Source organism: Ceratotherium simum, chromosome 7 (genome assembly GCF_057802395.1).
Source record: "Ceratotherium simum simum isolate JZ-2026a chromosome 7, ASM5780239v1, whole genome shotgun sequence".
NCBI classification, from domain to species: domain Eukaryota; kingdom Metazoa; phylum Chordata; class Mammalia; order Perissodactyla; family Rhinocerotidae; genus Ceratotherium; species Ceratotherium simum.
The window spans coordinates 75,847,824-75,908,771 of record NC_141906.1 but is presented as its reverse complement, the minus strand read 5'-3'; the positions used below and the strand labels follow the sequence as shown (position 1 = coordinate 75,908,771).

At 37.8% G+C, this 60,948-nt stretch overlaps 1 protein-coding gene across 1 annotated transcript; it reads right to left on the bottom strand.

The window, feature by feature from the left end:
* Positions 1-10,718: 10,718 nt before the first annotated feature.
* Positions 10,719-11,771, bottom strand: LOC101392200 (olfactory receptor 8A1-like). The gene has a single exon (XM_004438413.2). It carries the CDS (start codon positions 11,646-11,648, stop codon positions 10,719-10,721), a length of 930 nt encoding a protein of 309 aa, XP_004438470.1. The 5' UTR covers positions 11,649-11,771.
* Positions 11,772-60,948: the final 49,177 nt, after the last annotated feature.

Here is a 60,948-nt window from a genome sequence, read left to right as displayed (position 1 = left end):
CATAGGGATTTCCCCTTAGCATCAACCTTGGATCCCAGGTCTGAATGGGGAAAGGGACTGAGTAGGCACCTCCCTCTGTTGTTCTCGGGGTAAGCAGTAGCAGGGTTGAAGTGAATTGTGCATGGTGGTCAAGTGTGCTTCATGTGTGAACTCAAAGGCTGCAGTTTCTTTTTTTGTATGGTAACAATAGGATGGTATTTGAGAGAACCTCCTTTGATTACTCCTTATGCCTCTGATATATCTACATGTAAAATAAAACTCTTTTAAAAATATCATCTTATGGCCACAGTGATACGGACAAATGATGTTTCCTTCCTTCAGTTGTAGAGGAGCCTCTGGGCACAGCCTTAATCAGAAATCACGGTCTTGAGCTCAGAATTCCTGCCAGGATAATGTAGAAACAAAGGGACTAGGCTTTTCTTTTCTTAGCATAACAGGAAAAACTAGGATCTAGATTCAGGACTGTCCCCTCCTCCCTTATCTGAGTCTTTTCCCTTCCAGGAGCAGGAGAGAACGGACTGAAAGACCCAGCTCTGATGACACCAGTGGGAGAGTGGCTGCACCCCACGTCTCTTCTTGTTCTTCTTACTCTAGAGTCACATGACAAAATGTTTTGGATTTGATTTTGGTTTGGATTTGTCTCCTTTTATTTGGATCTGGAGTAGGGGAGATTAAAGCAAGGGAGGAGAGATCATGATGTCTCTAGGTCTCTTTCCAGGTCTCCGTCTTTGAACCTGGTTCAAGGCCAAGTTCTGAGTAGCCTGGGCAACTACTGGTCTCTCTGAGATGCTGTGAGGAGTGAATTATGGTGCACAGCCTAGAGTAGCCCAGCCTGGACTGGGGATATGCCCTGGGGGGCTGCATACCTGTGGTCACTTCAAACCTGTGGATGAATTTATAAGGGAAGGGCACACTTAAGTGTGAAAGGGGCAAGAAGAGATAGACATTACTACCTTGCTCCTCTTCCTTTGCATGAAGACTAGCCATTCTCTTGATATGGAGATAGAAATTCTCATTCTGGAGGTAAGGAATTGGTTCTACCTCTAATAAGGTTCTTCTTTTCCAAACCTAGAGATCACTACCAGAAGAGGATGGCTCAGCTGTGACTACTGGATCCCTGCTGAGTTCACACATGGACCAGAGCTGCAGGCCATTCACTTCTTCCTGATCTTAGGGAAGCCAGGGCCTCGCCACTCTAACTGTGGTGAGTCGCTCAGCACCCTGTGTTCTTCCTCTTTTTTCTTATCGTTAGCTTCTCCTTCATAGATCTCTTCTATTCATTTTTCAGTTCACCCGAAATGATAATAAAACTTTCTAGTCATCATCACTTATGTGAAGTGCAAGACTTAGATCTTTTTATTCATTTCTTTGTCATTGGCGATCACTGTGTTTAGATACTAGTGGCCTGTGGTCACTATTGAGGCTATATTCTCTAAGGATTCTTTCTTGCTCATGCTTGGTACCTATGTTACAATGTTTGCTAGAGCCATGGCTTGACTGGGAGGCATGTTCTGATTAAGTTTTGTGATCACAACAGCATCAACTTTTACACGTATGCTGTAGCTCCCTCCCTCCAGCTCTCCTGAATTAGCACTAGGTCAGCTGGTGGATTTTGTAGTCATGGGCATTCACTTTGTAGTTCCCAGTCTCAATATCTTTATCTCATGTTTTCATTTACTGTATCATCTTAGGTATCATCTTTGATGAGGGCACGTCCCAAATTTCAGTACCTGCAGATTCTGCGTAATTCTGACACTCTCTCTTCTTGCTCTTTCTTCTTCTTTTCTCCTTCTCACTCTTCCCCTCTTCTTTAGCATTCATGTACTTCAGAAATTCTCTTGGAACTATAGTCTGGGGTAAATAATCCAATTTGAGTGTGCTGCTTTTTTCCCTTTAATTGAAGTAACATGGGTTTATAACATTATATAGATTTCATATGGCTTTTTTATGGCTAAGTAGTATTCCATTGTACGTATATACTACATTTTCTCTTCCATCCATGGACACTTAGCTTGTCTCCATATCTTAGCTATTGTAAATAATGCTGGAGTGTGTTGTTTTCTAGTGGGACTCTGAGGGATATTGTCTTAGTTTTCTGGGCAAGCCCTCAGTTTCCTTGACCTGGACTCTAACATTGTCTCTTACTAGGCCCCTCTGTAAATCCTGTTTTTATTCCCACCAGCCACTGATTGTGGCCCTAGTGTGTATGGGAAGATTACCAGAAAGCAGGAAAATGATTCCTGCCTAGCTTCAAGTATTTCTTCCTGCCTTTACTTTTCATGTAACCTAGGTGTATAGTAGGCTATACCATCTGGGTTTGTGTAAGTACACTCTATGATGTTCACACAACAACAAAATCGCCTAACAATGCATTTCTTAGAATGTGTCCCTGTCGTTAAGTGATGCATGACTGTAGTCATCATGCTGCACATTACATCCCCAGGACTTATTTATTTTACAACTGGAAGTTTGTACCTATTGACCCCCTTCACCCATTTTGCTCACCATGCCCTCCCACCCCCACTTCTAGCAACCACCAATCTGTTCTCTGTATCTACGAGTTTTTGTTTAGATTCCACATAGAAGTGAGATCATATGGTATTTGTCTTTCTCTGTCTGACTTATTTCACTTAGCATAATACCCTTGAAGTCCATCTATGTTGTTGCAAATGGCAGGATTTCATTCTTTTTTATGGTTGAATAATATTTTCATGTGCTTCTTGGTCATTGCTGAGTACTTGGTGAATCTTCTGTAGGAGAGGGAAAAAAGAGGGAAAAGCCATTCCCTCTTTTGGGGAAAACCCAAAACATTGAAATTTGGAACTGAAGATGACTCTTAGGATGGAGAGAGGTGATTGGACCAAGCGACCCAGACATTGCCTGGAGATTTCCCTGTCCCTTCCCTTGGGTCTTCTCTCTGATGTCCACCCATCAGCATGCAGGCCTCAGAGGGCCTCTGCTTCCCTTCAAGACTGGACAAATGACCATCACCTTGTTGCCCTTTGGTGCATCATGAGACAAGGCCGGAGAGTTCCAACACGACTCTCCTAAAGTCTAAGGGATGACCAAAGGGAAATAAGCATGGAGCATGTCTACAGAATATGTCTTATGAAATACTGTTTAATCATTGTCAGCTGTGGAGTCCCACAGGGGTTGCCACACCCCAGGTCCTGTGGCAGAGGCCATCTTTTACCCTCACTATCCAGGATCTCATCTGGACTTTCTACTCTCAAAGTCCAGACTGAAAAAGGAAAGCCAGGTCCTCTCTCTTTTTCCATCTAGGCCCATCTTCTTACAAGGTTGGTTTCCTGTATGAGAATCCACTTATCCCTTAGGTGATTGTCACTGGTAACACCTTTCCTTTGCAGGAGAAGTACCCAGCAGGGCACCTCTTTGTTTTGCAGTTAATGAAGGCATCAGAGTTTGCACTCATGTCCCCCTGACTACAAAGCCCATAGAGTTTGTGATGTATGCTACTGCCACAAGGTTTGCATCTCTCTGAGCCTCAAGATGATAATTCCCATCTTTAGCCCATGTGGGTTTATACATGTTTCCAATCTTAACTATAACATAAGGACATTGTGCCTTGAAGAAGAACATGATCTTTTGAGATACACTAGATGTGCTCTTGCCTCTCTGCTCTGCTTCTTATTAACTCCTGACCTTGAACTAATTATCTCACTTTTGTTAAGCTCAGTTTACTTGTCTGTAAAATGGAAATACTACCTATATCTCATGTACTTGGGACACCAAGCACAGTTGGGTAAGTTCTTTTGAAAAGATGAGGATGAAGTGCAAGTGTGTGTGCACTGTGTAAACTGTGACACCTTAATGCTCTTTCCATTGCTGGTCTTGGAATGTTGGCAGCCAGTGTCATGGTCACATTCCTTGTCCCCTACCCCCTCCTCCCCCTTAAATTGGGAGGTTGGAAGACTTCTTGGTGAAACTGACAAGTGTAAAAAATTATACATATTGACAAAGTGGTTTACATGGACATCCTTTAACTAAAGCAGTGCTTCTCAAAATGTGGTCCCCAGCTTAGCAGCATCACCTGGGAACTTATTAGAAATGCAAGTTCTCAATCCTCATGCCAGACCTAGTAAATCAGAAGCTCTGGGGTGCAGCCCAGCACTTTGTCTTCTCAGACCTCCTAGGTCATTCTGATGTCGGCTAAAGTTTGAGCACCATCCCTCTGTCTACTAGTCAACAATGTGTCTTGATTACACTGGGGTCCTCGGCTATGAAACCATTAGAGTGTCCAATCTCCCTCAGCCATATGAAATTCAAAATAAAATTTTAATATTTGAAATGACACAAAAGTTACATATATTCTGAAGTTAAAATAGTTTTTAGCTGTTTTTTTGATTGAAAAATTGTGGAGATGTTTTCCAAACCTTTTTGGTGCCCTGATGCCCTGATTTGCTGGTGCCTAAGCACATGCTTTGTCTGCTTGTTTCATTACTTCCTGCCCAGGCCAAAGTAATAAAACTTAGTCAACATATGAGTCACACTTGGAGCTGTCTTATTCCAAATCTCAAGCAAAGAGAGGAATAAGGTGGTGGAGACTCCTCTGCTGCATGGTGTAGCGGCAGCAACACACTGGAGGGGAACTCCTGGGCTAGGGATGTCAGCAGCAGGGGGAAGCCCACAGCTATGAATGTGACTCCTCTTGGGGAACCAGGGCTTCTGAGAGCATGTACTCTGCAGCTGTGTGTACAAGCAACAAGACACTGCTGAGCAGGGGGAGGGGTTGGGGGAGTGTGGACAGAGACAGTAGGAGACATCCCAGGAGAGGCAGGGCGAGGACACGATGGCTTCAGGCAATGGACTCTGAGCAATTATCTATGCTAGGAGCAGGAGATGCTTCTCTAAATAACTGGCCAGGCCCCTGGTAATTAGAGGGAGGCTTGGTCTGAGCTGGTCTTTGCTGGAGGAGGATCCAACTTCAGCTGGGTCTGGTGCCAGGCTGCTTACCCTGAGCTGTCCCTAAGCCGGGGACAGATTTGTACTAAACTCTCACAAATTAAAAATTTTAAGCATGGTGATGAGGAAAGGGAGGCTATGGGGCAGCGACTCTATGTAATCGGTGTGGAATTTGCTTAAATGTATTGAAAGCTCTCATTTTGTGGTTTGGAATGAGAAGGAAGCCCCAAGACTGCCTGGGATTGTTACACCTGTGTTTTGTTCTTTTTCCCGATGAAGGCTTTAGCTCTGGACTATGGTTCCTATTCCAAACCTGTTGTGCATTGCTCAAGGCCATCCTTCCTATGCCTCTGCCCTGGACTTTCCCCAAACTGTTTCAACTACATTTGGTCCTTCTGAAAAGTCCCAGAATGCATGGCTGGGTACAGAGGTGGAAAGGGCATGAATTTTGAAAGCTGCAATCAAAAGATCAAGGATGGGGCCGGCCCCGTGGCTTAGCGGTTAAGTGCGCGTGGTCTGCTACTGGTGGCCCGGCTTCGTAACCTGGGCGTGCAGGGACGCACCGCTTCTCTGGCCACGCTGAGGCCGCATCCCACATACAGCAACTAGAAGGTTGTGCAACTACGACATACAACTATCTACTGGGGCATTGGGGGATAAAAAGGAGGAGGATTGGCAATGGATGTTAGCTCAGAGCCGGTCTTCCTCAGCAAAAAGAGGAGGATTAGCACAGATGTTAGCTCAGGGCTGATCTTCCTCACAAAAAAAAAAAAACATCAAGGAGGGTAGTATCATTTTTTCACTGTGTGACTTTTCAGAAATTGAATATACAAACAGATAATGGCCAGACTATGTATAAAAATAGAATTCTTACCCACAACCTCTCCATCAACTAGCCCGGGAAGCAAAACCACAGCCCCTGCAATAATCAGCCCAGAAGGGGCAGGACTCAGTCATTGACTGCCAGCTTCCCTAATTTTTGCCCTCGTTTTCAACCTGGGACCAATCAGAGAGAGCCAAATATGCTTCCCAAACCAATCACAAAGGACGCCCCACTTGTAGTTAGCCTGCCTGCAGCTTCCCATGGCAGCAGCCTCCAATCAGAGCACACGTGGAGCCTTCCCCTTTTGTCCCACTCCTTTGACTGCTTATGAGTCTCTGCCAAACGCAAGTGAGGGTGGATGGCTCCCTTGCTATACAAAGCTCTGAATAAATAGCCTTTGCTTCTCATTTGGTGGGTTTTGTTTATTCTACACTTTGGACACGTCACTTACCCCATTTATCTTTTTTATAGACAGTATATAGATGATCTCACAAGATTGTAAGCATTGATTGTTATTGAGTGTTAAGATGCTTTTTTTTCCCTAAAAGAAAGAACCATTTTATTGAGGTATGATTGACATATAAAAAGCTGTGCATATTTAATGTATACAACATGATGAGTTTGAAGATAAGTATACTACACCCATGAAACCATCACCACCATCAATGCCATAAACATATCCATCACCTCCAAAATTTTCCTCCTGACCTCTTCATTTTTATTTTTTTGATAAGAACACTTCACATAAGATCTACCCTCTTAGCACATTTTTAAGTATACAATACAGTATTGGTAACTATAGGCAAGAAAGGAAGAGACCCTTTGAGGTGTAGGCTGAGGACTTCTCAGAGGACACATCTGAGGGAATGCTCCATGTGTCCGTTCCTTCTATCTCCAATGGTGTGAAAAGTGAACAAGGAGTGTATGAGATACTCACATGGCCTTCTTCTCTTTTTAAGCAAACACTATGCCACACTCATAATAAGGGGAAAAAAAAACCTAAGAAAGCTGAAATTAAATTTGTCTTGAATTTAATATGACTTTCCCATAAAGAACGGTCTTCTGCATATGAACCTGAATTCACTCTTCAAAAAAAACATGCTTTGTAAACTGTAATATGAGGGACAAGCATATTTTATCTCAACTGTGGGACTTGCCATCAGGCAGAGAAGCAGCTATGGGAGGACATGTGGGCAAAGGTCACCTGTCTCCAAGGTAGTCTTCTGAGATTTGGTAGGAGGTGCCCTTCCCCAGCCCTTCTCTGGCTCTGACTGTGTCTGTCCCCAGGGGGTGAGCGGATCCAAGGGGATGTGCCCAGCCTGAGCCTCCTCTAGACTTTCCTTTCAGTGTTGGGATACCAGAATTCCCTGCCCAAATACCCTGTACCTGTTTGTAAGGCTCTTCCTGAGGCCCATCCCTCAAAGGCAGACCACACAGCTGGGTGTTCACCCCTAGAACAAAGGGATGGCCAGGGGGCAGCTGAGTGCAGGAGGTATGGATGGAGCTTGGACATGAGTTATGTGCATACTGTGGAGGGGGACAGAACTGGGAGTGGGAAGTGGAGGGGGCAAGCTGTGGCTGTGGGCAGGGGGCTGGGGACCAGGGAGAGCCTTCCTTGAGTATCATGTTCTGGCGTGGGACACTTAGAATGCTGAGATTTCTAAATTTGAACCTGGCTTTTTAGTTTGTTGTAAAGGTATATTTGTTAAGGTAGGAAGAAGACAATATTTTTTAACATTTTGTTAGCTTGATTCTTTTTTTTTTTTTTTAAATGTTTTATTTTTATTTATTTTTCCCCTAAAGCCCCAGGCGATAGTTGTATGTCATAGTTGCACATTCTTCCAGTTGCTGTATGTGGGACGCGGCCCCAGCATGGCCGGAGAAGCAGTGCGTCTGTGCGCGCCCGGGATCCGAACCCGGGCCGCCTGCATCGGAGCGCACGCACCCAACCGCCAAGCCACGGGGCCGGCCCATGTTAGCTTGATTCTTAACTTCTGAATATTTAGAGAATCTTTCCCCAGGTCCCACAGATACTAAGGGTGGGCCTGCCTGTCTCCCTATTCAACAGTTCAGTGGCTAGCTAGCTCTGATCCAGGGCTGCCTGGATGTGTTGACTGGTATGCACCTTGGGGTGGGTCTAGGAAAGGAATTTTTATTTGTGTCTCTTTTTCCCATGCCCTGCTTCTGTGCATCTTACCTCTCTGGGTAACCATTCTAACCTAGTTAATGCATATTTTATATTCTTTTTTTTCTTTCTAAATGTGCTTTTTTTTCTGGTTTGTTGCATGTAATTTTAATATACATAAGTAATATTGTGTTTTATATCTCTTTATCTTTCGTTACTTTTATTGCTTATAGCTAATCCTTTGCTTCTAATTGCTGCAAAATCTCCACCACAATTTATCTCTTTACTGAACCAGTGGTGGGTGTAAGGAGATTTCTCGTTGTTTTAATTTGCACTTCTCTGATTAGTAATTGATTTGAGCATCAATTCATAAGCTTGGTGGGCATTTCAGGTTTTCTCTTCTGTAAAATGTTTGTTCTGTATACCTTGCCCATTTTTTTCTGTTGATGTTGATGTCTTTCTTCTAGTTAATTTGCAGGAGTTTCTAATATATGCTAGTTAGCTATCTTCTTCCATTCTATTTCTATTAACTCTATCCCTGTGTCTTTTTTTTTTTGCCGGGGGGGGGGGGTGGGTGGGAGAAGTTTAGCCCTGAGCTAATGTCTGTTGCCAACCTGTCTCCTTTTGCTGAGGAAAATTAGCCCTGAGCTAACATTTGTGCCCATCTTCCTCTACTTTACATGAGGGACACCTGCCACAGCATGGCTTGATAAGTGGTGCGTAGGTCCATGCCCGGGATCCGAGCCTGTGAACCTTGGGCCACTGAAGTGGAGCATGTGAACTTAACCACTATGCCACCAGGCCGGCCCCTATCCCTGGTGTCTTTTAATGAACAAGAATCCTAATTTTTGATATAATAAAATTCACCAATTTATTTGGCTTTATGGTTTTTCACCTTCAGATAAATTTATTTTCCTACATTTTTTTTCCAACTAGAGGGAATCTATAGAGGCAGAGATGTCATCTCTTGCTGGAGAAAGTTTGGGAAAAAATGGGTAGAGTAGCCACCTGGGAGTGGCTCTTTCAATATCTGTTCCACCCTCCTTCTAGTCAGGTTAAAAACTAAAAATGATATGTTCCAGATTCTCTTGTAGCTAGAGCCCTGGGATGTGAATTAATTTCCACTAATTAAATGCATTTGTGTGAGATTTGAAAGGTGGGACTGAGGTGATTCTCAAGCTCCAGTGTATGTCAGAATCCCCTGAGGGCTCGTTAAAACACAGATTGCTGAGCCCCACCCAGTAATTCTGTAGGTCTAGGAGCGGGGCCCGAAAATTTGCATTTCTGACAAGTTTCCAGGTGATGCTCATCCTAGGGGTCTGTTATTTGCCAGTTTCATGAGTGTGACGGACAATTTGCAGGGTGGCAGCAGTGACAGTGGCAGCAGGAGCTTCCTGACCTCTGGGTCAAAGCTATTGTGGAGTCACTTTGGCGGCTCCCTCACCCCTTCGCTGGTCATTCAAAAAACTGTACCCAAGTAATTCCCTGTATTAAATCCGTTTCTGCTTGAGAAAACTAGAGCTATTTCTGTTTCCCATGATAAACCACTGCTTAATACAATTATATATCAAAAATAGCTACAAATGACAAGAGGATGTCCATAAATCCTTTGCCCGATATCAGGCTGCTGAGTCTAAAACACGTATCTTTGATATTCTTACAAGCAAGGGGAGCAGGGAGAAACTTTGTCCATGGCCATTGGATTTACTGAGTGAGGTTTTCAGGAGATGTATAGTTATGTAAGCAGGACAAGGGATTTTGCAGCAATATATACTCTAGGGGGACCAATCATCTGGGTTTGTCTGGGACTGAGGGAATTCCCAGGATGTGGGGCTTTCAGTGCTAAAACTGAGAGAATGCCAGGCAAACCAGGTGAAGTTGGTCACTCTAGTGTAGTCTTTCCTTAGTCATCCTGAAGAAGTTGCCTATAAAGGGAAAAAGGCTGGAGCAGATGGTAATAGGTGTGGATCTGAGAAATCATTGTCAGGAGATATTTGAAATTGGTAGAGCATAATGAGGGCAGGCTTAATAGGCTGTTCAAAAGGACTGTCAGCATCAAACCAAGGGAATAATGTGTAGGAGCCAAGAGTGTGGGCTCTAGAGTCACTTAGACTTGAGTTTGAATCCCAGTGTCTTTGTTTACCAGCTTTGTGACCTTGAGCAAGTTAATAAACCAAGTTTCCATATTGGTAAAAGGGGGTAACAACAGTACCTCCCTGTTGTGAGGTGTAATAGAAAAAATGCATATAGAGAGTTGCATGGCTCAGAGTAAGCATTCCAAAACATGTTAGTGGCTAGTATTATTATTATTGTTACTAAGGAAATTACATAAAGGGATTGGGTAGAAGTTCTTGGGCAGGAATAAGTAGAGGAGAGGGAAAGAGGAGAGGAGGAAGTCTGAATGTGGAGGAGATGTGTATCACTTCTTGGTGACTTTTAAATTCACCTCTTTTGCTTTGTGTACTCCCAAGGGCAAAAAAGTAAGAATTGGGTTGACTAATATTTTCTATCTAGAAAGTAATGAAACAATGAATGAATTTCACATCAACGCTGAAAGTTTAAAATTTCTATTAAATTATAATTAAGATAGTAAATGTTGACCAAAGAACTCAGGATAGAGAAAATGGATCCCAAATGACAGAAAACATGAACTTGAAATCATTTGGTTTCAAACAGAAAGGAGAATAGAGAGAGAGAAGGAAGGAAGAAGGAAGAATGGGAGGAGGCAGTCACTCAACCATGCAGAGAAGCGATTGTTTGCCATCATGGTTGGGCAAGTATTCAGAGGGCTTCCCTCTGCTGCTTATAACAACTTACTTTTAAAACTGAGAAAGAATAATATTTGCATCAAAACATTTTTCTCCTCAGTGTTTTTTGCATGGCAGCCTTTACCTCCTTATTCCTCAAGCTGTAGATTAAAGGGTTCAGCATGGGGATCACTGTGGTGTAGAACACGGAGGCAATGTTCTCCTGGGCCAGGGAACTGGCCGTGGAGGGTTTTAAGTACATGAATGCAGTAGATCCATAGAACATCCCCACTGCTGCAAGGTGGGAGCTGCAGGTGCTGAAGGCTTTGGACCTTCCCTCTGTGGTGCTGATGTGGAGGATGCTGGAGAGGATGAAGATGTAGGAAACAAGGACTGTTAAGCTGGTGACTATGATGTTGAATCCAGCCAAAAAGAAGACTGTCATTTCAACATCATAGGTGCTAGAGCAGGAGAGCTTCATGAGGGGGAGGATGTCACAGAAGTAATGACTGATGAGGAGCTCACAATAAGACAGTTTTAACATGAGGCCAGTCTCTATTGTTGAGCCAATGAGGCCCATGGCATAGACCACAGCCACCAGCAGGGAGCAGACTTGATGAGACATGATGATGTTGTAAAGCAAAGGGCTGCAGATGGCGACATAGCGGTCGTAGGCCATCACTGTCAGCATGTAACACTCGGCAATGACAAACACAAGGAAGAAGTAGAGCTGTGACATGCACCCCGCATAGGAGATGACGTTCTTCTCTGACACAAAGTTCACCAGCATTTTAGGGGTAATGACAGAGGAGTAGCAGAGATCCACGAGTGACAGATTGCTGAGGAAGTAGTACATGGGGGTGTGAAGTTGAGCATTCAGACAAATCAGTGTGAACATGCCCAGGTTCCCTATCGTGGTGACTGAGTAGATCGAAAGGAAGAGGAGGAAGAGGGGGAGCCGGAGCTCTGGCTGACTTGTGAATCCTCCGAGAATGAACTCTGTCACTGTGGAGTGATTTTCTGCAGCCATTGTCCTCTTGTTGAGAGCACTGTGTGGGTGGGAGAGAAGAACCCTGTGAAAGGCTGCATCTTGGACTGCTGGGTGAAGCTAGTTTTGAGCATTTGGGGCCACTTGAGCGATCCTGGGCTCTTTCCTGATGCATCTTTCCCTCATCCTACTGTTGGCTGGGATGAAAACCAGACCCTGTGTGTTTCAATGATGATGGAGATGAGAGGAAAAAGGGGGCAATATCTGGAATTTTTACCACTTTCATCTTTTTCAAATATCCTAGAGCAGGTGTTCTTAAGGTGTATTCCCTGGAGCAGCCACATCGGCATCACCTGGAGATGTTAGAGATGCAAACTCTCAGGTCTCACCAGAGACCTACCTAATCAGGAACCCTGGGGATCGGGCCCAGCAATCTGTGTTTAACAGGTGATGCTGATCCATGCAAAGTTTGAGAACCTCTACCCTATAGGTAACAAGCAGTATATTTCATATTTTGTAGTTGGAGATGTATTTTGTTTCATAAATGAAATTTCCCTATCATCTATGCAATTCCTAAATATTCACTGAATGTGAATGTATGAATACCTTTCTCAAATTGATGCAGTGTGAGGGTGATATGGTAGTTACAACTGTATAATTGAGTATAAGTCAATGTCTGTATCTGAAAGATAAAGAAATTAGTTATCTCAATTCCAAAGGTGGTTGCAAAAATAACATGGGATAATGCATATTTATAATTTTTTTTTCAAGCACTCAGTTCCTATGAATATGTGAGTTGTCATTAGGTGTCTGGAATTTGTCCTTAGTTTTTCACTGAACTTGAGGCCCTAAGACATTGGTCCTCAACATTGGCTATACATTCCAGTCACCTGGAGCATTTAAAAGTATTGATACTTGGGTTCCCCCCATAGAGGTACTGATGTAATTGATCTGTGGTGCAGCCTGGGCCCTAGCACATAGTGTAGTCCAGAGTAAGTGCTCAGTAGCTATTTTTATTATTATAAGTGTTATTATTTTCAGATGATAATACCAAAGCATGTCCGCATTATCTCCCCAATGGCAAAGAATACAAATTATAGATATGTCCGTAAGAAGCATGGATCATCATTGCTGGATACGACACGTATAGACATGCCCATCTCTGAGATGTATTTCTGAAGCTAAAGACTTTAACTTCTTGCTATTTAGTTGCTTCCTTATGTAATTACTATATTTTTGTATAATGGTCCTCAAAGGTCTACCTCATGAACTCCTAAAAGTTTTGGGTTTGAGGAGAAGTGTGTTTATAGTAGATTTTTATTCCCGTTTTCATATTGAGAAAACTGAATTGCCAGACACCAATTGATTTGCCGGAAGTCTACTAATTTTTGGGGACTTAGAACTCAAACTGCTCTCTCCTGACCATGAACTTCTTCCTTTGACCTAAGTGTGTGTCCTTATAAATCTGCGCACCTACAGCTTTAAGCAATGTTGTGGTCGAATGTGCTTTAGACTTGTTGTCTTTGTGCACAGCATATGAAAAAAGAGGAATGGTATATTATCTTTTCCATTCTCTAGAAAATTGAAGCTCTAAAAGTTAAATAAGTTATCCAAAGTCATACAACTAGCGAGAGGCAGAACTGGGCCTAAAACCCAGGACTTCTGACCACCAATCTGTTTTCTTTTCACTAAACAATATTGTTTTGCTGTAGCTTATCTTTGTGTAGCAGTTTATTATTACTTAGTAAACTTAAATTATCGAATTTTTGGAGATAGAGGATGGATTTGATTGCTATTTCAGGCATTTAAAAAATTATGGGGGCCGGCCCGGTGGCGCAAGTGGTTAAGTGCGCGCGCTCCACTGCGGCAGCCCGGGGTTCTCAGGTTCGGATCCCGGGCGCGCACCAACGCACTGCTTGGCAAGCCATGCTGTGGTGGCATCCCATGTAAAGTGGAGGAAGATGGGCACAGATGTTAGTCCAGGGCCAGTCTTCCTCAGCACAAAAAGAGGAGGATTGGCAGATGTTAGCACAGGGCTGATCTCCTCACCAAAAAAAAAAAAAAAAAAAAAAAAATTATGAAGGCAATATATATGCATTTTAGAAAATTAGAAATACAAATAAACCAAAATAAAATACCATTTTCCTGCTACTTGGAGACTAATACTGGTAATGACTATCCTTCCTGATTTTTTTCTATGTATATATGTATTTACATGTGTATATGTCTATATGTATTTTTTTAAAAACATTTTGTAACATGCTTTTTTAATATAGCACTTTAAAGTACATTGTCTCATTGATTCCTATAATAATAATAACTCTAGCACTAACTGTATTTATTTTTCTTATGTGTAAGAGTCTTTAAATCCTTAGGATGTGGTGTAAAGACAAGAAAATCTGCATTGCATTGTAAACCTTATTATGTTAAATTATCGGTTTACATATAATATGTATATGTTGTTGAATATGTATGTGTTATTGAAGTTTATAATAACTACTATCAGAGGTGGCTAAGATTTTTGAATATTATTTCAGTTTGTTACAAGGGCGAAAAATTTCTTCTGGATAGCAAAAATAGGTTAAAAAAATCTTACATATCCCCTTGTACCCAATTTACACCTCTTAAAACAATAAGAAACACAGAAAGTCCACCTAGAATTACCATTACCAGAAATCAAAGTGCCTTACAAAGCAGTGCAGAGTGATCACCATTCACTCAGCACAGTGCAGACGGGAAAATTTTAGAGAGCATTGATTGAACTTTTACTCCATAATCATCTAATAATATAAAATAGGCACACATGACCCACATATTTGATATCAGTTGCTAGAATTATTACCTGTAGTTTTACCAGACATCAGAGGGTCCGGATTGCTGCCGATGAGACCACAGCACACAAAGAAAAAACACTTAGAGATGAAGGTAAATGTATGGTTGGAAATAGCCTTCATTAGAAACAGGAGTCATGGAAGAAATATTTTCTCATGCAGTTGCTTTAAATCTGTAATTAAACACTCGTGCTGAGGAAAAATGGGACACAGTCTTCTGGAAATTTTAGGAGATGCCTTGATTTCAACAGTCAGGAAATAAATATCAGGAAATGAGAGAATCATACAGATTTATATCTAGTCCTAAATTCACTCAGAGGGGCCTACACAGTCATGAAAAATGGGTCAGTGATATTGGGAGCCTGGGGGGTCTGTTTACACAAATATATGGGCTGAACCTCTCCTGGGATGCAGTCAACTTCCGAGACTGGAGTCCTTACTAAAGGAGCAATTAGCATCTTGGTTTACACCTGTGCTGTGAATCATGTTTTTTTTTTTTTTTTTTTGACTCCCAGATGTGGTAAGTTTACTTTTATTGCAAGTGTTACCTTGCAACTTGAGAAACTTAGAGTCTGATGCCAGCTACTCAAATATTTTATGACCAACAACCCCACTACCACCATCATCATCATCACCACCACATCCACAACAACCGCAGTTATTACCATCAACATCATCATCGGTTGCTACCGCTATGGTCATCACACATCATTAGTTAATCACCATTAGGCAAAATCAACTAGACTTAAAATGTTTATTTTACAGGGTTTTTTTTAAAACAAATTCAATTATTTTACTAAAACAAACTGTATAATTTCAGTAAAGGAATGTTAATTTCTAAGGAATGTTAAATTTCATCACCCAGCACCTGCACCTGTAGACTGAGAGTGTAGAATGGCAAGAGATGGAGGGACATAAGAAGTCTTCACTCATATATTCTCATTCATGTGGGAAATATGTTCATAAGAAAATGTACTTTTCAGGAATACATTCAGTAATATATTATCCATGAAAATACTGTTAATGAAGATTCTTAAATTAAATTTTTTATTTTGAGATAATTGCAGATTCACATGCAGTTGTAAGAAATAATGTAGAGCGATCCTGGGTGCCCTTTATGCAGTTTCCCCCACTGGTAACAATTTTGCCAAATTATAGTACAATATCACACCCAGGATATTGCATACTGCCTCTACAATCCACTGATCTTATTCAGATTTCTTGAGTTTTACTTATGCTCATTTGTGTGTGTGTGTACGTTTAGTTTGATGCAATTTTATCATATGCATAGGTTTGAGCATCCTCCACCACAGTTCAGATAAAAATACTTACATCACCCTCATTTTCTAATTTTCAAAATAATGATTTAGTTTCTTGTTATCCTCCAAAGGTGACCAGTTATTTTTATTTAGTATCTTTATACTTTCACCGATTTAAATATATTTTATGTGTTTCAGTCCATTGCAATTATTATCCTCTTATTGATCAAAATTTTCTATCTTCGGTCTGTAGAATTCTCTTTAGTTTATCTCTTGAGTCTTTTTGACACAGTGCTATTAGTCTCCTATACCTTCCTTGCTATCTGATATGACAAGAGGCTCTGAGCTCATCTCATGCATTTCATTCTTCAGACCAGGAATCAACCATTTCTCCAAGAAATTTGATTTCTTTTAGTGGTAAAATGATGCTTCATGGCCAAAAATTAGATGCTACAGAGGCTCATTGCTTTTGGGTTAGTTGTGTTTCTAAATCTTTTCAAAAAGATCTAGGAAATTTGGACTACATGGTTTTCAAATGACCTCTTTTTTATTAAAGGAGACCAATAATTTTACTAGGATGTTTTGATATTCATTCTTGGGCAGTTTTCTTCGGTGTGATGTTTCTTTTCAATATGTCACTTCAAATCTTTTTTTTTTTAGCACTAGGAAAATTTCCTTGAATTATAGTTTTTATTATTTATTCTGTCCCTTGATTTGGTTTCTTCTTTTGGGTCTCCTATTCTAGTTAGAGTAGATCTTTGCGTTGTAGCTACATCTATTACTTTCCCATTAATTCTCTTCATTTATTTTTTTCTTTTTACTTTTACCCCTCTTTTTTGCCTTCTGTTTCTCCTAAGGTACTATCTGTTGTGTTTATTTACTCTTCTGTTACTTCTAATTCTGTCTTAATTTCCTAAACTATTTTTTCTTTTATTTCTAATAATTTCCTGAGTTCTATTGCCTAATTTATGAGTTTTTCTAATTCAGAGTTTTGTTGTTCTTTCATACCTTGTATTATTTTCACAATGTGTTTTATCTCATTTTAAAATAATGTAATAGAATTCATTTATTTGTGGAAATGTGCTATGGACTGAGTTTTGTCCCCTGCAAAAGCCATCCACCACAAGCAATTGAAAAACTGGGCAAAACATATAAAATAATTGTTTTTAGACATTGGACAACAGGTGTTGCTGGATTATGATCTAAGAGAAAGAGGAGGAAATGAGGTGAGCCCTGTATTCACCATGACTTTTTGTCTGGAGACACTTTCTAGATGGTGGACCAAAGAAGGTATATGCAAAGAAAGCACAACACGTTTGGTGAGTTGAGAAGAAGGAGACCAGAGTTTTGGGAGGCTGACATAGCTGGAATATGTGGAGTATATTGAAGCTACACAGAAGGAATGGCAGAAATCTGTATAGGGGTCTCCTTGTGTCTTTGTCTGAGTACTAAGCTATGCTTTTCTAAGATAAAACTCCATGAAGCTGGAGAAAGGATAAATTCCTAAAAACTTTAAGCTAAATAATTAATTATCAGAACTTACACAGGACTGTGAGATATTTGTGTTATAACCAGCCAGTAAGATCTTCTTGAACACTTGTGGCATTCCATGGAGAGCCCAGAAGGTTTGTGTTTTAACATTAGGGCTAAATTAGTTTTAGAACAAAAGTTATACTTGACATGTACTAACAAAGCTTAACTCAAGCCTCAAAAACATCAAGTCAATCTACAATAGCTTAACTGGCTGCCAAAACAAACTTTAATACATTTTAAAGAAATAAAGAACAATTAAGAAAGTCAACAATGTCTAATGTCTTATCAAAAATTACTAGACATTCAGATAAGCAGGAAAATATGTAAGAAAAGCAAGAAAAAAATAAATAGAAATAATAGATATGATGAAATTTAAAGACAAGTGTTTTAAAACGGCTATTATAAATTACATAAGGACTTAAATGAAGATGTGAACATAATGAAAAGAAAAATGGAAAGTATAAAAAAGAATGAAATAATACTTTTAGAGATGAAAAATATGAAATGAAAATGTATTGAATGGGTTTAATAGCAGATTAGATATTGAAAGAGAAAAAATCAATGACAGAGCAATAGAAAGTATTAAAACTAAAGCACATAGAAAAAAATGAACAAACTCAATAACTTGTGGAACAATATCAAGTAGACTAACTGTGTAATTAGAGTCCCAGAAGGAAGAGAGGAGATAGAAAAATTATTCGAAGACATAGTACCTAAAACATTTTATAGTTGATGGGCAGAGAAATAGATGATATAAGAAGTGCAAAATGTTGATAATTGTTGAGCTAGGTTTTGGGTTCATGGGCATTTACTAAGCTATTCTCTTTATGTTGTGTATGTCTAGAATTTTCCATTATAAAAGTTAAAAAAATTTAACTACAATAGGTAATAGATCCAAGAGTAAAAGCAAACACTTCAAAACTTCTAGAAGAAAAAACAAAATTTTCACGATGTTAGTATAGGCTAAGAGATTTTAGACTAGGCACAAAAGCACTCGCCATAAAAGACAAAAAATAATAATTGGACTTTAAAAACTATTCTTTGAAATAGACTATTAAAGAAATGAAAAGACAAGACACAGACTGGGAGAAGATATTCAATGTCAATGAACTTGTATTCGGAACATATAAAGATTTCTTAACTCAGTAATCAAGAAGACAAATAACCAAATTAAAATTGAACCAAAAATTTGGATAGACACTTCATAAAAGAAAAATTGCAAATAGTCAAGAAAGACATGAGAATTTGCTCAATATCATCAGGCACCAGGTAAATGCAAAATGACAACATATGGCTAACACTATGTAGCCACTAGAGATGTTAAAAAAAAACTGACAGTATCAACTGTTGTTGAGAATGTAGAGCAAGCGTACCTTTCATACCTTGCTGTTGGAAATGTAAAACTAAACAACCTCTTTGTAAAATCGTTTGGTAGCTTCTTATAAAGTTAAATTTGCCTATGACCAAAGAATTCCACTCTTAGATATTTATCCAAGGTAAATGAAAACATACGTTCACAAAGAGTTCTGTACATGAATGCTTATATCTGCTTTATTCGTAATAGCCCAAACTGGAAACAATCAACTGTCCATGAACAAATGAATGGGTAAACAAATTTGTAGATATAATCATACAATGGATTACTTCTAATCAATATAAAGGAATGTATTACTGATATACACGACAGTATGAATGAATCTCAAAAGCACTGTGCTGGGTAAAAGACATCAGACACAGAAGAGTACATTCTGTAGAATTCTATTTATATGAAATTCCACAACATCAGGCAAAACTAATCAATAGTGATAGAAAGCAAGTTAGTGGTTGCCTGGGCTCAGGGATAGAGGAGAGGCTGACTGCAAAGGCATATAAAGGGACTTCTTGTGGCAATAAAAATTGCTCATGTATAATAGTTGTATTTAATAATTGATTGAATTTAAATCAGTAAAGTTGACTTAAAATGAAAAAATTGAAATGGCCAACAAACAAAAATGCCCAATGCTCAACATCACTAGTAATCAAAGAAAGTGAATTAAATAATGAGATGCCATTTTCAGAATCAAATTAGGTTGAGAAGTTTTGGAGTGATAAGATCTATTGTTAGCTAGGATGTAGGGAAAAAGGCATTCTCGTATATTGCTTATAGGAGTATAAATTGGGAAAAATTTTTGTAAGTACAATTCAGCAATATGATGAAAAGCCTTAATAAAAGCACATCATTAGACACAACAATTGCACTTTCAGGAATTTATCCTAAGAAAATAATAAGTTATGTTTGCAAAAATGCACATTCTATTCAGCATTGTTTATCATAGTGAAAAATTGAACATAAAAATTGTCAAACAATGAAGAATTGACAGACTTAATTATGGTTCTCCCATCAAAGGGATGCCAGACACCCCACTAAGAATGATGTTTAATTTTAGTTATTTATATGAAAGATATTAATGGTATTTTTTAAATGAAAAAAATTAAAATTTTATATACAATGTATCTTTTGTCATAAAATAATACTATGCAAATTAAATGTATGCATAAAATATTTGGAGCAATATACACAGAAATGTTAACTGATTATTTATGGATTGTGGAATACGAGTAATTTTAATTTCTTGCTTTATGTTTACCTATGTTTCCTAATTTTATGAAATATACACATACTACTTACGAAAAACTGACAGTAAAACTAAACATAGCAAATTGACCATTTCACAAATTGGCTATTCAGTGAACTGGCTTTCAGCAAATTGGCCTGTTGGTAAATTAGCTTTCAGTAACTGATTTTCAGGCAAATGGCATGAATCATTTAAATAGTAAAATCAACATGATTTAAATGTTGATAGAGAGGAGTGAGCAACTAGAAAAATGGTGCCATCTTCTGAGACAGGGTAACATAGGAGAAGGAAAAATTTTAGAGGGAAGATAATACTAAAATAAGTGCTCAATATATTGAGTTTTAGGTGTCTGTGGGACATTCAAGTGCAGATGTCCAGTAGGTTGCTGGTATTTCAGGTGTTAAATTTAGCCTGGGAACATAGATGCAACAGGTCAAATCACTCAATGTAAGGAAGTGGATGAGGTCTCTCAGAGAAAGTAAGTAGGATGATCTGTGGATCATCAACATTTATGGGCAGGTGAAGAAGGAGCCTTGAAGGAGATTGAGAGGAAGTGGCCTGAAGTACAAGGAAAAAACAGAAAGTTCAGGTGTCTTGCAAGTGAAGGGATGTGAACAGTTCAGGAAGGAATTAGCTGTCAACACTATCAAGTAAAATAGCACTGAAAAGTATTTACTGGATTTAACAACATCTGATTTGATTTATTCAACAACATCATGACAGATAAATCAGGTTTAATTATTGCTATTCTAAGAGGAGGAAATAATAGGCAAAGAGAACTTAGTGTCTTGTGCAAGGCAGTACAATCAGAGCAGATCTTTAGACTCAGCTCCTTCCACAAAACACATTGCTTTCTGATTTGAGCTAGCCAGCAGAATAACATTCCTGAGAAAAGGCTTGTGAAATTCTGCAACACTTTACAGAGAAAGTGTGTAACTTTCATTCTTAGTAAAGGTCCTTGTAAATTGCAGACATTCCCTTCAATCTTTATTCTGTATTTGTCTGAGACTTTTGTTTTTTAAAAAATTTTTATTGCCCATAGAGATGTCTTTATTATGTGTAGAATCATCTCCCTGCTCCTACCTGTCAAACCACAACTTGCACTTGAAGACCATCTTAATTTTTTCTGATTAACTCCATCTTTCTTTCAATTTACTCCACAATCGATTCATCTTTCTTCCTTGGGAAATTGTAGGTTTTATAGTATTGTAGAGGCAGATTTTCTTTATGAAATAGTACATATGTTCCTGAAATGTAATGCTTAAGATAAGAATTTTAGTTTGAAGATCTTTGAGGCACTACCTGTAGCAAAGATGAGCCCTGAGGGAGCTTGATAACTGAATTCTTTTCCACTATTTCTGTGGTGAGTTTAAGTATACTGGTTTATTCACAAATACCTTGATTTTGGAAATCTCAAGCAGTAGGCATACGTGATCTGGCATTGTCAGTAAAACACCAACACTAGCGCATTAAGGCCTCAAACTGTTTTATCAAACTAGTTATATTTCTATTTTTGGGAGAAGGGAACTGAGGGGGTTGACTAAATGTTTATAGGATCCCCTGCCGTATTCCTGTGGAAAATAAAAGACCACCCCTGAATTTATGAATTTGCAATATAGGTATTTATTGAGATATATTCACATGCAAGTCTATTCAATAAGATTTTATGGTGCATCTAAAATATATTCATCACTGTTGTCGATACTGGGTGTGTTAGTGTATACAAAAGTTATGAGAGAGAGATTTTTCCTGGAAGGAGCTTTTTATCTGGTTGGGGTTTATAAAATATACTCTTGAAATAACCTATAGTAGAAGGCTCTTTTAAACTAAGTATGTATAGAGAGTTATGTAAGAATGAGTGAACAGGACAGCAAGAGAATGATCTATTTGTTATGTTCAGCCCATCTATTGACGTCTCAGGAATATAGGTATCCCTCAACTTCAACTGTTCTCCTCCTTTGGCATCCATGACACTTCATTCATCCCACAATTATTTACTAAATTGAATATTTACTAATGCCACATCCAATTCTCACAAACACCTACAAGTTTGATATTATTATCTGTGTTTTTCAGTTGGGGACACTGAGTCTAGACAGGTTAAGTAACTTGCCCAAGTTCACACAGCTAATGAGAAATAGGGTCAGGATTTTGTTCTAGGTCTGGCTGACTCCAAGCCTGCTCTTAGATACTACGCATGCCTTTTCAAATACTTCTGATGATCACCTCCTTTTTGCTATTTGTAGGCGTTATTTGGGAAAGTTTCAGTCCTTAAACATCAGGTATTCTCTCTTTAAATACGTTTGTTTGGAGCAATTCACTGTTTCTCTGCTCTTTGTGATCAAATCTGTTCCTATAATCCTCCAATTGCATCCCTTTCTTTTCTCTTCCAAGCTCTGATTTTCCATTGCTGACTTCTTTTTGATCTTTGCCTTTTGAAGGTTCTGCCAGCACTTTATATTCTTGTCTAAAAATCAGTTCATTACCCTCTTCACTCTTTTTTTTTTTTTTTTTTTAAAGATTTTATTTATTTTCCCCCACCTCTTCACTCTTTGATTCTTCATTTATGTCATCATATTCCTGACTCCCTGAGCTTGAAATCTTAGTCTAATTTGATTTGCTCTTCTTTCCATCATTCTCTCCTGTACCACTGAGACACTAAATTATGTTAATTATTCCATCACCACATCTCCTACACTGTTTGTGTTTCTGTATTTGCTACTGTGGAAAGTCTTCTAACTGATCTCCCTGTTTGCTGTTCTCTCTGTTTCAGCTTATTCTGACACCACTGGCTGTATTAAACACCACTGTTATTAAGAGAGATAATTTTGAATACTAATAGTATTACTATTTAACAGTTTATTAATTTTAAGTATTTAAAATTAAATACTTTAAAATTTTAAATTTATTATATTATTTAAACTACTTCATTTTATGCATTATAAGGGCTGTAATTAGCACTATTTATTCATCACAATAATCCTTTGAGGTGTGGTTATTATCTGAATTTAAGATAAGAGACTTGAAGTTCAGAGAGAGGTTAAACACTTCCTAAGGTCACACATCTAGTAAGAGGCAGAGGCAGGTCTTAAACTGAAGTTACTTTGATTCCAAAGTTCATGCTCTGAGACTTAGGGACACCATAACTCATCATTGACTGGTGTATGTCTGAGACAGAAAAAAGGTGCTATTAATAGTTCTGCTGGAATAACAGGCATAAACTAGGACTATTTTAGGCAAATTGACAGGCAGTCACCTCATTGATACTCCACTGTCGTTCCTTCCAATGGTTATACCCAGTTAATGGGGCAGGCTGAGGAGGTACCTGTTTTTGTAGAAGGGAAGGAGAGCTCAGCTTTGAAGTTGGTGTTTGATTGATCACAGGACAACCTATTGGAAATATCCAGTAAAGTGACTGGATACCAGTTTAGGGCCTTAGTAGAAAGATGAGGACTGAAGTTTCTAGTTTGGGAGCCACCTTTATAGAGGAGGTTGTTGAACAGAGGAGCTCACCAAGCACTTGAAGAAGAAAAATGAGTGCATAGGATGCTGAGGAATGTGAAATATGAGGGGAGAGGAAAAGGAACAAGAGACAATATGACAGCTGCGTTTATTAGATTGTAAGCTCCACCAGTGCGTGAACATGTCTTTTTGTGTCTAATTCTAGAATTTCAAAATGCTAAATGATGTACAAATTAAAGATGAATTAAACATTAAAAAGAATGGTGTCCCATCTGACTCGTGTTTAATGACCTTAATTTTATTCACTTCCTTAGGAGTTGAGGCCATTTCAAATGAAGACCTGTCAGCTGCCATCTTTTCTCTCCAGCCAGGCTTTATGCCTCTTCTTGTGGAATTAATGCGTGTTCTTGTGTTTCTCCGGTGTGTGGTGATGAACAACTCACTTGGTGCCATACTAGTGCTATTTGATGGTCTACGAAGACTCTGAGACATATATGTAAAGACATTGTATACATGTTTAAATATCAGACATACATTTATATCCCAGGTAATATGTATAATGTAAATATATAAATGTTAGATATGTGCTAGAAGTGACTAAAGCAAAGAACCCATTAAGCAGCGATTCAGTTTTTGGAAAGGGGAAGGTTCTGTACCAAATGACCATGTTCAAAAATATTTCTCTCTGTACTGTTTCCTGCTTCCACTGGAGCAAGTCATCATTGAACTTGACTTTGGGGAAGCCATGGGTGAAATGCATTTGAAATAGTTTTCATCGCAATAGTCTTGAAGTGACATCAGCTCAGAGGAAGTTTTTCTGGTGTTGCATCATACGGACAAGAAATCTCTGGGGCTTTTAGAGAAAAGTCAACTTTTGCTGAACCCCTGAGGTCTTCTTTACCTCTGGGTCTCTATGAGAGTTTCTGATGGTTAATTATTTTTCTCCATATGTAACTTATGTGTAGTGGGATTAAGATCAGGCTTTGGGATTCATTAGAGTCACTGTAGGACACAGCAAAATTCTAAATGTAAATCTGCAAATGTAGCACCATTATTGTGGAGAATTGGCTGACAGTGTCTCACAGAGGTGGATAAGCAAGCAGACAATATGTGTGCACACACATAAACATAGTGATAGGTATAGTAATTGTAGGTAGACTTGATAAGGAGCTGGGTTCCTGCCTTTGTGGTATGATTTCATAAGCGTCTCATGAGAAGCTCTGATCAAAAACATAGCTTACGCACTTGTTCAGTGAGGGTTGAGTTTCTCCAAATAGTGATACATTTTCCCCTCTGCCTAAAAATATCATAAATGCCTTGTGAAAGGATTTGGAGTATAGGTGGCCACATACCAGCTCAATTAGTCCCTGTACAAAGGAGTTTATCAGATCCCTTCCTGAGAGCTGTCTTGAAAATTAGAGTTTAAGAACAGCTGGCACCTGTTATTTAAAGACCAGAAATGGGTCGGCAATGACCTTCCTTGTGTGAGTTGTGATTTTATAAAAAGCTCAGAAAAGTCTTTGGCTCTCTCTAACTTGTCACTAAGTACAAAATTCCCTCCATTAGAGCCAGTGCTCATGGTGAAGTTATCGTCTGAAGCACAGGATAATAATGCATTGCCTGGGAGGAGTGATACATTAAGAACATTCACCCATTGGTCCATCAGAGTAGCTGATATTAACAGCACAACTCTGACCATAGTCTTTCAAGTCTTTGCTTCACAAAGAGACCTAATCTACCATTTTATTTAAACGTGCAAACCACAACCCTTTGGATTGTTTTTTATTGCTCTTATCTTCTAGAATGTTACATAAGTTACTTATTTCTTTTATTTATTGTCTGTCTTCCTCCTACTAGAGTAAAAGCTCAGTGAAGGCGGGAATTTTGTTTTGTGTAGAGCTTTATCTGTAGTCTCTGGAACAGTGCCAATAGTTTCTCAATTCATATTTGTTGAATGAATCAGTGAATGTCACTCTGTTATTCAAGAATCTTGGAGGTTTCTTATTGGCTAACAAACTGCCTGTAGGATTAGCACTGTCGACTACCCTTAGTGTGTTCCAGGTGTACTTTTTCAGACTAATTCCTTATGTGTTTTCAAAATTTACCGAGGTTGTTGTATCAATAGTCTGCCCTATTTTATTGCTGAGTTGTAATCCATTGTATGAATATACTATGGTTTATTTATCTGTTTTCCTGTTGATCCTTATTTGGTTCATTTCCGAAAAGGGAAATGTTTTTGGCTGTTATGAATAAAGCTGCTGAGAACATTTGTGTAGGAGACATTTTGTGGATATATGCATTAATTTTTTTGGGTACAAGACTAGAAGTGGAATTCTTGGTTCACAGGGCAGGTGTATGTTTCACCTTATTAGATACTTCCAGTTTTAGAAATATTTCTATCATTTTACATTCCCACTAGTGATATAAGAGTGTTTTATTTGCTTCACATTCTTGCCAACATTTGGTATTGTCAATCTTTTAAATTTTAGGTATTTTAATGGGTATGTAGTGATAGCTCATTGTGGTTTTGCATTTATTTGAGCAACTTTCCATATGTTTATTTTCCATTTGAATAGCTTCTGAAGTGTCTGTTTATATATTTGTCCTGTTAAAATTCTTTTAGTCTTTTGTTTGTAGGTGTTCTTTATATAATGTACATATGAGTCCTTTGACAGATACATGTATTGTGAATATTTTCTTTCTGTCCTTGGTTTTTCTTTATGCTTTCTTAATGATGTATTTCAAAGAACAGAGATTTTTAATATTGATCAAATCGAATTTCTGTATTATGGTTAGTACCTTTTATGTTTAAGAAATTCTTCTTACTCTAAGATTTTGAAGATATTCTTCTGTTTTCTTCTCTATGCTTAACTTTTACATTTAAGTCTCTGATCCATTATGAATTAATTGTGTATGGTATGAATTAGAGGTGGAGGATCATTTTTGTTTATATATAGATATCTAGGTGTTTGAGAATCATTTATTAAAAATAACTTTCTTTTCCCACTGAATTGCTTTAGCATCTTTGAAAAAAAATCAATTGACCCTATACATATGGATCTATTTCTGGATACTGTACTCTGCTCCATTAATCTATTTACCTATCCTTACTTTACTACTATATCGTTTTAATTTCTGTAACTGTATGTGATTCTTGAGTCAGGTATGCAAGTCCTCCAACTTTTTTCTTTTTCAAAGTTGTTTTGGTTATTCTAGGACCTTTGCATTTCTGTATAAATTTAAGAGTCCACTTGTCAATAGCTACCAACATGTCTGCTGGTATTTTGACTGGTACTGAATTGAATCCATAGATCAATTAATATAGACTTAACAATTTAACAATACTGTTTTCCAATTCATGAACATGATATGTCTTTCCATTTATTTAGATTTTCTTAAAAGTTCTTTAGTGATATTTTATAGTTTTCAGCATAGAGGCCATACACAAATTTCGTTAAATTAATTCCTAGATATTTCATTTTTTTGCTAGTATCAATGGTATTTTAAAATTTCATTTGCTAGTATGTAGAAAAACTATTAATTTTTGTATGTTAACCATGTATTCCTGACCATATTAATTTACTTTTAAATTCTAGTAGTTTGTTTATAGATTTGTTTATATTTTCTATGTACACTTACATCATCTGTAAATAAAGATGGTTTTTTATCTTCCATTCCAATCTTAAGATATCTTTATACAAACAAAGCAGGGAGAAGAAATTTATACTGGGAATCTTATCTAAGAGGATTTAGTTTGAGAGCACTGACCAGCTGGAAATTCAGTTAGGAGCAGTGTGCAGTGAGGTGTGAGTGGAGGGTAGAGGCAATCAATGGGAATTTTGGATTACAGAGATGTGCTGCATAATAACGTTTTGGTCAATGATGGAATGCATATACAATAGTGATCCCAGAAGATTAGTACCATATATCCTAGGTTTGTAGTAGGCTATACCATCTAGATTTGTGTAAGTACACTCTGTGATGTCAGCACAACAACAAAATCGCCTAATGATGCATTTCTCAGAATGTATCTCTGTCATTAAGTGACGCGTGACTGTATATGCTTTCCTTTTTGGCTGATACATTGTAGAGACTGACTTATTTTATTCTTCTTGGAGAGGGTTGAGTAGCTCAACACTTTTTATTATTGAATTGGCTAGAACCTCCCATACAATGTTGACTAGAACTTGTGAAGTGGACATTCTTGACCTGTTATTGACCTTAGGATGAAACCATTCAGTATTTGACTATTGAGTATGATGATAGCTGTAGGTTTTTAATAGACATCCTTTATCAGATTTAGGATGTTCTTTTCTATTCCTACTTGCTGGGAGTTTTTATCATGAGTGGGCATTGATTTTATCAAATACTCTTTCTGCATCTATTGAGATGATTATATGGTTGTATTCTTTTATTGTATTAATGTGGTGAATAATATTGATTGATATTGCAAATGTTAATCCATATTTGTTCCTCTTTTCCTACCATCTCTTGGATTATCTGAATGTTTAAAATTCAATCTTACATCTTCTATTAGAATTAGTTCTACTTTCTCTATGTTATTTTTATCATATTATTTTTTATTTGTATAATTGTATTATGTTTTATTGTGCTATCATTTTATATGTTTTACTTTTACATATATTTAAAAATCCACCATAAATTGTTTGTATGTTGCTTTAAATTGTAAAAGTAATTTGACTTCTCAAGAAATTTATGGAAATTAAAAAAATAGCCTTTTATGTGTACCCACATATTTCCCATTTCCAGTGTTCTGCATTTCTTCCTGCAGATCTGAGCTTGCATCTGGAACCATGTATTCTTCCTCCCTCACACTGTTTTTTTATCTTATAGGGTTATTGGTGACAAATTCTTTCACTTTTTGTCTGAAAATTTCTTTCTTTTTGTTTGAAGAATATTTTTGCCAGATACAGAATACTAGATTGACAGATTTTTCTTTCAGTATTTTAAAGATGTCATTTCATTGTCCTTTGATACTCATTTTTTTAATAAGAAGTCAGTTATTCTTATTTTTGCTCCTTTGAAACTGATGGGCCTTTTATTTTGGTTGCTTTTAAGTTTTTTCTTTATCTTTGGTTTTCAGGAGATTGAGTAAGTGTGGTATATTTTGTATTTATATTGCTTGTTTTCCTGAACTTTTTTGTTCTGTGGGTTCATGTATTTCATCAAATTAGAAAAATTTTCATCTATTACCTTTAAAAATATTCCTTCCTCCCAATTCTCACTCAATTTACCTTTTGAAACTCTGATTACACATATGTTGACTATTTAGCATTGTCCTAAGGATGGTATATTTATTTATTTATTTTTTTTGTGAGGAAGATCAGCCCTGAGCTAACATCCATGCCAAACCTCCTCTTTTTGCTAAGGAAGACTGGCTCTGAACTAACATCTATTGCCAGTCCTCCTCCATTTTTTCCCCAAAGCCCCAGCAGATAGTTGTACGTCATAGTTGCACATCCTTCTAGTGCTGTATGTGGGATGCGGCCTCAGCATGGCCGGAGAAGCGGTGCGTTGGTGCGCGCCCTGGATCGGAACTTAGGCTGCCAGTAGCGGAGCGCGCACATTTACCTGCTAAGCCACTGGGCTGGCTCCTGGCCGAAGGATTTTAGTTGCTGTGTTCTTGTTGATTATTGTTCTATATGTATTTTAATGGACAATTTCTATTGATCTGTTTTGCTTTCAGTGATCCTTTCTTGGGCTGTGCCCAGTCTGCTATTAAGCCAACTCAATGCATTCTTTATTTCCAATATTATAGTTTTCAGTTTTGAAATCTTTTGAATGTTTCCTTTAGTTATTTTTATTTTTTTCAGCTTTGACATAGATTTTATTTTATTTTGATTTTTTTGTTTATTGCAGTAAGATTGGTTTATAACATTGTATAAATTTCAGGTGTACATCATTATACTTCTATTTCTGCATAGATTACATCATGTTCACCACCCAAATACTAATTACAACCCATCACCACACACATGTGCCGAATTATCCCTTTCGCCCTCCTCCCTCCCCCCTTCCCCTCTGGTAACCACCAATCCAATCTCTGTCTCTATGTGTTTGTTTCTTGTTGTTATTATCTACTACTTAATGAGGGAGATCATATGGTATTTGACCTTCTCCCTCTGACTTATTTCACTTTGCATAATACCCTCAATGTCCATCCATGTTATCACAAATGGCTGGATTTCATCATTTCTTATGGCTGAGTAGTATTCCATTGTGTATATATACCACAGCTTCTTTATCCATTCGTCCCTTGATGGGCACTTAGGTTGCTTCCAAGTCTTGGCTATTGTGAATAATGTTGCAATGAACACAGGGGTGCATGTATCTTTAAGCATTGGTGTTTTCAAGTTCTTTGGATAAATACCCAGCAGTGGAATAGCTGGATCATATGGTAGTTCTATCCTTGATTTTTTGAGGAACCTCCATACTGTTTTCCATAGTGGCTGGACCAGTTTGCACTCCCACCAGCAGTGTATGAGAGTTCTCTTCTCTCAACATCCTCTCCAACACATGTTGTTTCCTGTCTTGTTAATTATAGCCATTCTGACAGGCGTGAGGTGATGTCTCATTGTAGTTTTGATTTGCATTTCCCTGATAGTTAATGATGTTGAACATCTTTTCATGTGCCTGTTGGCCATCTGTATATCCCCTTTGGAGAAATGTCTGTTCATCTGTTCAGGCCTTTTCCCCATTTTTTAATTGGGTTGTTAGTTTTTTTGTTGTTGAGATGCGTGGGTTCTTTATATATTTTAGAGATTAACCCCTTATCAGATGTATGGTTTACAAATATCTTCTCCCAATTGTTAGGTTGTCTTTTCATTTTGTTGATGGTTTCCTTTGCTGTGCAGAAGCTTTTTAGTTTGATGTAGTCCCATTTGTTTATTTTTTTCTATTGTTTCTCTTGCCTGGTCAGACATGGTGCTTGAAAATATGTTGCTGGGACTGATGTTAAAGAGGATACTGCCTATGTTTTCTTCTAGAAGTTTCACAGTTTCAGGTCTTACATTCAAGTCTTTAATCCATTTGGAGTTAATTTTTGTGTATAGTGTAAGGTAAGGGTCTACTTTAATTTTTTTGCATGTGGCTGTTCAGTTTTCCCCACACCATTTGTTGAAGAGACTTTCTTTTCTCCATTGTATGTTCTTGGCTCCTTTGTCGAAGATTAGCTGTCCATAGATGTGTGGGTTTATTTCTGGGCTTTCGATTCTATTCCATTGATCTGTGTGTCTGTTTTTGTGCCAGTACCATGCTGTTTTTGTTACTATAGCTTTGTAGTATATTTTGAAATCAGGGAGTGTGATACCTCAAGCTTTGTTGTTTTTTCTCAGGATTCCTCTAGCTATTCGGGGTCTTTTGTTGTTCCATATAAATTTTAGGATTCTCTGTTCTATTTCTGTGAAAAATGTTGTTGGAACTTTGATAGGGATTGCACTGAATCTATAGATTGCTTTAGGAAGTATGGACATCTTAACTATGTTAATTCTTCCAATCCAAGAGCACAGAATATCTTTCCATTTCTTTGTGTCTTCTTCAGTTTCTTTCAGAAATGTTTTATAGTTTTCGGTGTACAGATCTTTCACCTATTTGGTTAAGTTTATTCCTAGGTATTCTATTCTTTTTGTTGCAATTGTAAATGGGATGGTATTCTTAATTTCTCTTTCTGCTACTTCGTTGTTAGTGTACAGAAATGCAACTGATTCAACTGATTTTTGTATGTTGATTTTGTATCCTGCAACTTTACCTTATTCGTTTATTAATTCTAAAAGTTTTCTGGTGGATTCTTTAGGGTTTTCTATATATAAAATCATGTGATCTGCAAATAGTGACAGTTTCATTTCTTCCTTTCCAATTTGGATCCCTTTTATTTCTTTCTCTTGCCTGATTGCTCTGGCTAGGGCTTCCAGTACTATGTTAAATAGGAGTGGTGACAGTGGGCATCCTTGTCTGGTTCCTGTTCTTAGAGCGATGGATTTCAGTTTTTCACCATTGAGGATGATATTAGCTGTGGGTTTCTCATATATGGTCTTTATTACGTTGAGATACTTTCCTTCTTTTTTTTTTTTTTTTTTTTTTTTATTGCAGTAACATTGGTTTATAACATTGCAAAAATTTCAGGTGTACATCATTGTACTTCTATTTCTGCATGGACTACATCATGTTCACCACCAAAATACTAATTACAACCCATCACCACACACATGTACCGAATTATCCCTTTCACCCTCCCCTCCCCCTTCCTCTGGTAAGCAGCAATCCAATCTCTGTCCCTATGTGTTTGTTTATTGTTGTTATTATCTACTACTTAATGAAGGAAATGATACGGTATTTGGCCTTCTCCCTCTGACTTATTTCACTTTGCATTATACCCTCAATGTCCATCCATGTTGTCACAAATGTCTCTATATCGACATTTCTTATGGCTGAGTAGTATTCCATTGTGTATATATACCACAGCTTCTTTATCCATTCGTCCCTTGATGGGCACTTAGGTTGCTTCCAAGTCTTGGCTATTGTGAATAAGGCTGCAATGAACACAGGGGTGCATGTACCTTTGCAAATTGGTGTTTTCAAGTTCTTTGGATAAATACCCAACAGTGGAATAGCTGGATCATATGGTAGTTCTATCCTTGATTTTTTGAGGAATCTCCATACTGTTTTCCATAGTGGCTGCACCAGTTTGCACTCCCACCAGCAGTGTATGAGAGTTCCTTCTCTCCACATCCTCTCCAACACATGTTGTTTCCTGTCTTGTTAATTATAGCCATTCTGACAGGCGTGAGGTGATATCTCATTGTAGTTTTGATTTGCATTTCCTGATAGTTAGTGATTTTGAACATCTTTTCATGTGTCTGTTGGCCATCTGTATATCTTCTTTGGAGAAATGTCTGTTCAGGTCTTTGCCCATTTTTTAATTGGGTTGGTAGTTTTTCTGTTGTTGAGATGCATGAGTTCTTTATATATTTTGGAGATTAAGCCCTTATCAGATGTATGGTTTGCAAATATCTTCTCCCAATTGTTAGGTTGTCTTTTCGTTTTGTTGTTGGTTTCCTTTGCTGTGCAGAAGCTTGTTAGTTTGATGTAGTCCCATTTGTTTATTTTTTTCTATTGTTTCTCTTGCCCGGTCAGATCTGGGGTTTGAAAGGATGTTGCTAAGACCGATGTCGAAGAGCGTACTGCCTATGTTTTCTTCTAGAACTTTCACAGTTTCAGGTCTTACATTCAAGTCTTTAATCCATTTGGAGTTAATTTTTGTGTATGGTGTAGGTAAGGATCTACTTTCATTTTTTTGCATATGGCTATCCAGTTTTCCCAACACCATTTGTTGAAGAGACTTTCTTTTCCCCATTGTATGTTCTTGGCTCCTTTGTCAAAGATTAGCTGTCCATAGATGTGTGGGTTTATTTCTGGGCTTTCGATTCTATTCCATTGATCTGTGTGTCTGTTTTTGTGCCAGTACCATGCTGTTTTGGTTACTATAGCTTTGTAGTATATTTTGATATCAGGGAGTGTGATACCTCCAGCTTTGTTCTTTTTCTCAGGATTCCTTTAGCTATTCGGGTCTTTTGTTGTTCCATATGAATTTTAGGATTCTTTTTGTTCTATTTCTGTGAAAAATGTTGTTGGAACTTTGATAGGGATTGCATTGAATCTATAGATGGCTTTAGGAAGTATGGACATCTTAACTATGTTAATTCTTCCAATCCAAGAGCACGGAATATCTTTCCATTTCTTTGTGTCTTCTTCACTTTCTTTCAGAAATGTTTTATAGTTTTCGGTGTACAGATCTTTCACCTCTTTGGTTAAATTTATTCCTAGGTATTTTATTATTTTTGTTGCAATTGTAAATGGGATGGTATTCTTAATTTCTCTTTCTGCTACTTCGTTGTTAGTGTACAGAAATGCAACTGATTTGTGTATGTTGATTTTGTATCCTGCAACTTTACCATATTCGTTTATTAATTCTAAAAGTTTTCTGGTGGATTCTTTAGGGTTTTCTATATATAAAATCATGTCATCTGCAAATAGTGACAGTTTCACTTCTTCCTTTCCAATTTGGATCCCTTTTTATTTCTTTTCTCTTGCCTGGTTGCTCTGGCTAGGACTTCCAATCCTATGTTAGATAGGAGTGGTGACAGTGGGCATCCTTGTCTGGTTCCTGTTCTTAGAGGGATAGCTTTCAGTTTTCACCATTGAGGATGATATTAGCTGTGGGTTTCTCATATATGGTCTTTATTATGTTGAGGTACTTTCCTTCTATACCCATTTTATTCAGAGTTTTTATCATAAATGGATGCTGGATCTTGTCAAATGCTTTCTCTGCATCTATTGAGATGATCATGTGATTTTGTTCTTCATTTTATTAATGTGGTGTATTACGTTGATTGATTTACTTGAATGTTAAACCATCCCTGCATCCTGGAATAAATCCCACTTGATCATGGTGTATAATCTTTTAACGTATTGTTGTATGCGATTTGCTAGTATTTTGTTGAGGATTTTATCGATGTTCACCAGTGATATTCTCGCCTGTAATTTTCTTTTTGTGTTGTCCTTGTCTGGTTTTGGTATCAGGGTAATGTCAGCTTCGTAGAATGAGTTAGGAGCTTCCCCCCCTCCTCAATTTTTTGGAAGAGTTTGAGAAGGATAGGTATTAAGTCTTCTTTGAATGTTTGGTAGAATTCACCAGGAAGCCGTCTGGTCCTGGACTTTTATTTTTGGGGAGGCTTTTTGATTACTGTTTCGATCTCCTTACTGGTGATTGGTCTATTCAAATTCTCCACTTCTTCTTGATCCAGTTTTGGAAGGTTGTATGATTCTAAGAATTTATCCATTTCTTCCAGATTGTCGAATTGGTTGGCATATAGTTTTTCATAGTATTCTCTTATAATCTTTTGTATTTCTGAGGTGTCTGTTGTAACCTCTCCTCTTTTCGTTTCTGATTTTACTTATTTGTGCCTTCTCTCTTTTTTCTTGGTGAGTCTAGCTAAAGGTTTGTCAATTTTGTTGATCTTTTCAAAGAACCAGCTCTTGGTTTTATTAATTTTTCTATTGTTTTTTTGGTCTCTATTTCATTTTATTTCTGCTCTGATTTTTATTATTTCCTTCTTCTACTGATTTTGAGCTTTGTTTGTTCTTCTTTTTCCAGTTCCTTTAGGTGCATTTTAGATTGTTTATTTGAGATTTTTCTTGTTTGTTGAGATAGGCCTGTATCGCTATAAACTTCCTCTTAGAACCGCTTTTGCTGTATCCCATAAATTCTGGCATGTCGTATTTTCATTTTCGTTTGTCTCCAGGTATTTTTTTATTTCTTCTTTGATTTCTTCGTTAACCCAGTCGTTGTTCAGTAGCATTTTGTTTAATCTCCATGTATTTGTGGCTTTTCTGATTTTCTTCCTATAGTTGATTTCTAGTTTCATACCTTTGTGGTCAGAAAAGATGCTTGGTATTATTTCAATCTTCTTAAATTTATGGAGACTTGTTTTGTGGCCTAATATGTGATCAATCTTGGAGAATGTTCCATGTGCATTTGAAAAGAACGTGTATTCTTCGGTTTTTGGATGGAATGCTCTGTATATATCTACTAGGTCCATCTGTTCTAAGGTGTCGTTTAAGGCCAATGTTTCCTTATTGATCTTCTGTTTGGATGATCTATCTGTTGGTGTAAGTGGAGTGTTAAAGTCCCCTACTATTATTGTGTTACTGTCTATTTCTGTTTTTATGTCTGTTAATAATTGCTTTATATATTTAGGTGCACCTACATTGGGTGCGTAGATATTTACAAGTGTTATATCCTCTTGTTGGATTGTTCCCTTGATCATTATGTAATGCCCTTCTTTGTCTCTTTTTACAGTTTTTGTTTTAAAGTCTATTTTGTCTGATATGAGTACTGCGAGATACTTTCCTTCTGTACCCATTTTGTTCAGAGTTTTTATCATAAATGGATGCTGGATCTTGTCAAATGCTTTCTCTGCATCTATTGAGATGATCATGTGATTTTTATTCTTCATTTTATTAATGTGGTGTATTACGTTGATTGATTTGCGAATGTTAAACCATCCCTGCATCCCTGGAATAAATCCCACTTGATCATGGTGTATAATCTTTTTAACATATTGTTGTATGCGATTTGCTAGTATTTTGTTGAGGATTTTTGCATCGATGTTCATCAGTGATATTGGCCTGTAATTTTCTTTTTTTGTGTTGTCCTTGTCTGGTTTTGGTATCAGGGTAATGTCAGCTGCGTAGAATGAGTTAGGGAGCTTCCTCCCCTCCTCAATTTTTTGAAGAGTTTGAGAAGGATAGGTATTAAGTCTTCTTTGAATGTTTGATAGAATTCACCAGGGAAGCCATCTGGTCCTGGACTTTTATTTTTTGGGAGGTTTGTGATTACTGTTTCGATCTCCTTACTGGTGATTGGTCTATTCAAATTCTCTACTTCTTCTTGATCTAGTTTTGGAAGGTTGTATGATTCTAAGAATTTATCCATTTCTTCCAGATTGTCGAATGGGTTGGCATATAGCTTTTCATAGTATTCTCTTATAATCTCTTGTATTTCTGAGGTGTCTGTTGTAACCTCTCCTCTTTCATTTCTGATTTTACTTATTTGTGCCTTCTCTCTTTTTTTTTTTGGTGAGTCTAGCTAAAGGTTTGTCAATTTTGTTGATCTTTTCAAAGAACCAGCTCTTGGTTTTATTAATTTTTTCTATTGTTTTTTTGGTCTCTATTTCATTTATTTCTGCTCTGATTTTTATTATTTCCCTTCTTCTACTGATTTTGGGCTTTGTTTGTTCTTCTTTTTCCAGTTCCTTTAGGTGCATTGTTAGATTGTTTATTTGAGATTTTTCTTGTTTGTTGAGATAGGCCTGTATTGCTATGAACTTCCCTCTTAGAACCGCTTTTGCTGTATCCCATAAATTCTGTCATGTCGTATTTTTATTTTCATTTGTCTCCAGGTATTTTTTGATTTCTTCTTTGATTTCTTCATTAACCCAGTCGTTGTTCAGTAGCATTTTGTTTTATCTCCACGTATTTGTGGCTTTTCTGATATTCTTCCTATAGCTGATTTCTAGTTTCATACCGTTGTGGTCAGAAAAGATGCTTGGTATTATTTCAATCTGCTTAAATTTATGGAGACTTGTTTTGTGGCCTAATATGTGATCAATCCTGGAGAATGTTCCATGTGCATTTGAAAAGAACGTGTATTCTTCGGTTTTTGGATGGAATGCTCTGTTTGTATCTACTAGGTCCATCTGTTTTAGTGTGTCGTTTAAGGCCAATGTTTCCTTATTGATCTTCTGTTTGTATGATCTATCCGTTGGTGTAAGTGGAGTGTTAAAGTCTCCTACTATTATTGTGTTACTGTCTATTTCTGTTTTTATGTCTGTTAATGATTGCTTTATATATTTAGGTGCACCTACATTGAGTGCGTAGATATTTACAAGTGTTATATCCTCTTGTTGGATTGTTCCCTTGATCATTATGTAATGCCCTTCTTTGTCTCTTTTGACAGTTTTTGTTTTAAAGTCTATTTTGTCTGATATGAGTACTGCTACCCCAGCTTTCTTTTCCTTGCCATTTGCGTGGAGTATCTTTTTCCATCCCTTCACTTTCAGTATGTGAGTGTCTTTAGGTCTGAAGTATGTCTCTTGTTTGCAGCATATATATGGGTCTTGTTTTTTTATCCAGTCAGCCACCCTATGCCTTTTAATTGGAGCATTTAGTCCATTGACATTTAAAGCAGCTACTGATAAGTATGCACTTACTGCCATTTTTTAACTTTTTTTTTTTTCTCAGTGTTTTAGTTGTCCTTCTCTGTTCCTTTCTTCTTCTATACAGAATTGATGGTCACTTTAGTTTGACCTCTGTCTGAAAGCTGTACTCTTAACTCCCCTCCTCCCTCCTTTTATGTTTTTGATATCATATCTAACCTCTTTTTTGTGTATTTGTATCCGTTATGTTCTAATCATGGAAATAGATAATTTTCCCTATTTGTGTTCTCTTTTCCCCTTAAATCAGTCCCTTTAACATTTCTTGTAGCACTGGTTTCTTGGTGACAAACTCCTTTAATTTTTGCTTATCTGGGAAAATTTTGATCTCTCCTTCCATTTTGAATGATAACCTTGCTGGGTAGAGTATTCTTGGCTATAAGTTTTTTCCTTTTAGCACTTTAAATATATCATGCCATTCTCTTCTAGCCTGTAAGGTTTCTGCTGAGAAGTCAGCTGATAGCCTTATGGGGTTTCCTTTGTACGTAACTTGACATTCTCTTGCGGCTTTTAGGATTCTCTCTTTATCTTTAATTCTGGACATTTTGATTATGATGTGTCTTGGTGTGGGCCTCTTTGGGTTTATCTTGTTTGGGGCTCTCTGTGCTTACTGTACCTGGATGTCTGTTTCCTTCCTTAGGTTAGGGAAGTTTTCATCTCTTATTTCTTGAAATAGATTCTCTGCCCCCTTGTCTCGCTCTTCTCCTTCTGGGACACCTATAACACGGATGTTAGTGAGCTTGATGTTGTCCCAGAGGTCCCTTAGACTGTCCTCACTCTTTTTAATTCTTTTCTCTTTTACCTGTTCACCTTGGGTAATTTCTTCTAGTCTTTCATCCAGCTCATAGATCCGTTCTTCTGTATCCTCTACTCTGCTTTTGAGTCCCTCTAATGAATTTTTCATTTCTAGTATTGTATTCTTCATTTCTGATTGGTTCTTTTTTATATCTTCCATTTCTTTGTTGACATTCTCACTGAGTTCTTCTATTCTTCTCCCCAGATCAGTGAGCATCCTTAAAACTCTTAGTTTGAACTCTCTGTCAGGTAGGTTGCTCATTTTTGTTTCACTTAGTTCCTTTTCTGGGGTTTTGTCCTGTTCCCTTACTTGGAATGTATTCTTTTGCCTCCTCATTTTGCCTCTTTCCCTGTGCCTGTGTCTACGTATTAGGTAGGTCAGCTATGTCTCCTGCTCTTGGATAGGCGACCTTATGTAAGTGATGCCTTAGGAGGCTTCCGGTGTGCTTCCCTCAGTTCTCAACATTCCAGGGGTGACCCCTATGTGGGCTATGTGTGTCCTTCTGTTGTGGCCTGTTTGCTTTCCCTGTAGGTGTCCAGGGAGGCCGAGTTATGCTCCTGACCAGCTGTTGTAATGCTCACTTGCTTGTCGTTGTTGTGGGCCCTTCAGTCTCTTTATTGGGTGTGGGGAGCCCCAGCACAGTTGGCTGCAAGTTCTAATACCACATTTGTGTTGCAGTATTTCTTTTACGTGAGTAGGCCCCCAGCGAGGCAGATTTTTAGGCTCAGGGGCTTACAAATGCTATAAGCCTCCAACCTTTAGGTCTCTTGTCAGCTCTCTGAGGATTGCAGCTGGATGGGGCTGGCCTCAGGCATGGGAGCACCCAATTTTTTCAGGCTTTGGAAGGTGGGGCAAACTCCCTATGTGGGTCTTTGAGAAGCACAAGTCTTCTGCAGCTGACAAGCCCTGCTGCCCACAGGTCCACACACACAGTCCACACAGTCCTGCCCCATTTGTGTGCCCCGATCTCCTGAAGTGGACCCAGCCTCTCCACGGTGGGAGCCCCACACACTCCACCACCACCCCACACTCTCCACCTGCTCCTTGTGCATGCCCTGCCCCACTGAAGTCGGCTCAGTTGCCAGGCTGCAGAGAATCCAGTCACCAATCTATGCAGGCCCACAAGTTGCCTTAGTGCTTGTTGTTGGGTGGGGCCAGTCTCTAGGGTGGGCTGCCTGCCCTGGCTCAGCTGGATTAAATTGGTGCTCTAGTGGATGGGGCAGACCCTAGACTAGCAGGCCCCAGGGAGTACTCCAATGGCGTCTGTGTCAGCACGCCCACAGCAGGCCACAACAATGGCCGCCGCCAATGTCTCAGTCCCTGGAGAGGTCTCACTTCTCACTGCAATGCACTCAGAGCCTATCAGGTGAGTCTCTTTTCACCAAAGCACTGTGCACCTTTCTTTCTTGTGATGTTAGTTTGCTTTCCGAAACGGGTGAGTTTGCACGTGGGGCCTTTAAGAGCCGGTTTTAATTTCTGTGTGAACCAGCTTTTCTCGGGGTACTCCCCAATGTTTTAGTAGCAGGCAAAGTCAGATATTATGCCACTCGTCTCTATTGTGCTTGGTCCACAATGTGCCTACAGTGGGGGCGCTCCCAGCTCAGAGCCCCGCTCCTCCAGGGAGGGCTGTGTACCTGTGGGCTACTCCTGCGAGGCCGTGAAGCTGGCGGCTTGTGAAGGCGGCATTTTTTCTCTCAGAAGGGAGTTTTTGCCTCTTCCACCGCGATTAGGATCGTCCTTTGTTGCAAGAGTTCCTCTTATCCAGTTTTCAGTTCTGTCTCAGGGATAATTTTTCCACGAGTAGTTGTAAATTGGCTGTGTACAGGGGAGGAGGTGAGTTCAGAGTCTGCTTATGCCGCCATCCTGACTTCTCCTATTTTTTTATAAACCTGTTGAAATTTGCCCTCTATTAGTCAATTTTATATTTCTTTTATCTAAATTTAAATAAATAATTATAGTGCTTATTTAAAAGTCTTTGTCCACTAATTGCAACATTCAGGTCACAATTGGATCTGCTTTTATTGAATATTTTTTCTTCCTGAATATGGGTCATATTTTCTTCCTTCTTTGTATTTTTAGTAATTTTTTATTTTATGATGCTGGAGATTGTGAATATACTGTAGAGACAATGGATTATGTTACTCTTCTCCACAAACAGTGTTGAATTTTGTTCTGGCATGTAGTTAATTTGCTAGCAGAGCACCTTGATCCTGTTGAGAGTTGGATTTAGCCTTTGCTTTGATGGGTCTATTTAGTTTTGCCCTTAGCCTGAGGTCTTAGTCCTTACTCCTAAGGTATGGATTTCAGGGGTCTTATCTTAATGCCTGGTTTGTTCACTAAAGTCTTGCCACTCTCACCAGGTCAGAATTCTAATATTTCCCTGGTACTGTTCATCCTTTGTGATCTCTGTCCAGCTCTTAGTCCCCCAACAGCTGTCATTTCCTAGACCTATGGAGACTCGCCATGCACAAAATTTAGGACTAGCTATGAACACAAGATATTCCTTTATGCAGATGTCTGAGGGTCCTTTTCTCTGGCTTTTTCCTTTCCGTCCTTGACTCTCAAATTCCAGCTGTCTTAGCATCCCTGAACACTGACCTTTATTTACTCCACTAGTAGAGACTGCTGCCATTTGTGTGGACTCCACTTCACTTATGCTTGGTTTGGAAATTGACCATAGGGAGCAAGTCAGGATGAATGTGGTAGTCACTTCACTTTTTTTTTTTCTGGTGAGGAAGATTGGCCCTGAGCTAACATCTGTTACTAATCTTCCTCTATTTTGTATATGGGACACCGCCACAGCATAGCTTGATGAGTGGCGTGTAGGCCTGTGCCCGGGATCCGAACCTGTGAACCACAGGCCACTGAAGCAGAGCATGCGAACTTAGACACTATGACACCAGGCTAGCCTTGTCATTTTTTTTTTTTTGCCTCTTCTCAAGAATTTCATCCCTGTTCTGTCTGCTTCCCAAAGCTTGCAAATCATTGATGTATTTGTATTTTCCAGTCTTACAGTTGTTTATGTTCAGAGGGTAAGTGTGATAACAGCTACTCTTTTATACTTGAAATCAGAAGTCTCATTGTTTCTTTTTAATTACTTATTCTTTGCATTTGAGCCAAGCTGAAGGCCATATGGGCTCATGGACTAGGAGAAATTGTAAACTCGGAGAGTAAAACTAGATCTGTGACCAAGGACAAATGGCTTTAGGTCTTTGGATCTCCTTATAGTCTTTGCCTTTAAGATAAGGGTAAATATTAGTTCTGTGGATCCATACATTGCTGGGAAAATTTAAAAAATACAGCTATTGTATTCATACCCATAGAGATTCTGATTCAGAAGGTCTGTGTGGAGTCCAGAATTTCCTTTTAATAAACACTCTAGGTAATTGTGGTGCTCAGCTATGTTTGGGAAATACTGGATTTGATAATTTCCTGTGTCTTTTCAGGTCTAAAATTTTATGAGTCTGTGGGCTTGATATTAAAGAAGTAAGTAAAAAATCTGAGAGATCAAGATATAGGATAGACAATTTTTTGTCATTTAAGAAGTTGGTGTTGGGGGGTAGAAGACAGAAAACGGCAGAAGCAAACCAAAGAGGAAGAATAAGTTTGGATGTGTCCCTGCACTGGGAATCTGGTCTGCTAGGATTCAATTTGAAAGCACTGAGAATCTATAAAGTCAGTAGATTGAAGTGCTCCAAGTCAAGTGGGTGGAAGGCAGGGACAGTAAAGAGAATTTTGACTAGTTAGTAATTTAGTGAAAGGCTGCTCTTGGCAGAGGTTGAGAGCAGTTACCTGATAGGTGTTTGTTGTTACCATTAAACTTACTCTGCATGAGAAGACAGGGGAGGGGAATCAGAGACATATCCTTTGTTTTCTGAGCTGGAAGTAGAACAATTATTCATGGAATGAACTGGAATATGAATAAATTATTGAATGTACTATCCTAAACTATAACAGATGGCCCTTTATGTTAATCTTTCCTTGACCTAATCACTTCCTCTTTTATTAAAGTCATTGCATATATATTTGTTACTTTCCAAGAGAATGCCAGATCCAAAAAAGCAAAGATCTTGCTTTATAGATTTCAGTTTAGTCTAGTGAATCTGATTCAGGAGGCTTGAGTGAGATAGACCTCTGAAACATATTGTCTCTGTAAGCAACTTACCTTTATTTTTTAAATTTTTTAATTTTTTAATATATATGCACTTAACATATTAGCACCAAAGTTTATAAAGCAACCATTAAGTGACCTAAAGGGAGAAATTGACAGCAACACAATAATAGTGGGGGACCTTAACACCCCACTTATGTCAATGGGTAGATCATCTGGACAGAAAGTCAGCAAGGACACAGTGGCCTTAAATGAAACACTAGGCTTGATGGACTTAATATATAATAATTTTATATATATGAAGTTTATATATATATACCTTATATATAAAGTTTTATATATATATATATCTAACATTCATATTCCTAAATGTTAGCTATTCCTCTAAGAACAGAAACAAGACAAGTATGCCCACTCTTACTACTGTTGTTCGACATAGTAGTGGAAGTTTTAGCCAGAGCAATTAGGCAAGAAAATGAAATAAAAGAGATCTGAATTGGAAAAGAAGAAGTAAAACTGTCTCTATTTGCAGATGACATGATCCCATATATAGAAAAACCTAAAGAATCTACCAAAAAAAATTATTAGATATAATTAACAAATACAGTAAAGTTGCAGGGTACAATATCAACCTACAAAAATCAGTTGCATTTATATACACTAACAACAAACTAGCAGAAAACGAAATCAAGAAGAAAATCCCATTTACAATCACAACAAAAAGAATAAAATATCTAGGAATAAATTTAACCAAGGCGATGGAAGACCTATAAACTGAAAACTATAAGGCAATACTGAAAGAAATTGAAGAAGACATAAAGAAATGGAAAGGTATTCCATGCTAATGGATTGGAAGAATAAATACAGTTAAAATGCCCATATTACCTACAGCAATATACAGATCCAATGCGATCCCAATCAGAATCCCAATGACATTTTTCACAGAAATAGAACAAAGAATTTTAAAATTTATATGGAACAACAAAAGACTCTGAATAGCCAAAGGAATCCTGAGCAAAAAGAACAAAGCCGGCAGTATCACAATCTCTGACTTCAAAATATACTACGATGCTGTAGTAATCCAAACAGCATGGAACTGGCACAAAAATAGACACACAGATCAATGGAATATAATTGAGAGCCCATAAATAAAATCACACATCAATGGACAACTGATCTTTGACAAAGGAGCCAAGATCTTACAATGGAGAAAGGAAAGTCTCATAGTGTTGGGAAAACTGGATAGCCACATGCAAAAGAATGAAAGTAGACCATTTTCTTATATCATACACAAAAATTAACTCAAAATCGATTAAGGACTTGAATGTAAGTCCTGAAACCATAAAACTCCTAGAAGAAAACATAGGCAGTACACTCTTTGCCACTGGTCTTAGCAGTATCTTTTTGAATATCATGTGTGCTCAGGCAAGGGAAACAAAGAAAAAATAAACAAATGGAGCTACGTCAAACTAAGAACCTTCTGCGTGGCAAAGGAAACCAACAAACAAAAGGACAACCCACCAACTGTGAGAAAATATTTGCAAATCATATATCCTATAAGGAGTTAATTTCCAAAATGTATAAAGCACTCATACAACTCAACAACCAAAAAATGAACAACCTGATCAAAAAATGGGAGCAGAAGGTGTGAACAGACATTTTTCCAAAGAAGATAGACAGGTGGCCAATAGTCACATGAAAAGATGTTCAACATCACTAATTATTAGGAAAATGCAAATCAAAAGTACAGTGAACAAGGACCTCACACTCATCAAAATGACTATTATTAAAAAGACAAGAAATAACAAGTGTTGGAGAAGATGTAGAAAAAAGGGAACCCTCATACACTGCTGGAATGCAAATTGGTGCAGCCACTGTGGAAAACAATATAGAGGTTTCTCAAAAAATTAAAAATAGAAATACCATATGATCCAGCTTTCCCACTTCTGGGTATTTATCCAAAGAACATGAAAACACTAATTGGAATAGATATATGCACCCCTATGTTCATTGAAGCATTATTCACAATAGCCAAGACTTGGAATCAACTCAAGTGCCTACCAACAGATGGATAAAGAAGACTTGAAATACACACACACACACACATACACACAATTGAATACTACTCAGCCAAAAAAAAGGACAAAATCATGCCATTTGTGACAGCATGGATGGAACTTGAGGGTATTATGCTTGATGAAATAGGTCAGGCAAAGAAAGACAAATACCATGTGATTTCACTCATATTTGGAAGATAGACAAACAGATTGGTGGTTACCAGAAGGAAAGGGGGTGGGGAGAAGGTGAAAGAGATAAAGGGACACATATGTATGCTGGTGGATGGAAACTAGACTTTTGGGGGTGAACATGATGCAGTTCTTTACAGAATCCAAAATATAATGATGTACACTTGAAATTTATGCAATGTTATAAACCTTTGTGACCTCATTAAAATAATAAAAATTTAAAAAGAAAAGAAGTGTCCTTAAAAAGCCAAATCAAACAATAGCAAAGGTAAAACAAACATTTCTTCTTCATTTGGGAAAGTAATCTCTGAGGAGATGGTCTTGAGGGAATCTCTGTCTTAATAATTAGGCTAATACTAATAAAGATACCTCTAATACTAATAAAGATCTTCAATCTCCTGTTATCCACTAGTCAGGAAAAGGCACTGTCTCCTTCCTTGGTCTTCTGGCCATAGCAACAATTGGAAATCATGTTCTTTGCAGAAAGAGTTACAAGGTAAATTAGAGGTTCTTATCCTTCGCACTGGACTGGGAGGAGAGAGTTCTGAGCTCAAAGCTGTGTTCTCTATTCACTACGGTCACATTCCTTCCCAGGACAATTGTGGACAAGAGACAGCAGAGTATAGCATTATGGCTCTAAACTAAAGGAAGGTGAGTGCCTGCCTGACCCTGGTCAGTCGTGTAACATAGTTTTCACAAGTGCAAACCATGAGAGTCAGACTGCCTAAGTTCACCTTCTGGCCGCACCTCACTAGTTTTGGGACTTCGGGCTAATTTCTTAACTCAGTTGTCTTATCCGCAAAATGGGGATGATAGTAATATTGTCACATAGCCCTTAAACACAGCCTGTCATAGTAACCACTTAAATAGGCATTAGTTAAAAAAATTATCATTAAACCTAAAGCCACTTGAGCTAAGAGATCTTGGAAAAATGTGACCTCACCTTCTTGATCTGAAAACAGTGATCCAGAGGTGGGAGTTCTGAGCAGAGGCACAGTGTCTTCTGCCAGTCAGGACTCTCTCCAGGGAAGAGGACAAGGTTTCAGCCACTGAAGCAGAGGCAAGAGAGAGAAAGACAAGAAAATGGATTGACTTAAAAATCTAAAGGACATCTATCTTATTTTTGGTATCTAGAAGCACCAGTTCTCATTCAGGAGGCAAAGTTTAGCCTTATATTTTTCTCTGGAAGTTAAAGTCACTTGGGCTGTGAAGATAGATCCATAGCAAACAGTAACAATCTTCAGACCATAGCCAAGTTCAAATCTCTCTCTGTGGATTCCTTTCTCAAGAATGAGGGGTTGATTCTGGGAGGGTGGTGGTGGTGGTGTTTCTTTCTCTCTAAGTGGTGTTCCTTTCTTGTCCCCACAGGCTGCCCCTCCCTTACCAGTCTCCATAGAAGTATAGCAGCTGAGAACTCTTCTGTGACAGACTTTATTCTTGCAGGTTTAACAGACCAGCCAGGACTCCAGATATCTCTCTTCTTGTTTTTAGGTTTCTACATGGTCACTGTGGTGGGGAACCTGGGCCCGATAACACTGATTGGGTTGAACTCTCACCTGCACACCCACATGTACTTTTTCCTCTTCAACCTCTCCTTAATAGATTTCTGTTACTCCACCACCATCATCCCCAAAATGCTGAAGAGTTTTGTCTCATTATCTTGCATGCAGGGGGTGTGACTCAACTCTTTTTCTTCTGCTTCTTTTTTTTTTAAATTAAATTTTAATTTTTTGTTTGTTTCAATATGCTTTTTAATTAATTTTATTTCTTTATTGTGGTAATATTGGCTTATAACATTATATAAATTTTGGGTGTACATCATTGTATTTTGATTTCTGTGTAGATTACATCATGTTCACCACCCAAAGACTAATTACAATCCATCACCACACACATGTGCCAAATCACCCCTTTCACCCTTCTCCCTCCCCCCTTCCCCTCTGGTAATCACCAATCCAATCTCTGTCTCTATGTGATTGTTTGTTGTTGTTTTTATCTTCTATTTATGAGTGAGATCATATGGTATTTGACTTTCTCTCTTTGACTTATTTAACTTAGCATAATATGCCCAAGGTCCGTCCATGTTGTTACAAATGGCTGGATTTCATCATTTTTTATGGCTGAGTAGTATTCCATTGTATATATATATACCACATCTTCTTTATCCATTCGTCCCTTGATGGGCACGTAGGTTCCAAGTCTTGGCTATTGTGAATGATGCTGCAGTGAACATAGGGGTGCATAATCTTTACACATTCGTTTTTTCATGTTCTTTAGATAAATACCCAGCAGTGGAATAGCTGGATTGTATAGGAGTTCTATCCTTAATTTTTTGAGGGATCTCCATACTGTTTTCCATAGTACCAGTTTGCACTCCCACCAGCAGTGTATGAGAGTTCCCTTTTCTCCACATCCTCTCCAACACTTGTTATTTCCTGTCTTGTTAATTACAGGCATTCTGACGAGTGTGAGGTGAAATCTCATTGTAGTTTCGATTTGCATTTCCCTAATAATTAGTGACGTTGAACATCTTTTCATGTGCTTCTTGTCCATCTGTATATCTTCTTTGGAGAAATGTCCATTCCGATTTTGCCCATTTTTTAATTGGGTTGTTAGTTTTTTTGTTGTTGACATGTGTGAGTTCTTTATATATTTTGGAGATTAACCCCCTATCAGATATATGGTTTGCAAATATCTTCTCCCAGTTGTTTGGTTGTCTTTTCATTTTGTTGATGGTTTCCTTTGCTGTGCAGAAGCTATTTAGTTTGATGAGTCCCTTTCGTTTATTTTTTCTATTGTTTCCCTTGCCTGGTCAGACAAAGTATTTGAAAATATGCTGCTAAGACAGATGTCAAAGAACATACTGCCTATGTTTTCTTCTAGAAGTTTCATGGTTTCAGGTTTTACATTCAAGTCTTTAATCCATTTTGAGTTAATTTTTGTGTATGGTGTAAGATAATGGTCTATTTTCATTCGTTTACATGTGGCTGTCCACTTTTCCCAACACCATTTATTGAAGAGACTTTCCTTTCTCCATTGTATGTTCTTGGCTCCCTTGTTGAAAATTAGCTGTCCGTAGATGTGTGGGTTTATTTCTGGGCTGTTGATTCTGTTCCATTGATCTGTGTGTCTGTTTTTGTGCCAGTACTGTGCTGTTTTGATTACTATAGTTTTGTAGTATATTTCGAAATCAGGGAGTGTGATATCTCCAGCTTTGTTCTTTTTTCTCAGGATTCCTTTGGCTATTTGGGGTCTTTTGTTGTTCCATATAAATTTTAGGATTCTTTGTTCTATTTCTGTGAAAAATATCATTGGAACTTTGATAGGGATTGCATTGAATCTGTAAATTGCTTTAGGAAATATGGACGTTGTAACTATGTTAATTATTCCAATCCAAGAGCATGGAATATCTTTCCCTTTCTTTGTGTCTTCTTCAATTTCTTTCAACAATGTTTTATAGTTTTCAGTGTATAGGTCTTTCACCTCTTTGGTTAAGTTTATTCCTAGGTATTTTATTTTTTTTGTTGCAATTGTACATGGGATTGTATTCTTAATTTCTCTTTCTGCTACTTTGTTTTTAGTGTATAGAAACACAAATGATTTTTGTATGATGATTTTGTATCCTGCAACTTCACTGTATTCATTTATTATTTCTAAAAGTTTTTTGGTGAATTTTTTAGGGTTTTCTATATATAAAATCATGTCATCTGCAAATAGTGACAGTTTCACTTCTTCCTTTCCAATTTGGATCCCTTTTATTTCTTTTCTTGCCTGATTGCTCTGGCTAGGATTTCCAATGCTATGTTAACTAAGAATGGAGAAAGTAGGCATCCTTGTCTGGTTCCTGTTCTCAGAGGGATAGCTTTCAGTTTTTCTCCACTGAGAATGATATTAGCTGTGGGTTTGTCATATATGGACTTTATTATGTTGAAGTCCTTTCTTCTATACCCATTTTATTCAGAGTTTTTGTCATAAATGGCTGCTATATCTTGTCAAATGTGTTCTCTATATCTATTGAGATGATCATGTGATTTTTATTCTTCATTTTGTTAATGTGGTGTATCACATTGATTTGTTGATGTTGAACCATCCCTGCATCCCTGCAATAAATCCTACTTGATCATGGTGTATGATCTTTCTAATGTATTGTTGTATTGGATTTGCTAGTATTTTGTTGAGGATTTTTCCATCAACGTTCATCAGTGATATTGGCCTATAATTTTCTTTTTTTGTATTGTCCTTGTCTGGTTTTGGTATCAGGGTAATGTTGGCTTCGTAGAATGAGTTAGGAAGCTTCCCATCCTCTTCCATTTTTTGGAAGAGTTTGAGAAGGATAGTTATTGAGTCTTCTATGAATGTTTGTTAGAGTTTGCCAGGGAAACCGTCTGGTCCTGAACTTTTAGTTAATGGAGGTTTTTGATTACTGTTTTGATCTCCTTACTCGTGATTAGTCTATTCAAATCCTCTATTTCTTCTTGATTCAGTTTTGGAAGGTTGTATCATTCTAAGAATTTATCCATTTCTTCTAGATTATCCAATTTGTTGGTGTATAGCTTTTTGTAGTGTTCTCTTACAATCTTTTGTATTTCTGAGGTGTCCATTGTAATTTCCCCTCTTTCATCTCTGATTTTACTTATTTGTGCCTTCTCTCTTATTTTCTTGGTGAGTCTAGCTAACGGTTTGTCAATTTTGTTTATCTTTTCAAGGAAGCAGCTCTTCATTTCATTGATTTTTTTCTATGGTTCTTTTAGTCTCTATTTCATTTATTTCTGCTCTGATTTTTATTATTTCCTTCCTTCTACTGATTTTGGGCTTTGTTTGTTCTTCTTTTTCCAGTTCCTTTAGGTGCACTATTAAATTGTTTATTTGAGATTTTTCTTGTTTGTTGAGGTAGGACTGTGTTGCTATAAACCTCTCTCTTAGAACTGCTTTTGCTGTATCCCATAAATTTTGGCAAGTCATGTTTTCATTTTCATTTGTCTCTGGGTATTTTTTGATTTCTTCTTAGATTTTTTTGTTGACCCAGTCATTGTTCAGTAGCATTTTGTTTAATCTCCACATATTTGTGGTTTTTCTGATTTTCTTTCTGTAGTTGATTTCTAGTTTCATACAGTTTTGACCCAAAAAGAAATAGAAGTATAATGATGTACACCTGAATTTATACAATGTTATAAACCAATGTTAGTGCAATAAACAAAAAATTAAATAAAAAAAAGAAAAAGAAAAGATGCTTGGTGTTATTTCAGTCTTCTTAAATTTATTGAGACTTGTTTTGTGGCCTAATATGTGTTCTATCCTCGAGAATGTTCCATGTGCATTTGAAAAGAATGTGTATTCTGTGGTTTTTGGATGGAATGTTCTCTATATATCTTCTAAGTCCATCTGGTCTAGTGTGTTGTTCAAGGCCAATGTTTCCTTTTTGACCTTCTGTTTGGATGATCTATCCATTGGTGTAAGTGGAGTGTTCAAGTCCCCTACTATTATTGTGTTACTGTCTATTTCTCCTTTTATGTCTGTTAATAATTGCTTTATATGTCTAGGTGCTCCTATGTTGGGTGCATAGATATTTACAAGTGTTCTCCCCTTGTTGGCTTGTTCCCTTTATCATATGTAGTGTCTTTCTTTGTCTCTTGTTACAGTTTTTGTTTTAAAGTCTATTTTGTCTGATATGAGCATTGCTACCCTGGCTTTCTTTTCCTTTCCATTTGCATGGAATATCTTTTTCCATCCCTTCACTTTCAGTTTGTGAGTGTCTTTAGGTCTGAAGTGTGTCTCTTGTATGCAGTATATATATGGGTCTTGTTTTTTTTATTCAATTGGCCAATTTTGATTGGAGTATTTAGTCCATTGACATTTAAAGTAGCTGTTGATAAGAATGTACTTATTGCCATTTTGTTACTTTTTTTCTGGCTGTTTTAGTAGTTGTTCTCTGTTCCTTTCTTCTCCTCTTGCTCTCTTCGCTTGTGATTTGATGGCTTTCTTTAGTATTATGTTTGGGTTCCTTTCTCTTAATTGTTTGTGTATTTATTATAGGTTTCTGGTTTTTGATTACCATGCTGTTTACATATAATAACCGTCTTATCTTGCATTCTATATTAAGTTGATAGTGTCTTTAGTTTGACCTCTTGCTAAAAGCTCTACTCTTTTATTCCCTTCCTCCCACATTTTATTCTTTTCTTTTCTTCTTCTTTTTTTTTTTTGGTCAGGAAGATTAGCCCTGAGCTAACATCTGTTGTCAATTCTCCTCTTTTTGCTGAGGAAGATTGGCCCTGGGCTAACATCCATGCCCATCTTCCTCTACTTTGTACACAGAACGCCTGCCATAGCATGGCTTGATAAGCGGTGCATAGGTCCACACCCTGGACCCAGACCTGTGAACCCCAGGCCGCCAAAGTGGAGTGGGCAAACTTAACCACTGTGCCACCAGGCTGGCCCCACACACATTTTACGTTTTTGATATCATGTCTAACTTCTTTTTTGTGCCTGTTTATCTGTTACCCTCCAATCATGGAAATAGATAATTTTAGTACTTTTGTCATTTGACCTTTGTATTAGCTTCATAGGTGTTTGATCTGCTACCTTTATTGTATATTTGCCTTTACCAGTGATTTTATTGCTATTTTTTGGGATAATTTTCTTATTCCTATTTGTGGTTTTCTCTTTTCCACTTAAATAAGTCCCTTTAGCATTTCTTCTAAGGCTGGTTATTGGTGATAAACTCCTTTAGTTTTTGCTTCTCTGGGAAACTCTTTATCTCTCCTTCCATTCTGAATGATAACTTTCCCAGGTAGAGTTTCTTGGCTGTAGGTTTTTTCCTTTCAGCACTTTAAATATATCACGCTACTACTTTCTAGCCTGTAAGGTTTCTGCTGAGAAGTCAGCTGATAGCCTTATGGGGTTTCCTTTGTATGTAACTTGTTGCCTTCCTCTTGTGGCTTTTAGGATTCTGTCTTTATCTTTAATTCTTGACATTTTAATTATAACACGTCTTGGTATGGGCCTCTTTGGGTTTATCTTGTTTGTTGCTCTCTGTGCTTCCTGTACCTGGATGTCTGTTTCTTTCCTTAAGTTAGGAAAGTTTTCAGGTATTATTTCTTCAAATAGATTCTCTGCTCCTTTGTCACTCTCTTCTCTTTCTGGGACACGTATAATATGGAATATAGTACACTTGATTTTCTCCCAGGGGTCCCTTAAATTGCCCTCATTCTTTTTACTTCTTTTTTCTGTTCAGCTTGGGTGATTTCCTTTACTCTATCATGCCTTTTGCTGATCCATTCTTCTGTATCATCTTCTCTGCTGTTGATTCTCTCTAGTGAATTTTTCATTTCTGTTATTGTGTTCTTTGGTTCTGATTGGTTCTTTTTTATATTTTCCAATTATTTGTTGAAGTTCTCACCGTATTTATCTATTCTTCTCCCCAGATCAGTGAGCATCCTTTGTAATATAGTATATTTTGTAATAGTCTTTATCAGGTAGATTGTTTATCTCTGTTTCATTCAGTTCTTTTTCTGAAGATTTATCCTGTGCCCTTATTTGGAACATATTCCTTTGTCTCCTCATTTTGCCTATTTTTCTGTGCTTATATCTATGTTTTAGGTAGATCAGCTACATCTCCCAATCTTGATGAAGTGGCTTTATGTAAGAGATGCCTATGAGGCCCAGCAATGTGCTTCCCTCTCATTACCAATTCCAAATGTTCCAAGAGTCCCCTATGTGGGCTATGTGTGTCCTTCTTTTGAGGTGAGGTTGCTTGAACTGCAGGTGCATGGGAAGGCTAGGCTGTCCCCTTGCTGGCTGGTTGAGGCTCAGCTGTGTCCTGCTGTTACAGTCCTTTCATTCATGTCATTGGGTGGGGAGAGCCCCATCACAGTTGGCTGCAAGGTCTAATAGTACCTACTTGCAGTTTTTCTGTTAAGGGAGTAGACCCCCAGTGTGGCTGGTTGCTAGGCTCAGGGGCTCAAAATTGCTGTAGGCCTATGGCCTGCAATGCTGTTGTCAGCTCTCTCAGTAGTGCAAATGGTTGGGGCTGGCTCCAGGGGTGGCAGCACCCAATTGTTTCAGGCATTGGAAGGTGGGGCAGATCCCCTATGTGTTTGAGAAGCACGAGTTTGCTGCAACTGACAAGCCCCACCACCTACAGGCTCACACACCCCATCCATGCAGTCCTGTTCTGTGTGCATGCCCAGCCCCACTGAAGCAGATCCACTTGCCCTGCTGCAGAGGCCCCACACATCCACCAATGCAGGCCCACCCCTCATGCGTGCCCTGCCCTGTAAAGGTAGACCCACTTACCTGGCTGCAAAGGTCCCACAGTCCCTGACTATTCAGGCCCACAAGTTTCCAAAGGGCTTGCTGGTGGGTCGATCCATCCCTAGGGTGGGCTACCTGCCTTAGTTGAGCTGGATTAAGTCAGTGCTCTAGTGGGCGGGGCAAACCCCTGTGTTAACAGGCCAGGGGAAGAACTCCAATGGTGTCTGCCAGTGTCTGTGTCAGCATGCCTGTACTAGGTCACAATCATGGCTGCTGCTAATGTCTTAGTCCCTAGGAAGGTTGTCTCAGCCACCTGCCTCCCTGAGGTGTGCCCAGAGCCTATCAAGTGAGTCTCTTTTCACCAAAGGACAGTGCACCTTTCTTTCTGGTGATTTTGTATTGCTTTCCAAAATGGTGAACCTGTGTGTGGGCCCTTTAAGAGCAGGTTTATCTTTCTCTTATGTTCCCTAGCTTTTCTGGGGGTATTCCTCATTGTTAATAGCCAGCAAAGCCAGATATTATGACACTCATCTTGGTTGTGCTGAGTTCAAAAGCTGCTCAGTGTTGCAAACCTCTCCTGCTCAGATCCCCTGCTCCTCCAGGGAAAGCTTTGTACCTTAAGATTGTTGCCAGCTGTGAAGTGCCATGGCTAGAATGTGGCTTGCTTTCTCACCAGAAAGATACTTCTACCTCATCCACCTCATTCCACACTGTCCTTTGTTGTGGAGGTTCTTTTTATCCAGTTTCTGGTTCTCTCAGGGGTAAATTTTCCAATGGTAGATGTAAATTTCTTGTATCTGTGGGAGGAGGTGAGTTCAGAGTTCTCCTACACTGCCGTATTCCCAGCAATCAGAACATTTCAGGAGTAAAAAGAAAAGGAGGCATTCACAGAAGAGGCATGGGAAAGGATATGGGTGAGAAGCAGAGGGAGAGCAGAGGATTTGTTATCCCTGATGGGTCACTATTCGTCCAAACCTGGTAGCCACAGACTAACATTTTGTCCCTTGATCTTCTAGCTTCCCCCCATGGTTGCACACCTCCATCTCTGGTTGATATTGTGATAGGTCAGAGCCTTTGAGAGCTGAAAACGTCAGGAGGGCAAGTATTTTTAATCCAGGACACAATTCTAAACATGTTTATTTATCTGTTTTAATAAATGAGGCATGTGGTTTTTGTTTTTCTAATTCTTGAAGCAACTTCTGTTTATTTTTGCAAATTTGGAATATAAAAAATATATAAAGAAAAAATATTACCTATACTTCGATGTAGTATTTTACATTATTGGTCAAAATTTGACTACCTAGTAGTAGTATGCATCCATACCCTTGCCATGGTCTCATAGAGGTAGGGTATATTTTCCTGCTCCATGGATGGTTGGCTTGGCCATGTGACCCATTTTAACCAATAGGATATTATCAGATGTGATGAAAGCTGGTGTATGGGATGTATTTATGTAGTGGGGCTTGCCCTCTTGTGCTTCTGCCATTGCCCTGAGAAGAGCTTGTGCTCGGTAACTGCTGCTGCTTCTAACTGATTCTCATGATGAACACATGTGGAACAGATCTTGAAGCAGAGATGCCCACCTATGCTCAGACAAGATAAGCCACCACGATCGACTTGTAGACATGTGAGGAATAAATATTCATTGTTATATGCCAATGAGATTTTGTGAGGTAATTATATAGCAATAGCTACCTGATAACACTCCACCATTCAAAGATCAGAAAAGGAGAATCTCATCTAAAATATAAAATTTTCTTCCAGGGGGATCATACTCTATATGCCATGCTATAAATTTTTTTTAACATATCATTACAGTGTGAGCTTTTTTGCTTGTCAATATTTTTTGAATTATAGTTTTTCATATTGTAGTTATGTCATATTTTATTTAAGCTTTTCTTGTTGAAATAAAAATTGTGTCAAGTCTCCAATGTTTTATTACTATAGATAATACTATGATTATCACTTTGTGTTAAAATTTTTGTCTAGATTTCTGATTATTTTCTCAGGAGAGATCCCTATTTTATTTTCATTATTTTTCAATTCAAAATATTTCCAATTTTCCCTATGATTTCTTCCTATTGGACCTATTTGTTACTTAGAAATGTATTGTTTAATTATTCTTTTTTCAGATATATTTTTGCTAAATGGACAACTGTATCAGAGTTCCAGCCCTCTGTCTTCTGTTTGTTCTTTTATCATCCTAACTGGGATTAATTCTAACTTCAACACCTCTCTATACTTTTTTTTAAATTGATGTCATAATAGTTTATAACATTGTGAAACTTCAGTTGTACATTAATATTTTTCAGTCACCATATATATGTGCCCCTTAACCCCTTATGCCCACCCCCAATCCTGATAACCCCTAATAACCCCCTGATAACCCCCAATAACCTGATAACCACTGATAACCACTAATCTGTTCTCTTCTTCCATGTATTTGTAGACAAAAATTTTGACACAAAGTGATAATTATAGTATTATCTATAGTAATAAAACATTGAAGACGACACAATTTTTATTTCAACAATCAGAAAAGCTTAAATAAAATATGACATAACTACATATATTCCACATATGAGTGAAATTGTACAGTGTTTGTCTTTCTCTGGCTTATCTCATTTAACATAAAACCCCCAAGTTCCATCCATGTGGTTGCAAATGGGACAATTTTGTCTTTTTATGGCTGAGTAGTATTCCATATATATATACACACACACATCTTCTTTATCCATTCATCAGTCAATATGCGCTTGTGTTGCTTTCACATCTTGGCTATTGTGAATAATGCTGCAACCAACATAGGGATGCATAAGTCTCTTTGAATTGTTGATTTCACGTTCTTTGGATAAATACCCAATAGTGAGATAGCTGGATCATAAGGTATTTCTATTTTTAATTTTTTGAGGAATCTCCATACTGTTTTCCACAGAGGCTACACCAGTTTGCATTCTCTCAAGCAGTGAATTAGGTTCACATTTCTCCACAACCTCTCCAACATTTATTTTTTGTCTTGGTCATTATGGCCATTCTAACGGGTATAAGGTGATATCTTAGTGTAGTTTTGATTTGCATTTCCCTGGTGATTAGTGATGTTGAACATCATTTGGATAAATACCCAGTAGTGGGATAGCTGGATCGTATCGCATTTTTTAAATTTAATTTAAGAAATCTCCATACTATTTTCCATAGTGGCTGCATCAGTTTCCATCCCCACCAGCAATGTGTGAGGGTTCCCTTTTCTCCACATCCTCTCCAAAATTTGTTGTTTTTTGTCTTGGTAATTACAGCCATTCTAACAGGTGTAAGTTGATCTCTCATTGTAGTTTTGATTTGCATTTCCCTGAGGATTACTGATGTTGAACATCTTTTCACGCGCCTGTTCGCCATCTGTATATCTTTGGAAAAATGTCTGTTCATATTCCCTGCCCGTTTTTTGATGGGGTTGTTTGTTTTTTTGTTGTTGAGTTGTATGAGTTCTTTATATATTTTGGAAATTAACCCCTTCTCAGATATGTGATTTGCAAATATTTTCTCCCAGTTGGTGGGTTGTCTTTTCATTTTGTTCCTGGTTTCCTTTGCTTTGCAAAAGCTCTTTAGTCTGATGAAGTCCCATTTGTTTATTTTTTCTTTTGTTTCTGTTCGCTGAGTAGACATGGTATTCAAAAAGATACTGTCAAAGTATGATGTCAAAGAGTGTATTGTCTATGTTTTCTTCTAGGAGTTTTATGGTTTCACATCTTACCTTCAAGGCTTTAATCCATTTTGAGTTAATTTTTATGTATAATGAAAGATAGTGGTCTACCTTCATTCTTTTGCATGTGGCTGTCCAGTTTTCCCAACATTTATTGAAGAGGCTTTCCTTTCTCTATTGTATGCTCTTAGCTACTTTGTCAAAGATTAGCTGTCAAGAGATGTGTGGTTTTATTTCTGGGCTTTCAATTCTGTTCCATTGATCTGTGTGTCTCTTTTTGTACCAGTACCATGCTGTTTTGATTACTATAGTTTTGTAGTATATTTTGAAATCAGGGATTGTGATGCCTCCAGCTTTGTTCTTTTTTCTCAGGATTGCTTTAGCTATTTGGGGGTCTTTTGTTGTTCCATATGACTTTTAGGATTCTTTGTTCTATTTCTGTAAAGAATGTCATTGGGATTATGATTGGGATTGCATGGAATCTGTAGATTGCTTTAGGTAGTATGGACATTTTAACTATGTTTCTTCTTCCAATTCATGTGCATGGAATATCTTTCCATTTCTTTATGTCATCATCTATTTCTTTCAATAATGTCTTATAGTTTTCATTGTATAGGTCTTTCACCTCCTTGGTTTAATTTATTCCTAGATATTTTATTCTTTTTGTTTCGATTGTAAATGGGATTGTATTCTTGACTTCTCTTTCTGTTAGTTTGTTATTAGAGTATAGAAATACAACTGATTTCTGTAAGTTGATTTTGTACCCTGCTACTTATCTGTAGTTGTTGATTATTTCTACTAGTTTTCTGATGAATTCTTTAGGGTTTTCTTTATATAAAATCATATTGTCTGCAAACAGTGAGAGTTTCACTTCCCCCTTGCCAATTTGCATACCTTTTATTTCTCTTTTTTTGCCTGATTGCTCTGGCCTAAACCTCCAGCACTATGTTGAATAAGAGTGGTGAGAATGGGCACCCTTGTCTTGTTTCTGTTCTGAGGCATGGCTTTCCGTTTTTCCCCGTGGAGTACGAAGTTGGCTGTGGGTTTGTCATATATGGCCTTTATTATGTTGAGGTACTTTCCTTCTATACCCATTTTATTGAGATTTTTAAATCATAAATGGATGTTGGATCTTGTCAAATGCTTTCTCAGCATCTATTGAGATGATCATGTGGTTTTTATTCCTCATTTTGTTAATGTGGTGTATCACACTGATTGATTTGCAGATGTTGAACCATCCCTGTGTCCCCAGAATAAATCCTGCTTGATCATGGTGTATGATCCTTTGGCTGTATTGCTGTATTCCGTTTGTCAATATTTTGTTGAGGATGTTTGCATCTGTGTTCATCAGTGATAATGGCCTGTAGTTTTCCTTCTTTGTATTGTCCTTGCCTGGCTTTGGGTTCAGGGTGATGTTGGCCTCGTAAAATGTGTTAGGAAGTGTTCCATCTTCTTCAGTTTTTTGGAACAGTTTGAGGAGGATAAGTACTAAATCTTCTTTGAATATTTGGTAGAATTTTCCAGAGAAGCCATCTGGTCCTGGACTTTTATTTTTTGGGAGGTTTTTGATTACTGTTTCAATCTCTTTATTTGTGATTGGCCTATTCAGATTCTATATTTCTTCCTGGTTCAGTTTTGGGAGGTTGTTTGAGTCTAAGAATTTATCTGTTTCTTCTATGTTATCCAGTTTGTGGATGTATAGTTTTTCATAGTATTCTCTTATTTATTTACTTATTTTTTGGAAGGAAGATCAGCCCTGAGCTAACATCCACGCTAATTATCCTCTTTTTGCTGAGGAAGACCGGCTCTGAGCTAACATCTATTGCCAATCCTCCTCCTTTTTTTCCCCCAAAGCCCCAGTAGATAGTTGTATGTCATAGTTGCACATCCTTCTAGTTGCTGTACGTGGGACGCGGCCTCAGCATGGCCGGAGAAGCAGTGCATCAGTGCGTGCCCAGGATCCGAACCCGGGTTGCCAGCAGCGGAGCACGTGCACTTAACCGCTAAGCCATGGGGCCGGCCCTATAGTATTCTCTTATAATCCTTTGTATTTCTGTGGTATCTGTTGTAATTTCTCCTCTTTCATTTCTAATTTTATTTATTTGAGGCTTCTCTCTTTTTTTCTTAGTAAGTCTGGCTACGGGTTTGTCAATTTTGTTTATCTTCTCAAAGAACCAATTCTTAGTTTCATTCATCCTTTCTTCTGTTTTTTAGTCTCTATTTCATGTATTTATGCTCTAATTTTTATTATTTCCTTTCTTTTGCTGACTTTAGGATTTGTGTGTTCTTCTTTTTCTAGTTCTGTTAGGTGTCATTTAAGATTACTTATTTGAGATTTTTCTTGTTTGTTGAGGTGGCCTGTATTGCTATGAATTTCCCTCTTATAACTGCTTTTGCTGCAGCCCATAAGAGTTGATATGTCATATTTTCATTTTCATTTGTCTCTAGGTATTTTTTTATTTCTCCTTTGATTTCTTCATTGATCCAATGGTTGTTCAGTAGCATGTTCTTTAGTCTCCACATATTTGTGACTTTCCCAGCTTTTTTCTTGTGGTTGATTTTTAGTTTCATAGCATTGTGTTTGGAAAAGATGCTTGATATGATTTCAACCTTCTTCTATTTATTGAGGCGTGCCTTGTTTCCCAACATATGGTCTATGTTTGATAATGTTCCATGTGCACTTGAGAAGAATGTGTTTTCTGCTGTTTTTGGATGGAATGCTTTCTATATATCTATTAAGTCCATCTGATCAAGTGTTTTATTATAATCCCCTATTTTGTTGACTTTCTGTCTGGATCATCTATCCATTTTTGTAAGTGGAGTGTTAAGGTCCCCTACTGTTATTGTGTTGCTGTTTATTTCTCCCTTTAGATCTGTTAATAGTTGCTTTATATACTTTGGTGCTCCTGTGTTAGGTGCATATATGTTCATAAGTATTATGTCCTCTTGGTGAAAAGTCCCTTTTATCCTTAGATACTGCCTCTCTTTTTCTCTCATTGTATTTTTTTCGTGAAGTCTGCTTTGTCTGATATAAGTATGGCAACACCTGCTTTCTTTTGTTTGCCATTTGCTTGGAGTACCGTCTTCCATCCCTTCACTCTGAGCCTATGTTTGTCTTTAGAGCTGAGATGTGTTTCTTGGAGGCAGCATACTGTTGGGCCTTGTTTTTTCTTTCTTTTTTTTGTGAGAAAGATTGGCCTGAGCTAACATCTGTTGCTAATCTTCCTCTTTTTGCTTGAGGAAAATTCTCCCTGAGCTAAAATCTGTGCCAATCTTTCTCTATTTTGCATGTGGGACGCTGCCACAGCATGGATTGATGAGTGGTATGTACTTCCATGCCTGGAATCTGAAGTCGTGAAGCCCGGGCCACCAAAGCAGAGCAGATGAACTTAACCACTATGCAACCAGGCCAGCCCCTGGGTCTTGTTTTTCAATCCATCTAGCTATTCTGTGTCTTTTGATTGGAGAATTCAATTTATTTACATTTAGAGTGATTATTGATATATGAGATCTTACTACTGCCATTTTATCTCTTGTTTTCTGTTTGTTCTATATTTCCATTGTTTCTCTTCCTTAGTATTTCTGACTGACATTTCAGTTTGGTGGTTTTCTGTGGTGGGTTTGTCAGTATTCTCTTTATTTATGAATTGTGGCTCTGCTCTGATTTTTTCTTTAGTGGTTACCATGAGGTCTGTATAAAAGACCTCACAGATGAGATAGTCCATTTTCTGATAGCCTGTTATCTCCAATAGGCTAAGCAGGTTCAATCCTTTCCCTCTTCCTCTTCTGAGTTATTGTTGGCACACATTATTCTGTTTCGTGTTGTGAGTTTGTGACTAAGTTGAAGTGTTTATAGTTACTTTTGATGCTTTCCTTTTCTCTATCTTTTAAGTTATAATTAAGTATTTGCTACTCTGTTCTGATAGAGAGCTGCAGTTTTCTGATTTATCTGTCTGTTTATCTCCTTGCTTAAAGCTTTGTAGACCTTTGCCTTTTTGTTTCAGGTCTGAGGACACCCTTGATCATTTATTGTAGGGGAGGTCTAGTGGTGATGAACTTCCACATCTTTTGTTTGTCCGGGAAAGCTTTTATTTCTCCATCATTTTTGAAGGATAGTTCCCTGGATAGAGTATTCTTGGCTGAATATTTTTGTCTTTCAGTATTTTGAATATATCATTCCATTCTCTCCTAGCCTGTAAGGTTTCGCTGAGAAATGTGCTAAAATCCTGATAGGGGTTCCTTTGTAGATTATTTTCTTCTGCCTTGCTGCCCTTAATATTTTTTCTTTGTCATTGACTTTTGCCAGTTTTACTATTATTTGCCTCAGAGAGGGTCTTTTAGCATTGATGTAATTAGGAGTTCTATTGGCTTCATGTATTTGTAAGTCTGGATCCTTCCCCGGTTTGGGAAGTTCTCAGCTATTATTTCTTTGAACAATCTCTCCGCTCCTTTCTCCCTTCTCCTCCTTCTGGAATACCTGTAATCCTTATGTTGCTTTTCCTAATTGAGTTGGATATTTCTTGAAGAATTCGTTCATTTTTTAAAAATCTTAGTTCTATTTCCTCCTCCACCTGAAGCATTTCTATATTTCTATCCTCTAAATCACTAATTCCATCCTCCATACTGTCAGGTCTATTTTTTAAGGATTCTAGATTATTTTTTATTTCATTAATTCTGTTTTTCATAATCAGAATTTCTGCTTTTTTAAATAGTTTCAATCTCTTTTGGTGAAGTATTCCTTCTTCTCAT

Coding starts and splice junctions, on each gene's coding strand:
- LOC101392200 (XM_004438413.2), bottom strand. CDS start 11,648: ATGGCTGCAGAAAATCACTCCACAGTGACAGAGTTCATTCTCGGAGGA.